At 38.3% G+C, this 72089-nt stretch overlaps 2 protein-coding genes and 1 pseudogene across 2 annotated transcripts; all 3 read left to right on the top strand.

Annotated features, from left to right (window-relative positions):
- The first annotated feature begins 46518 nt into the window (after positions 1 to 46518).
- Positions 46519 to 48537, top strand: LOC140805500 (uncharacterized). Its single transcript, XM_073161769.1, has one exon. The coding sequence runs from the start codon at positions 46519 to 46521 to the stop codon at positions 48535 to 48537; it is 2019 nt and encodes a 672-aa protein (XP_073017870.1).
- Positions 48538 to 54714: 6177 nt separating this feature from the next.
- On the top strand, positions 54715 to 55852 carry LOC140805499 (protein JINGUBANG-like; annotated as a pseudogene).
- A 12320-nt stretch (positions 55853 to 68172) lies between these two features.
- LOC140806409 (uncharacterized) lies at positions 68173 to 69360 on the top strand. Its single transcript, XM_073163063.1, has 2 exons — positions 68173 to 68552; positions 68645 to 69360. Exons 1-2 carry the CDS (start codon positions 68234 to 68236, stop codon positions 68659 to 68661), a joined length of 336 nt encoding a protein of 111 aa, XP_073019164.1. The 5' UTR covers positions 68173 to 68233; the 3' UTR covers positions 68662 to 69360.
- The last annotated feature ends 2729 nt before the right edge of the window (positions 69361 to 72089 follow it).

Here is a 72089-nt window from a genome sequence, read left to right as displayed (position 1 = left end):
TGGTACCAAGAAATTAATATTATGATATATTTATATATAGTAAATCAAGGTTACCACTTTAAATGGTTGGTAAAACCAAACAAACATTTAAATGGTTCCAAGTAATTTAATATTATAATATATTCATATATAATAAATCAAGACATCCACTTTAAACGGTTAGTAATACCAAATTAACATTTAAATGGTTCCAAGAATTTAGTGTAACGTATAGCAACAATAAATCAAAACTCTCACTTATAAGTAGGGTATAAAAATGCTTAAAGAAATAAATATAACATAAACAATTAATAATGATTAAATAATATAAAACATAGATTCTTACCTTTTAGTAACCTTATTATCATGCCAAGAGTTTCACATTTTCATCTCAACATTAGGAAGTTAGCTATTCATTATTCAAAGTGTAAAACTTTGAATATGAAATTAACATGCTAATTATATTTAAATGAAGAAATAAAGGAAAAATATAGAGAGAAATATTATGAACTCAAAGGTTTGTTCATAGAATGAGGGATATCTCAATACATTACAATGTACCCCTATTTATAGCAAAATTTTGGGAGACAACTACAAATAAAATATTATTTTTTTTACACATAAGTCTTCATTGGTGTTCCAAGATATTATATTATATTACACATCACTTTTGAAAATATTCTTCTCCGAATTTGCTTCTTCACATAAAAAGAAACACGTGGATAATTGAGTTGTCTAGTTGTGGTATTTTTTCAAACTATTTGACCAAGTAATTTGAGAGATATGGTCAAAATACTAGAGCATGGTAAAACTGTCACTCCTTTGGTAACTTTATTTGTTGCTTAATTTGATCCCAATTGTGAGAGGATTTTTATCACATGCTTGCCATCAATATTGTAGATATTAACACCAACTTTCTACAGGTCCAAGAATCATCTTAATCCCATTTGCAACGCCAACTTTATTCTTGTTTTATCGAACTTGTAAAAAATAGTAAAAACTTGTAATTACACAACAACTTATATTTTATACAATTTATTATAAAACATATAATATTTAAACATTTAATAAAACTAAAACTATATATTTATATTATAAAACATTTAATTAATGTATAATTTTTATGTTTGTCAATCAACATGCAACCACAGTTGATGCAAGGCAAGGAAAAATTAAAATCTTTTAATTTTTACTTTTTCGGTTTGATATAAATTTGAATCATATTCAAAATAAGGGATTTTAATTTTAAAATTGTCTCATCATTTTAATTTAAAATCGCGTGCCACGAGTTTGTTTGTTTTCCAGATTAATGCAACTATATTATCTAATAACATACATACATGCATACTACAATATAGCACATATATATCATAATATGACATTCAATAATAAATAAAGATGATCGATCACCAACACTATTAGATCCATGTGAGCCACACATGGATCCAAGTCCAAAACATAGGTGAATGCAGGGATGCAAATGCAACTTATTACAAAAGTTTCTAATATTTTACATGTCTTCATCTTGTGCATCGGGCCCACCATCTTCCATTCTTGATCTTCCGTTATTTCTAATAATTACATTTAAATAGACATGGCACATAAGTGATACATCTCATGGGGGGAATGATCCATAAACCATGCCCACTTTAATAATATCATATATTAAAAAAATGAATAAAACAATAAAATATCCTAACATACATCTAACACATTGGTCAAGGATCTCGATCATCCTTTAGTGAATTAATATGAAATATTAACATCAATTTAATTAATTGATAAATCATATATCTAATAATTTTAATTAACCTCCACAATTATTAAAGAATTTAATAAATTAAATAAACTCCTTTATTTAATTTTCAATTAAATCAATAATAATTGATTTCTTGTAAAACTATTTTTACCATAAATAATTAAAATCATATTCTAATTAGTTATTTTACAAGAAAATTATTAATTTTCTAAAAATTAATTTTCAAAAAGAAAAATTGAACCAATTTTCAAAAAATATCAATTTTACCCAAAAATTTGAAAAAAATAAGAAAATTTTCAAACTAGGCCCAAATAATTCAAGCCCATTATCCAGCACGCTTTTCGAGACAATTACGGGCAGCCGCCCGCGCTCCCCACCCGCTGCTCGAACGTTTCGGGCAGTGGCGGGCCTCTTGTGCGCGCCAGGAGCGCGCGGCGCCGCGCGTAGGCGTGTCGGACGATGCCGGATGCCGGGCGCGCGCTGAGCGGCCCTACGCGCACGGACTGTTCCGGGCAAATTCGAATTTTATTTTATTTTTATTTCTTGAAAAATAATTTTAATGTTGCTACAATTTTCTGAAAAATTTTCTTGTGTGGTTAGAAATAAATTATTCAATATCAAAACCATACGATTTAGAAAAACCTGGCTCTGGTAACACTGTTGGATCTCGGTTTTCTACGTACTCAAACGCAACGGAAGTTTTAAAAAAAATTAGATCTTGACTTTCACGATCCTTTTGGACACTCATATGATTTTAAAAATTAAACATTCATAGGAAGTAAATCGTTATTGTGAGGCCCGGGGCCAAAGAGGACGGGGGATGATCGCCGGTGCCATCAGTTGCACGGACAATGAGTGGCTCCTGGCAGGCTTCTAGGTGGAGGGAACATGAATGAACCGACTCAAACGGGAATGAGAGGGATTCTGAGACTGTTCAATGTAATGGACTGTACAGTTGAAGAGGGCTTAAAAGATTTGATTGGTACTACTCATAGCACGAATGTGCATCTTCTTTTCGATAGCTCATCACATAAGAACTCTAGAGTGAAGCGTGCTTGACTTGGGGCAATTTTTGGATGGGTGACCTCCTGAGAAGTTTCTCAGGGTGCGTGTGAGTGAGGACATAAGCACGCTGGAAAGACCCGTCTTGATACAGTGAGGACAGTCATCGAATCTAGGACGTTGGTATCAGAGCCAACCTCTCTTAGTACGGTGTGGTTCGGGGACGAACCAAGCGGAAGCTGGTGGGCATGTGAGGCCCGGGGCCAAAGAGGACGGGGGATGATCGCCGGTGCCATCAGTTGCACGGACAATGAATGGCTCCTGGCAGGCTTCTAGGTGGAGGGAACATGAATGAACCGACCCAAACGGGAATGAGAGGAATTCTAAGACTGTTCAATGTAATGGACTGTACTGTTGAAGAGGGCTTAAAAGATTTGATTGGTACTACTCATATCACGAAGGTGCATCTTCTTTTCGGTAGCTCATCACATAAGAACTCTAGAGTTAAGCGTGCTTGACTTGGGGCAATTTTGGGATGGGTGACCTCCTGGGAAGTTTCTCAGGGTGCGTGTGAGTGAGGACATAAGCACGCTGGAAAGACCCGTCTTGATACAGTGAGGACAGTCATCGAATCTGGGGCGTTACAGTTATACCTTTGGTGAATAGATAATTAGGTTTCAACTACTCCGGAATTAGCGGAGATAGCTCTTGATGAATTCCCTACGAACTTTCTTCATATCTCCTTTGTGTATTCTTCTAATCAGGTCCATGACTAGATGATTTGTTCCTCTTTCAAATAGCACAAGAATATTTGAAAGAACTTTTACGTTGAGATCAAAAATTTGACGAGGACTAAAATTTCTTTTTTCTTGAAAAGTTGCCAAAAATTTTGGAGGATTTTTGAATTGTGACTCTCGACAATCACAATTAGAATTGGTGGAGGCTTGGTCTTTTTCTTTTTCTTTTTCTTTTTTTTTTTGTTTTTCTTAAAAACAATAGCCTTGACCTAAATTTCATAATTAACATTAATGAGCTTGATTAATTAATTGGGCTAGTCCGACAATTAATTGGGCTAGTCCGACTAGTTTAGTTAATTAATCAAAATCCATTAATAACTTTAGTTATTTAATATGTTGGACTTGTACTCCTACAAACACATTAAACATACTCCCAACATATTTAATAAACTCAACTTTTGAGCTTAACAAATTAAATCCATTAAAAATTCAACTCCTTGAATTTATCAGCTCCAAAATTTAACGAACTCAACTTTGAGTTTAATAAATTAAATTCTCAAAATTTATAAATTCAACTCCTTGAATTTATATTTTTCTCAAACTTTAATTTTCATAAATTCAACTCCTTGAATTTTCTATATCATAATATAAATTCAACTCCTTGAATTTATTCTCTCAACGAGAACAAACGATCCAGTGCTTGTGTGACCCTCAATGGTTCAAGGATATAGCTAGCCGTGGGTTCACAACCTTTTGTGATTCAGAATAATATTTATTCTTATTCGGGTTATCCTAGTTAGCCCCATTCTTTTCATCAACAGATTGATCAAGAATGTCAGAACTCATTTCTGATTGTACCCATCGGATCATGGTAAGAGCGTCTAGTAGCATCTCCCTATGATCCCCTAGGTATCACTGATAGTGCCTGCAAGAACTAGTCGATTATGATCAGCATACAGTACGGTCCCTTTATCTCATATATCACGATCGAATCTGCAACCATTGGTTCATCGAAGGTTGCATATTAATTCGATAACTATATGACACATATAATAGTGCCAATCGCGTGTACTATTGGAGAACTCCTTCTCCAACGTATATCTCATATTCTGGCCAGAGATTCCACGCACTATTATTTAATCAGATCACATAGGATATCCACACCAGTAGGTGAGCGGTGAATCCTCAACTACAATGCACTGGCTCCTATATGTGTCGCAACTGTACCCAACCTCGCCACCTGATGAGTCTCCTGGAGCCGATAAACGAGTCAAAGCACAGCCCTAGCATATAAAGCCTCGGTGTTGTCCCGGGTCGTAAGGACTAATGGTGTACAATCTTAATCACGGACTTATCCTCTCGATGAATGTTAACCACTGAGAAAGTACGAGGGAAGGTTGTTCGGTATAATCATCATATGACTACTCATCTACATGTTTTGACATCTCTATGCCCTTACCAAGAAATGCAGTACACAACATCACAGATGCTAGTCTCGAGCTCAAGCGACCTTTATCCATGTTTTAGGCGGCTGAATCGGCTAGGAACGAATTTAGAATATGTAGTGTTTACAAATGAGTTTCAACATCGAATTACGATTCATTTGTATTAAACCATAATCAAAGACTTTATCTATGCTGATCGCATGAGTATACAGATAAAATGAAAAGAAACCATTAAAAGCTAAATTATATTAAAATAAAGATTGTTTATTACAAATGAGTCAATAAAATCCCTAGCCAACAGTTGGCTTGCAGAACATCTACTATAACATATAGTTGATATCATGTTGGTGGCACATAAATACCGCAAAAAAGCAAGGATACGAGACAAAGCTCGGCTTTGGCAACATATATAAAAAAATATTGTAAAATATTAAATATAGGAAATCGACATTGAAATTTTCTCTTATTTTAATGCACAGTTTTGCATCATGATCCATTTTTAAGGGGCTCTAAAAATATTTAAACACGTTAAATACGACATTTTATTTAAGTTGACTTCAAACGGAAATATAAACATAAAAATAATAAGTTTTTTCAAGTCATAGTTAATGAGAACTTATTTCTATTTGACTATTTTTGTTAAAAAAAAAATATTACCGCACGACCTATGTCGTGCACAGATATTCTTGTCTTATCCTACTCTAACCCCAACAATAGAGTTCGTCGCTACCGCCAAAATCCGATCCATCACTGAATAGATCTACAATAAACGATTGGCACAGGACAACCATTCGATTTACACGAACAAGAAATAAAATATAATAACGAAACAACGATCAGAACGATATATAGATTGTAAGAAGACACAAAAGAATAAAATATTATTTTAAAATTTTAGGCCGAGAAAACTGGTTTTAAAATCTAAAATTCTCAATTCTGAAATCTGAACTTCTGTATTAATTCTTCCCATTGGTCAACATACATATACAATATAGAGTGATTTTCATATAAGACCGTCTCACGGATCCTAAGTTGTGAGACGGGTCAACCATACCAATATTCACAGTAAAAAGTAATACTCTTAGCATAAAACATAATATTTTTTCATAGATGACCCAAATAAAGATCTGCATCACAAAATACGACCCGTGAGACCGTCTCACACAAGTTTACCAACAATATATTATTTTATTTAGATTTTGTTTTAAATTAAAATAATTAATTTGATTTCAAAAATAAAATTTTTATTATCTTTTTATCACATCCTACGTTATATAGATTAAGCTATCCACGTATAAGATAAGAAACAAAATCTTTTTTTTTTTGTATTTGATATGATATATTTTATTTTATTGACATTTTTATTTATTTTAAATCTATTAAATATAATTTTACTTTAATTACTTAAAAAAATATTCTCATAAAATATATTATAGTTTTAATTTAAATACTTACAAAATATTCTCATAAAATATATTATAACCCTTATATCTTAATCGATAAAAATAATTAAATTCATTTTTATGACGAGCACGATGACCTCGTTAATTATTACGATTAGGCATGCTTATTGGTTCATCGATTTCGGTTCCAGTCCGGTTCCGGATCGGGTGGTGCGAGAACTGGTTCAAAACCAGCTCTGATTCCAAGGTTCGACTATTATTAGTTTTTATCATAAAATTACTTTAATTAATGGATATTTTTTTATTCAGTATTTTGAGTTGAAACAATATTGACTAATCTTAAAAATTAAATAACTTAAACATTGATTTTACAATTGAACAAATAAGCCCTTTTAACTCAGTGGTAGAGTAACGCCATCGTCTCATTGGCCGACCTTGACCCCTGTTATTTTGAGGTCATATCTAATATTGGACGTTTTCGGGATGCCGTTAATAACCAACGAATGGCTAAAATTCATCACAATTTATTAAAATATATTTTGAATACTCCGGATCTTCGTTGGACCTTGAGCTTTGAAATTTTTCGATCACTTCAGCGGTCCTATTCTTTTTTTTTTTAGCTGCAAACCAATCTTATAGGCATGTTAGCATGCTAAATGTTTTGGCTTCAAATTAGTTCTTTGTTCATAAATGATTCTTTCAAATACTGAAAATGTTGATTCGGAAATAACACTTGGACTTTCAACGGGTAAGAAATATCTTGCAATTGACGCTAATACTGAATAAAGTTGAGAATTTACTTTCCACCAATCAAGAACATTTAAATTCTTTGTATTGTCAAAATGTTTAGATAAATTTGAATCTCATTGTAATTTGTTGTTGTCATCGATTTTTCTTTGAATTTTTTTATTTCAAACTTTGAAAGAAGTTGAGTGCTCCACTTTTGCTTTTATCCGTCGGCCTCTCCTCCGGATATGCACTCGGTTCACTGACATACAAATCAAACAATTCTTGGAGAAAATGAATGATTGACTTCTTTTGATCGTCAAAATTCTTTTGAATAAATCTAGCATAATATTCGAAAAACATGTCTGACTCACCTTGACTTCGACTAGGATCAAGTAATGTTGTTAAACCATGTACAATTTGGATATTCTCTCAATATTTTAAAAGTTTTCTTTCTATATTTGAATTAAAATAATGCATAACAGAATCATCATGATATTCAATAAATTTATAAAACATGTTAAAAATCAAAAATAGAAACACGGTTAAAGTACGGTAGGTAATGCCAGAAAATTTTTCAATTGCTTCTTTAAAAATTTCTAACAAGAAAACACATTTACTCAAAATATTTCAATCATCGTCAATCAATATTAAAGACTGCCGCAATATTATTGTAATATGGAGTAACTAAATCTTGAAAACGTAACAAAGTATGAAGCAAGTGATAGAAAGAATTTCATCTAGTTACAACAGGAAGATGAAATTTTTTAAATTTAATCTCAATTGATTCGACTAGTATTTTCCAATCACGTCCATGTCTTCTTTCACATAATAATTTTCCACATACTTTGAATTTTTCAATTAAAGTAGACATATGTTCGTCACATGCACATTTAACACATAAGTTGATAATATGACATGAAGCAATTTACCATCTAAAATAGGTTTTAGTGAATCTTTAAGATATTTAATCGCAAGAGTATTGACACTCGTATTATCTAATGTGATCGATATTATTTTATTTTTTATCCATAAATCTAAATAACATTTAAAACTAACTAGCTATAATGTATGCATTGTATGACGATTCTAAATGATCTAGCGCTAATTTTTTTTACATAGTCCAAGTTTCATCAATCTAATTGTAAGGTCCAAAATACGATGACATTATCCAACTGCATGCAAATCTAGGGAAAATGTGAAATGACTAATTAAATGGTTTAATGTCATGAACTAATTATGATATGCATGACTACATGTTTAAAAATAGGGTTTACTGTAAGAATGCATAAAACTGTATATTTTAAGGCTATTCGAGATGCGATCGAGAAACGGAGACCGAGGGCTGAAAAAGAGAAAATATTTGTATTAAATAATTATTTTTAATTATTTAAAATATGAGACATGCGTAGGAGTCCTACGCGCATGGAAGGTATCGCGCATGCTCTTGTTTGGGGGCAGGAGGCTGCACGGTGGGCTAGATTCTGTTCCAGGGGTCATGGCTGGTCAGTAGGGTCCACAAGTGGTCTGGGCAGGGTTTGGCTCGAGGTGGCCCGGTCGTGGCTCAAAGAAAACATGAGTTGGCTCGAGGGGTAGCATGCTAGGGTTCAGGTGTGGGGCCCTTAGCTCCTAATCGTTATTACAATGCACTTTGATTAGGGTTAACTAATTACAGCGGAAAACGGGTTTAAAATTTCTTTACAATGAGCCCAAATCTTTTTATTTGAATACTAAAAATAGTATCTCATCTCACGTCATACACATGCCCACACGTAATCAAAACTAATCACATACAAATATCTTATATCCTCGAGACATGCCCCGGTATATAGATACATATACAAATATACTGGGAACAAGACATAAACATAAAACCTCAGCCCAAGCTGTGGCTCCCTCCAGAAGTACCCTCTCCGATCTCCTGATATCCTAGAGTGCCTGCCATTGTCCACACACAAAGACAACAACAACCCCCCCTTGGGGGTGAGCAAAGCTCCGCATGGAACAACCAATCATATATACCACAGATATCTAAATAATGATATATGGTATGCAATGCATGTATGTCGTGGAGGTATCAGGTCAAATTCTCATCCACTGAGCACATGTCAGAATCAAACGAATCGCTATCAAATCAATGCTCGAGCTGGCACACCGGCCTCAATAAGGGATACTCGTATGATAGCGTCGACGAAGCGCCATCAAATCCCAAATCTCATATCCAATCATCGGGCCACAAATGTCTATGCTTTACGGATCATATAATACCAGCATAGCAGTTGTGTTCACAAACCCCCGAATCCAATCATATCATATCAGGGTATCCAAGGATCATAGCTCAACGTGCATGTCATGTATCGATGTATGCATCAAACGATGTGTGTTAACAAAACATTTATTTTATACATCGATATTTCAATCTCAATGCAATGTATGTCACATCAAATCAACAAATAGGCATATAGACACATAATCTCATTCCAATCAATCCAATCAAGCCGACATATATCATATAATACAGATACCTGTCGTATGTTATCAGGTCGCAACATACCTCAATTCTTCGTTTCCATTTGATGTAGCCTGAAAATATCGGTATAATACTTTATCTACATCAATAACATACTCATTCCAATCAATAACATTATCCAAAATCATTAATATGAGTTTCAAATATCATTTGAAACTTCAAAATTCATATCAAATCATAATCATATCATAATTCAATTCCGACTTCGAATACGAGTTTCTTGTCGGTTATTTTACTACATATTAGATCTTAAAATACATGCTATTCCAGCACTTTGATATTTAGAGCTGCTGAAACCAAGAGAAAATTACCTTAGTCAGAATCCCTCGACGCGACGATTACAAATATATAATTTGTTTCGCGTTTAGACGGCGTTTCAAAGTCGATTTGGAAGAAAAAATTTCGAATTCCTTCGTATCTCTCGAATTCTTCTGTAATTAACTGACGGAGGGAAAGAAAAGAAGAATTTATCCTTATCCCAACGCCTCTCGCGCTCGGGCGGTAGAATTCTCGCGCCCGAGCGCGAGACATTCTGTCCCCGAGTGTTGCTTGTACCGCGCTCGAGCGGTCACAATTTACCGCTCGGGCGCGGCATGTTCGTTCCCATGCCACTCGCTTCGCGCTCGGGCAGTCACAAACTACCGCTCGAGCGCAAGTGTTCTGCCCGAACACAGACTTCATATACCCTGGTGCTCGGGCGGTCATTTTCTACCGCTCGGGCGCCACATGTTCTGTACAACATATTGATTTTTGTACTATATTGGCGTCCGGCCTCTTCAATCGAGCTCTTACAACGTCAATTCATATTCATTATTCATTTTCTCAATTCCATTGTCATGATATACATCAAATACATAATCACATGACAATTTCATACATTATTGATAATCACACAGGATTTACGATAATACGATACACGGTCCTTAAATCAGGTTTTTGGGTTAAATGGCTAAGGGATCGAACCATGGTCCATAGGGGTTGATTAATGGTTCAAGAGGGTAATTTAGGTATGAAAAGTCCATGATAAAATTTTGGGAGTAAAATATCAAGTTTGAATTAATTCGGGAATTAAACGCGTTACGAATTAATAAATAAGAAATTAAATAGAGACCTCAAATTTTAGCTAAATAAAATTTTTATAAGTTTAATATAAGCTTAAATAATTATTTGTGATGGTCTTGAGTCAATGAAAGTAATAAAAAATCAAAATCGAGAAATTTTAAGTTTAGGGGTAAAATGGTCATTTTACACTTAAAAATAGTAGACGTCCTGGAAGTGCCATGAATGCTGTAATATATGCTAAAATGTGTATTTTAAATGTTTATGAAATTATATGACGAAACTTTAATGCTAAAAGATATGTTGCATGAAAAGGATAAAACTAAACGATGAAATGAAAAATATTTATGTCTATGCATGTTTATGAAACACTATTTTAAGTAAAAGTATTTTCACTGTTGCATGTGATTGTATATGTATTACTTGTTATCATGTTTAAGGTTTGCTGAGTCAATAGATTCACTAGGTGTGATCGATGCAGGTGAGCATGATATTGATGTTAATGAGGACTTGACGGTTGATCTTGCTGGACTGAAGGTGCACACAACCCAAAGATCAGCGTTAGTTTTTCTGCACTTACGTTTATGAATTATGTTAATGCTTTAAATACTTTTAGGTACATTTTGATACATAGGATATGATAAGTAAGAGATATACAGTATAAGGATAAATCAAGGATAAATATAAGAATAAGATAATACGTTGAATGTTTGGTATGATTTTAACAAAAGTGATTAAATTTATATATTGACATGTAATGACAAAATTAACTCTATCACAAAAACTTATATTTCATCGTTATCAAGATCTTGTAATTGTATATCTCAATTCTTAAATTACGGTATATATATATATATATATATATATATATATATATATATATATATATATATATATATATATATATATATATATATATATATATATATAATATATATATATATATGGTCCTAAAGAATAATTTTCGTTTCTTTTGTCTTATTTTGGAAATTATTTAAACAATTTCTTTTCCTTTTTCAAAGGTGATAATCGGTCAAATTTGATTTGTGTCTTTTTCTTTATTTTTTTATAATCTTTTTCATATTGAAGGGGCCTAGTAACTATTGTTGTGTGTATATATATGTATCTATATATTTGTATATATGTATGTATTTAATAAACATTAACTTAAATGCATTTAAATTATTTAAACAAAGAGATACCAAATGAAATGAGAGAAGATAGGGTTTTGGATTTTTATAAATGGGGGTAATTAAGTAATTTGTAGTATATTTTATCATTAAATTAAAACTATCACATCTCTTACTAAGGATGTTTTATCCTTCTAAAAATGTATTTATCAATATCATGGGATTTTTAAAAACGTACCAAACGTGGGATAAGGCCGACTATTTATCAATCCCACCTTTATCCCGTGTACCAAACAGTGCCTTAAGATTTTATGACTTATGATTAGTTGAGAGGTTTTGAGAGGATGTTAAAGTTATGTTTGGTCAACGATTTACGATTTTGAATTATTATTTTTTTATTTTCAAATATAGTTGGTTTTTTTATTTTTAAAATTATGTCAAAAATATTATAGATTTATCTATACATATTCGGCCGAGAGTAATTGTGGGGACCCGGACGCTAATCATCTATTTAATCATGATTGGGACTAATTAATCAAGTATAATAAACAGGGTCTAAAATTTTTTTTTTTAAAATGCGGAAGGTAATGGAATCAAACTCCTATACATATCAGTATAAAAGTATAAATCTGATAAAATATACAATCATACATACTCAGGTTCAACAACTACTATCAAGTGTTCAAACCCTAGCTCTAGTCCAAGTCCGGTATCACCACTCTAATCTCAGTCTGTCTTCATCTCTGTGACCCTGTACCTGTCCCACCTGTTGTCATGCACACATACAAACAAGACAACAGCCGGATAACTCCGGTGAGATATAAATATCCCAGTATAAACAATGTATTAAATGCAATCATATAAAACATATATAACAGCATAAACAAACATCGAAGCATGTATCTAATCTGACTACATGAATCAATGACTCGTGATCTAATCTTATCTTATCTCAAATCTAGGGATCCCAATCTAATTTAGACTTTGGTATTCTGTATCGAGTATCTGAGATAGAAGCCGATCTACATCTAAAACTCTTCGATACACAGTAAGTCTAGAGTCTTATCGGTTCTGAGAAAGACTCGGCGGTTCTGCCCTAGCTAGGCTGTCTGCCCTAGACTCGGATTCTGACCCTGTTCTAAGTCAATACATGCACATATCAATCTGATAATCTGCAAATATCAATGCAATAAAGTAAAGTATGTGATTTAGGGAAACTCAAGTCAAACCTAACTCGAGTTGTGCAATCCCGAATCAACATTTATTTATACCTTTCTTGCTGTCGCTCTGATACAGTCGAAGTCTTGATTTAAAGTCTGTCAATACTCAATCTGGCAATGACAATACCAATATTCTGTATCAATATTCTAATCAATTCATAACATCTCTGTTTTATCAAATTCTGACGGTACCACCGTACAATCTTGCGATACTGATAATACTATACCAGTCGATATCAATTCCAACATTTACAATCAACCACGGTACCAATCTGATATCAATTCTAGTCAATTTCATTCTGAAATTCATAACAATTTCATAATCAGTCCGTTCCTTAATCTGACTTCGATTCTACGTTGTCTAACATGTCAAAGACAACATATATGACGTGTATTCAATTCTAACAACATCATAATTTCAAAACATGTTAAAACGTAGTAAAACTTACGTCCAGTAGAAGCCTACGTTGATAGGAACTCGGCACCGAAGTCGGATTTAAAATCTGACGGACGGATTGGAATATAAAGGCGTAAGGATTTTTCTTGAATTCCCTCAGACTCTTTTCCTCGTTTCTGACTAATTTCGTTGCTTGTATATACATATATATATCCAAACTTGCATGTGAAGGGAAACGTGGCGCTTTTCTCCCAATTTGGTCGGCGCTCGGGCGGTAATAATACACCGCTCGAGCGCGGCCCTCTCGGCTCGAGTATTTCTCTTTTGCTTATTTGGCGCTCGGGCGGTAATAATCTACCGCCCGGGCGCCAACTTCTCTGCCCGCGACGTATTCTTCATGGACACTGGCGCTCGAGCGGTCGATCTTCACCGCTCGGGCGCCACGAGTTCTGTCCCCCACATGTGTAATTTATATATTTTCTCCAATTCGGTTCCGTAATGGCCCCTTTAATAATCACATTAAATTAGTATTCCATACTCATCTCGATTAAACATCTATAATCGTAATTTAACATGATAAAAATCTTGGGCATTACAGTAATGTAAAAAAAAATTCTAGTACTTTTTAAGAAAAATGAGTAGTGGATGTTTCAGTTAATATCAGAGAATTGTTCCTACAAAAGGTTGTGCCACCAGAAGTTTCAGAAAGTTCAGTCATCAAGCCTCAATTCTGTAAGTTTAATTTCTTTACATGATCTTTATGATGATACCTGCATGTTTACATGATTTATACGTTTATATTACATGTTTAAAAGCTTTTTGAGGCTAAATGTTATGTATGCTTAAAATTGCTAAAAAATGGGATTAGTATATGTTGCATGATTAGAAACTTAGATTTAAATACATGTTGGTCACGTTTAGAATTTGGAAAACGTTTAGATAAAATGCCTCCTAGACGCGCACCTAGTACTGACAAGCAAGCTGAAAATACTGAGGATCGTCAAGGTAATGCACCTCAACCTCCTAATGGGGATGCTGCTATTCGTGCACTGGAATGTATGACACGTTTCTTTGAGCAGTAGTTTCAGCAGGCTCCAAGGCAACAACACGACATTTATGATCAGTTTCGGAGGCTATGCACGAAGGAATTTTATGGCAACACCAACCCATTTGCTGTTGAGGGTTGGATTCGATCACTGGAGGTGCACTTTCGATATTTGAATATGGGAGACGTTGTCCGTGTCAGTTGTGCCACGTACATGAGATTGATTTGGCTACGATCTCCTATCTTCTCGAGAATTTCATAAGGCCCGATGTATCGTGGAGACAATTTCCCTTTCTTGCCAAATCTGACCACTCCTCTGAAAGGTGAAATCTTTAAGAACACTCTATCTCCGGCCTCGAATACCAATGGTCGTCGTATGACATTGGCATATTTGGCCTGTCTATCTTGTGCTGCCTTCATTTTCTTTCGAATTAGCTTCACTTTTTCAGTCATATCTCTGATCATATCTGGTCCAATCTCAGGCACTTCAGAGATATCATCCCAATACAGAGGGGATCTACATTTCTTTCCGTACAACGCTTCGAATGGTGCCATCTCAATACTCGTCTGATAGCTGTTGTTGTACGAAAACTCACAAAGCGGCAATGCATCTTGCCAATTAGTGCTAAAATCTAGCACTACTGCTCTCAGCATATCCTCCAGTGTCTGGATAGTCCGCTCTGACTGTCCGTCGGTCTGTGGATGATATGCGGTACTCAGATGTAGCTTCGTACCGAGAGCCTGCTGCAAACTCTGCCAGAAGTGCGAAGTAAATCGAGGATCACGATCTGATACAATCGACTTCGGCACTCCATGCAATCTGACCACCTCTCTGACATAGATCTCTGCCATCTGGTCAAATCTGTACGTCATCTTGTACGGTATAAAACATGCGGATTTGGTCAACCTGTCAATTACGATCCAAATCGCATCACAACCCTTGGAGGAACGTGGCAACCGTGTCACAAAGTCCATGGAAATGTGATCCCATTTCCATTCAGGAATGGATAAACTCTGTAATAAACCTCCTGGTTTCTTTCTTTCTGCTTTCACCTGTTGGCAATTTAGACATTTGGAAACAAATTCTGCAATATCATTCTTCATTTGTTTCCAACAGAACTGTCTTTTCAAATCATTGTACATCTTTCTGCCACCAGGATGGATACTAAATCGACTGTTGTGCGCTTCTGACAATATCTGTCGTCTCAAGTCTGGAACATTTGGCACAACTAGACGATTATTCACGTACGATGTCCTGTTCTAACCATCGATATTGATTTCTGTACATTCTGATCCACTTTCTGAGCTGCCTTAATTCTTAAAATCAGCTCTGGTTCTACTTGCACCGTATAGAGTCTCAACGGTCTATAATCTGTTTCAAATTCTAATCCAGACAAACAGCAGTCTTCTATCAAATTTGAAACACCAATTGTCGATAAGGATAAGGAACATACCTTTCGACTTAGTGCATCAGCTGCTGCATTAGACTTCCCTGGATAGTATTTGATTTCACAATCAAAATCTTTAAGCAAATCTAGCCATCTTCGCTGTCTCATATTCAATTCAGATTGTGAAAACAGATATTTCAAACTCTTATGATCAGAATATATCTCAAACTTCTCCCCGTAAAGATAGTGTCGCCATATCTTTAATGCAAAGACAATGGCTGCCAATTCTAGGTCATGAATTGGATAACGGGTTTCATGTGGTTTAAGCTGTCTTGAGGCATAGGCAATGACATGCCCTCGTTGCATCAGCACACATCCCAACCCTCTGTGAGAAGCGTCGCAATAAACCACAAAATCACCAGTACCGGAGGGAATAGTCAACACCGGTGCACTGGTCAACCTCTTCTTCAACTCCAGAAAACTGGTCTCACATTCTTCAGACCAAACAAATGGAGCATTCTTCTGAGTCAGCTGAGTAATTGGTTTAGCTATACTCGAGAAATCTTTAATAAAACGACGGTAATATCCTGCTAAACCCATAAAACTGCAAATTTCAGGTACTGATGTCGGTCTTGGCCAAGAAATCACGGCTTCCACTTTACTGGGATCAACTGATATCCCATCTCCAGATATAATATGACCCAGAAATACTACCTGTCTTAGCCAAAACTCACATTTCGACAGTTTAGCATATAACTTCTCAACCCTTAGAATTCGCAATATAGTTCTTAGATGCTCAGCATGCTCACTCATATTCTTTGAATAAATCAAAATATCGTCGATGAAAATAATCACAAAATCATCGAGATATTTCTGGAAGATACGGTTCATCAATCCCATGAATACAGCTGGAGCATTCGTCAGACCAAACGGCATGACAATAAATTCATAGTGTCCATACCTGGTTCTAAATGCCGTCTTTGAGATATCAGAATCTCTGACTCTCAGCTGATGATATCCCGATCTTAAATCGATCTTGGAATATACAGAAGAACCCTGCAACTGATCGAATAAATCATCTATACGAGGCAAAGGATATTTATTCTTTATCGTTGCCTTATTCAGTTGCCGATAGTCAATGCAGAGTCTCATCGAACCGTCTTTCTTCCTTACAAACAATACTGGAGCACCCCAAGGAGAAACACTCGGTCTGATGTACCCCTTGGCCAGTAAATCTTCCAGCTGTTCCTTCAATTCTTTCAATTCAACTGGTGCCATTCTGTACGGAGCTCTAGAAATCGGTACTGTACCTGGCATCAGTTCAATGCTGAAGTCTATCTCTCTAACTGGAGGTAATCCCGGGATCTCATCTGGGAAGACGTCAGCAAACTCACGTACCACTGGCAGATCTGCCAATGCTGGACTCGACTTCAGTAAATCTACTGAATATACAAGGAATCCTTCTGCTCCTTTCTGTAACAATCGAGTCATAGATAATACGGATACTAAAGGAATTCTCGATCTAGAACCCTTACCGTAAAATTTCCACTCATCAGCCATATCTGGTCTGAATCTCACTATCTTGTGGAAACAATCAACTATCGCTCTGTACTTGGTTAGCATATCAACACCGATAATACAATCAAAATCTGACAACCCAAGTACGATGCAATCTAACTCAATCTCATGCTCGTCATACTGTAGTACACAACGCTTAACAGAATTTACAGATATCAATCCTATCCCCAAAGGCGAAGATACCGACACTACCGTAGCTAAAGACTCTACAGGCAATGCATGACTCAATGCAAATCGTTCAGAAATAAATGTGTGTGAAGCACCGGTATCAATTAATACGTAAGAAGAGTAACCACATAAAGAACAGTTACCTGCTACAACGTCATCTGGGGCTTCCTGGGCCTGCTCCTCTGTCAAAGCGAAGACTCTGGCCTGCTGTCTCGGAGGCTGTCCAACTGTCTGGCTTCCTCCGGGCCTCTGCTGTGACTGAGCTGGCGCTGGCTGAAATGTGTGAACAGCAGCTGATCGTCTCTCAGTCTGTGCTGCTGATCCTGATGACTCGGCCCCCTGAGCTCTTTGGGAACCTCTCTGGGGACACACTTTAGCAAAGTGTCCCGGCTGTTTACAGAAATTGCAACTACCAGTCACTCCCTGGCATTGCTCAGTAGCATGTCTTCCTCCGCAAGTCTTGCAATAAACTCCAGTGTAACTCTGGCTCAGTCTGGAACCACCGGAGCTGGAAGAACTACTCCCCGATTTCTTGAATTGTTTTCCCTTAGCTTTCAAAAATTCTTTCTTTCCTCCACTGCTGCTACCACTCTCAAATCTGGGAGGTGGTTGTGGTGGTCTCGGTGCTGGAGGCACAAAGGAAGCTCCTTTCTGTCGTATCAGACCTGCTTCTGCTCCCTTGGCTCTGTTCAGGGCATCAGTAAAATTATCCGGTCGCCCTGTGTTCACCAATGTGAAAATGTCGGGGTTCAGGCCATTGATGAACTGGTCAGCAGTAGCTTCTTCGCTGTCAGCCACATGTGGAGCAAATTTCAGCAAGGAGGAGAACTTGGACACGTATTCTTCTATGTTCATCGGTCCTTGCTTTAGATTGGCAAATTCCGCCCCCTTATCCTTCCGGTACGACACTGGAAAGAATCGTTGATAAAATTCAGTTCTAAATATATTCCAGGTAATATTCGTACCTCTATGCTCCATGGCTCTCTTCCTCGTAATCCACCAGTCCTTGGCCACATCGTGCAGCTGGTGTCCGATCAATTTCACTCTCTTCTCATCTGTATACTCCAAGGATTCGAACAACATCTCTATATCATCGAGCCAACTCTCGCATTCCACAGCGTTCTCTGTGCCTTTCAAGGTCGGCGGATGAAATGACTGAAATCGTTTCAATAACGTTTCCATTGGAGTCGGTGTGACATCCATTGGAGTATTTGATGTACTTCCCTGTTCTGGTACTCGTCTCGGAGGCATATCTAATAATCAAATAGATTAGTAACAGATACAACAATTCTGTTGCAACCTCCTCTGATCATCTTACTGCTGATCTAGAATCAGTACTGATCCAATTTCAATAAAACATATTACTATATCAATCAGATAAACAAGTAACATGTAATAAAGCAGTAAGACATGCTAGCATTCAAAAGCAGGAAAGAAAACCTCAATCTACCCCGCTCACTAGCCTCTTCTATCTCAATCTAAAGGATCTATCGCTCTGATACCACCTGTTGTGGGGACCCGGACGCTAATCATCTTTTTAATCATGATTGGGACTAATTAATCAAGTATAATAAACAGGGTCTAAATTTTTTTTTTTTAAAATGCGGAAGGTAATGGAATCAAACTCCTATACATATCAGTATAAAAGTATAAATCTGATAAAATATACAATCATACATACTCAGGTTCAACAACTACTATCAAGTGTTCAAACCCTAGCTCTAGTCCAAGTCCGGTATCACCACTCTAATCTCAGTCTGTCTTCATCTCTGTGACCCTGTACCTGTCCCACCTGTTGTCATGCACACATACAAACAAGACAACAGCCGGATAACTCCGGTGAGATATAAATATCCCAGTATAAACAATGTATTAAATGCAATCATATAAAACATATATAACAGCATAAACAAACATCGAAGCATGTATCTAATCTGACTACATGAATCAATGACTCGTGATCTAATCTTATCTTATCTCAAATCTAGGGATCCCAATCTAATTTAGACTTTGGTATTCTGTATCGAGTATCTGAGATAGAAGTCGATCTACATCTAAAACTCTTCGATACACCGTAAGTCTAGAGTCTTATCGGTTCTGAGAAAGACTCGGCGGTTCTGCCCTAGCTAGGCTGTCTGCCCTAGACTCGGACTCTGACCCTGTTCTAAGTCAATACATGCACATATCAATCTGATAATCTGCAAATATCAATGCAATAAAGTAAAGTATGTGATTTAGGGAAACTCAAGTCAAACCTAACTCGAGTTGTGCAATCCCGAATCAACATTTATTTATACCTTTCTTGCTGTCGCTCTGATACAGTCGAAGTCTTGATTTAAAGTCTGTCAATACTCAATCTGGCAATGACAATACCAATATTCTGTATCAATATTCTAATCAATTCATAACATCTCTGTTTTATCAAATTCTGACGGTACCACCGTACAATCTTGCGATACTGATAATACTATACCAGTCGATATCAATTCCAACATTTACAATCAACCACGGTACCAATCTGATATCAATTCTAGTCAATTTCATTCTGAAATTCATAACAATTTCATAATCAGTCCGTTCCTTAATCTGACTTCGATTCTACGTTGTCTAACATGTCAAAGACAACATATATGACGTGTATTCAATTCTAACAACATCATAATTTCAAAACATGTTAAAACGTAGTAAAACTTACGTCCAGTAGAAGCCTACGTTGATAGGAACTCGGCACCGAAGTCGGATTTAAAATCTGACGGACGGATTGGAATATAAAGGCGTAAGGATTTTTCTTGAATTCCCTCAGACTCTTTTCCTCGTTTCTGACTAATTTCGTTGCTTGTATATACATATATATATCCAAACTTGCATGTGAAGGGAAACGTGGCGCTTTTCTCCCAATTTGGTCGGCGCTCGGGCGGTAATAATACACCGCTCGAGCGCGGCCCTCTCGGCTCGAGTATTTCTCTTTTGCTTATTTGGCGCTCGGGCGATAATAATCTGCCGCCCGGGCGCCAACTTCTCTGCCCGCGACGTATTCTTCATGGACACTGGCGCTCGAGCGGTCGATCTTCACCGCTCGGGCGCCACGAGTTCTGTCCCCCACATGTGTAATTTATATATTTTCTCCAATTCGGTTCCGTAATGGCCCCTTTAATAATCACATTAAATTAGTATTCCATACTCATCTCGATTAAACATCTATAATCGTAATTTAACATGATAAAAATCTTGGGCATTACAGTAATGTAAAAAAAAATTCTAGTACTTTTTAAGAAAAATGAGTAGTGGATGTTTCAGTTAATATCAGAGAATTGTTCCTACAAAAGGTTGTGCCACCAGAAGTTTCAGAAAGTTCAGTCGTCAAGCCTCAATTCTGTAAGTTTAATTTCTTTACATGATCTTTATGATGATACCTGCATGTTTACATGATTTATACGTTTATATTACATGTTTAAAAGCTTTTTGAGGCTAAATGTTATGTATGCTTAAAATTGCTAAAAAATGGGATTAGTATATGTTGCATGATTAGAAACTTAGATTTAAATACATGTTGGTCACGTTTAGAATTTGGAAAACGTTTAGATAAAATGCCTCCTAGACGCGCACCTAGTACTGACAAGCAAGCTGAAAATACTGAGGATCGTCAAGGTAATGCACCTCAACCTCCTAATGGGGATGCTGCTATTCGTGCACTGGAATGTATGACACGTTTCTTTGAGCAGTAGTTTCAGCAGGCTCCAAGGCAACAACACGACATTTATGATCAGTTTCGGAGGCTATGCACGAAGGTATTTTATGGCAACACCAACCCATTTGCTGTTGAGGGTTGGATTCGATCACTGGAGGTGCACTTTCGATATTTGAATATGGGAGACGTTGTCCGTGTCAGTTGTGCCACGTACATGAGATTGATTTGGCTACATTTACCTGGGAACGATTCAAGGAAATATTCTATAAGAAATACTTAATGCCGATGTATGAGGGTGCCTGAAGAGGGAGTTCATGAGTCTCCGCCAGGGGGACACGAATGTGGCTGAATTTGTGAGGAAATTCGATAGGGGTTGTCACTTTGCGCCCCTCATTGCTAGATATGCTGCGGAGAAATTAAGGCATTTCATGGATGACTTTCGACCTACCATACGCCGCGATGTGATGATGATGATGCGACCGGCGGACTATGCAGCTGCCACTGCCTATGAATTCTAAGTCGAGCAAGCCTTGAAAGATGTTGATTATGAGATGCATCATAAGAGAGAGCAGCACCAACAGAATTCCCAGAAAAAGAAACCATTTATGGGACCTCCTAGAACTCAAGGACCTCAAAAGACCCAAGGGCAAGTGAAGAAGCCAGGACCACCAAAACCACCCCAACCTGTGTTAGGTCCAAAATTAAGACGACGTAATCCCACTGCATGCACATCTAGAGAAAATGAATAAATAGCAAATTAAATTGTTATAATTGCTTAAATTGATTATGTTGATATGTTTATAAGATTTTACAGTAGTTGTTTACCTAAATGCATTAAAATGTATTTTTAAAATATTATTCGAGTTGTGATCGAAGAACGGAGATCGATGGCTGAAAAATGAAAAATAATATTACTAAATAATTGATTTTAATTATTTAAATTAAGGTTGATACTTTTTATTTGAAAATAAGGAGTTTTGAGGTGATTTTATAAGCCGAGATGTAATTTTTATCAGTATTCGATTTTCAACGAAAATATGAACGTTTTGACAACCCGACTAATAATTTCACGAACTTTCCTAAACCAAATAATTTTTAAATGTACAATTGGGCTTATTTGGGCCTAATATAGTTTACTAATAGGCCTAAGCTTGCACACTAATTTTTATAACAAAAATAAAAGCCCAAACCCTACCCATTATTTATAATTATGCATGTCAATTACCCTAATTCATTCACAAGACTCCTAAACACCCTAAACCACATGGCACACACCAAAGAACAAGAGGAAAGCTTCGGAAAAATTCCATGGAAATTCTCCCAAGGTTGCTCGTCGCCGTTTTTCGCAAATCGTCAATGTTTATTCGTGCGTTAAATACGCAAAGGCACATCATATTCTTTCCTTTACTCATCATCACACCATAATATATATTAAATATGAATTTTCATAAAAAACAAGATACACTTTTATTTATTTTCATTTTGTTCAAAGCATGATTTTTTGAAACATTTTTTGATCCAAAAGTTGATGTATATGTGCATGAAGGGGCTGCCATGTTCTAATATTAAAAAGGGGCATGTTTTTATACGAGTTTAAGGAGTCCTAAGTCACACGAACAAGCAGCACACGAGACAAAACAAGCTGGAACCAACCTTCCTGTTTTTAGAGTCAAGCTTCGGTTTTAAGGGGTTAAGCTTGGCATGGCTCGGCTTGGGTCATAGCTGGGTCATGGTTTTGGTTAGGGAAGGAGTCCTAGCCATGCTAGGACCCGAGCAACGATGGCTGGGAATAGTACTAGCAAGCCAGGACCCTATCTGAGCCATCGCGTAGAGGCGCGCATGAGCAACAACCGCACAGGAAGCCAGGGCTTGGCCAGGGGGCTTAAGGCTGGGCTAGGCTAGGTCCTTAAGGTCCTAAGAGGGTGCAAAAGGGTCTGAGCTAGGGGCTGGCTCGGTTGTTAAGGGTCCTATGCGAGTTCGAAGAGTCCTAATGCAAAAGTGTTTCTCGGCCGAGTTTGCTGCTGGTGTAGGAGGCGTGGGGTGAGTTATGGTTTGAGTCCTAGGGGTTCTAAGGGTCCAGTAGGGTTCCTTGAGGGTTTGGTCAAGGGTCGGCTCAGGATGTGTAGAACCCGTAATTAGACTGCGTATAAGCCATGCATAATTCTAGTATTTTAAATTAAATTGACTTCAATACATGAGTATTTAAATGCTTTCTTTGAAGTTAATTACTTTATCCAGTAGTTTAGATTTTTTTTCTTTTCAGTTAATTCAGTGAGGCCGGACCGGAGTTGGAGTAGCGAGATAAAAATTTAATAATAAGAAAATGTTCCTAGACTTAATTTAAGATAAAGAATAAATTATTTTAAGGAAAAAGGATGTTTAGAGATTTATTTAAGTAATTGAAGTTAAATAGTAAATAAATTCTTTTATGTCCCATAATTAATTTAAAAGCCTAAATTTAACAATTTAGATAAGTTAATCTAGGCCTATTTTATTTAAGAAATGTACAACCTAGCATGTTAGTAAATTATTAGTCATGCCATGCAAAATGATTATCCTAAATTAAACTAATAATTCACTAAGATATATATAACTATTAGTGTTAAAGCCTTAAGAATTTAAAAACACAAATCAACCATCACACCTTGCATTCTAGAAGCAACCTTCGGCCACCACTTAACCCATCAACTCCATGATTCACGTTCAGCTTGAAGGAAAAGAATAAATTGATTTGCAATCAAACTCCTTGGTTGCACCTCCCATCTATATACACTCCTTGATTTCCTTTATTTTCCATTATGAGCATCCACCTCCATTCCTTAGTATCTCCTTCCCTCCCTACATTCGAGAATCCTGTGGGAGCCAGCAGCAAAATCGTGAATTCATAAGGGAAGAAATAATTCCATTCTTTGACAATCAACCTCCTCACATGCAACTTCCATCTAAATACATTCTTGACACATTTAACTAGCAAACCTCCACCCCCTTCATCTCCTTAGCATCCTCTCCACCAAACCTTCGAAATTCCAGAGGTAACCAGCAGAAAATCGTGAGGCAGTAGCTGCAGAATAATCTAGTAAGCTAGAAAGAAACAAAACTCCGTCTCCGCCGTGCCGCGTCGTGTTACTTGTGTTTTCTTCAAAACAAAATATCTAGGCATGTCTATACTTTTTGTAAACCTCAATCAAGTCCTATTAGCATATTTTTAACATTTCATGATCATCATTTCATAGCAAAACCGAAATCTATCAAGAGTTTCAGAAAAAAAAATTCAATGTGCAGAATTTTCGAGTTTCATGTGCACTTCACGGTTTTGCTTGTTTTTGTGCATTCAGGTGGTTGGCTCGACTCCAGGCTCACCAGGCTACATCTAGACACATACTAGGGTGTGTCAAGACCGTGATGGTCCATTCAAACCAGCCCCAAGCATGTTAGAAACCCGAAATGACAGCAGCTTTCCTCCACTGCCATATTGTGTCTCGAAATTTCGGTTCCTGCTGTCATGGGAAAGAATCCGATCATGGCTGCCCTAGGGGCCTATAGCCATGGTTAGATCACTTCCCTAGCATTTCTAAGACGTGACTAAGTCGCCCTTTTGGTGGCTTGGTCCGTGGTGCATCGGTTTTAAAATAAAATGCAAGAACAGCCCTCCCTTCTCGGCCCCTTTGATTCTGTGACAGCACATGTGTTTCGAGTTTTTGGTGGATTGGTATGGATCTTGGTTGGCCTATGGCCCTTAGCCACGGTTCATACCCTACCAGTGGATGTCTAGATCGTGCCATGGTCAATCGAATGGCCACTGGAACGACGCGAGACAACCAACGAAGCAAGAACAGCCCTCCCCTCTCGGCCTTCAGTTTTTGACAGCAAGTGTGTTCGTTTTGTTGAGGCGTGGTGTTAATCTTGGTTGGCCTAGGGCCCTTAGCCATGGTTTACACCTTGCCCCTAGATGTCTAGATCGTGCCATGGTCAATGAAATGGCCATTGGAACGACACGAGACAACAAGCGAAGCCAAACTCCCTACGCGGGCAGAATTTCCTTCTCGGCTAGGTGTGTAGTCTCGTTTCCGGTGTGGTGCGAATTGTGGCTGGTCTTGTGCCCTTAGCCATGGTTCAAATCATTCCATGAGATGTTTTTAAGAGTCTCTGGTCGGTGGTTCACGCCCCTAATGGCCGATAGTCTCGAAACCAACGCAAGTCTTGTAATTGCGCAGCTGCGGGAAATTTACAGCAAGTTGCTGTGACGGTGCGAAGGCTCGTTCGAGTTCTTGGTTGGCTTTTAGCCTATGGCCTTGGACTGGACAGTGCCTCATCGAGTTAGGAAGGTCATGTTTTTAACCGTTCGTGATTCGGATCATTTTTGAGGTCGTACGAGAATTTACGGTGCGATGTGCCAAATTGACTCTCGAAAGAGCGTTTCTTGTTTTGGCCTCCATTTCACCTAGGTTTCGACCCTCATAATTTTAGGGGCATAAATTCATAATTTTAAGTGTATTTTAATCATGACGTCACGTTGGTTCAGTGTTGGTTCGGGTTGGTTCAAAGTCATGATTAAAGTACGAGGTCGTTAGACGTTTCTGTCGCATTTTCAAAAATTTAATTGCATAAGTTTGCCCAAGAAAATCCATTGCATATTTTCATGGCATATTTAGGTTGCGACGAGCCTGGGGACGATCCAATCCAGTTGGTAACATATACATGAATTTTCATTATGCCAGTTAATTACTTTACGTGCATTAAATAGAAAATGATTATTTTTGAGATTTATGCGATATGGCTTGTGGTTCATTCACTATGTGGGAGTATTATTTTATACGGTCGCTAGTGACCGCTCAGTTCAGTTTGGTACCACCCGGTCGCCAGTGACCGACCAGCTCAGTTCAGTTTCAGACTCCCCGGTAGCCAGATACCGATCAGTTCAGCTTAGTGCAGTGGCCACAGGCGTAAAACATAATCTCAACCGAACATTTTTACCAGTTATTTCAGTACAGGGCTCCAAGGAGCAAATATTTTTACTGTGATTTTCAGTTCAGTTATGCACGTATTATAATTGCTCAGTACAGATTATTTTCAGCATGTCTCATGACATGATATTTTATCCCATGCACATTTTACTTCAGTTTTTACTCGTTACCTGCGATATTTGCATGCTGAGTCTTTAGGCTCACTAGACTTGATTTTTGTAGGTACTGATGAGGCCAGGGCCGAGGGCGGGGACCAGTGAGCCAGCTTGGGTCGGCAGTAGTGGCACCCGAGGACCTCAGTGCAGCAGTTGTTATTTTATTCCGCAAACAATTTTTATCAGTCATTGGATAATTTTCAAATTGTTATTGTTGGCGAAACTTTATTTTCTTCCGCTGCTATTATTTTAAACTTTGAACTGGGTTTATCAGTTGATTTTATGAATGAGGCCATTTAAGTTCTTTTAAAAAGAAAATTTTAATTTTTCCGCAAAGTTTCAAGTAAATATTTTCGAGCCTTTACAGGATGGTTCGAGCATGGCTCGGTGAAAATTGAAGATGGCTTGAGGGTAGGGCTTGGTTCGATACTTAGGGTTTCTTCACGGTTTAAACTTTGAAACATGGCTCGACGGGGGTCGAGTCATGGTTCACGAGGGCTAATTAAATATAAAAGGGTCTAAGTTTTAAGTTTGGGAATTTATATTAAAATTTGATTTAATTCGGGATTAAAACACGTTAATAAGTTATAACTAAAGAATAAATAAAAAGCCATCGTTTTATGCTAAATAAAAATATCAAAAATTAATGTAAGCTTAAATAATTATTTGGGATGGTTTAGAGTCAACGAAATTAAGAAAATTTCGAAAACGTGAAATTTTATGTCTAGGGGTAAAACGATAATTGTACACCCGAAAATTAGTAGACGTCATGACAGTGTCATGAATGTTATTTTAAATGTTAATATGATTATTTTGCATGTTTATGAAATTTTATGATGAACAATAATGTTAAAAGACATGTTGCATTCTTTGTTTAAAAGAAAAATGCTATATCTATGTTTAATTTTTATAAGTGATGAAAATACGAAATGTTGAAAGAAGTGAAGTAATTGTGACTAATAAGATGATACGATAATATGTTAATACGTAGGTCAATGCTCAGTTGACGGGAGAGAGTATCACTGATGTCCCCGCCGTCCAGTACTGTTGTTATATGTAGATGGATCCATCGCCTCAATACGAATACGAAAGTCACAATTAAAAATCTGAATTCAACGAAAGGAAAATAGAATACTTATATGAATATGTGAATAAGTTTATATGAAAATGTTTATGAAAATGGTTATGTTTATGGTTATGCATCATTATGAAAATGTTATTTTACGTATAAGTATTTTCACTGTTGCATGTGATCTGTATATGTATTACTTGTAATCAAGAATACGGTTTGCTGAGTCTTTATACTCATTGGGTCTGATTGATACAGGTGAATATGATAATAATGATAATGGAAGTCTTGATGGTTGATCTGACAGGACTGAAGGTGCACATAACCCGAGGACCAGCGGTTGTTTTTCGGACTAGACTTATGATTATGAATTATGATTTTTAAGATTATATGAAAGATATTTTTATGACTTTGATTATGTTTTTTAGTGGTTAAATCATCAAATCATGAAATCGTTAAACGTTTTAACAAACCTAAAAACATTATTTGAAAATTATAGCTCAGACCATAACCTCTCAAAAACCACTCATAAATAAACAAAAGTCATAAATTATCTTTAACATAATCTTAAAATCATAATTCATTTATTTTATAATTAAATAAGGGCAATTGGGCCTAATTAAGCTAACTTAATTAGGCCCAATCACCATAACCAAGCAAGCTCAAACCTAAGCACAATTACATGTTAATTAAAATACATAAATAGTGTTTTAAAGTCTTTTCTTACATTATTCCACACCAATCAGCCGTAAAACACACCTCAAAACACACACCACAATTTCAAAAATTTGGGAGAAGAGAAAATCTTGTGTTCTTCGTCGTCCCGTCGTCCAACATAGCACCCTCGCTGAAGATCGTAAATTTGAGCTTTATAAACGCAAAGGCACGTTTTCTAAACCCTTTCAAACATCATAAAAATCATAATATGTGTGTTTTAATTGATTATGCATGAAAAATACGTGGGTTCGATTATTTTACGGTACATTGCGTATTTTCAAAATTTTAACGATTTCGCGCTTATTTTGAAAACGTTTTTGAATCCGACGGACACGCTGCCAAAACATGATAAAATATGAATGATTTATAGCTAAAACATGTCAATATAATTGAGGAAATAAATCTGTAACCGTAGGATTTATTTTGAAAAAAAAAAGTAACCGTGAGTTTTGAGTTTTGTCTGCATGTTATGGTTCAAGGGGCACGGTGATTTTTCATGGGGTCTCGAGGCTCGCCAGGGCTGGTTGGGGCTTGGCCAGGGTTAGGTTCGAAGGCTAGATAGGGTCCTAAGGCGGCTAGGGTTCGAGCTTGGGGCTGGGGAAGAGTCCGCGTGAAGTGGGAATCTCCCCCCATGTGTTGTACGATGCAGGACTTCGGGAGAGGAGTGCAACGGGGCTAAGGGCGAGTTAGTGTAGGTCCATTAGGATCGAGGGTCATGGGAAGAGGTCGGGCTAGGGGCTGGTGTGGCTGGCTAGTTGCTGGCTCGAACAAAACAAGGAAACCACCGTGAGGAACAAAGAAGAGCGTGCATGCTGTTTTTCTGATTCAGAGCTTCGTGCTTGGGGTTCCAGGGATTGGGCTGGTCTGGGTAGGGTTCGAGAATGGTACAGGGATGGTTAAGGTCAGGTGGCTCGGTGGTGGCTCGGCTCCCTTGCTAACTGGGAGTCTCGAGTGAACATGCAGCATGTGCGCAGGTTTTGGGCCAAGTTTTAGGTGGGCTTGAGAGACTTAGGGGCTGGGCTTGGTCAGTAGGGTCCCTAGGTGCATTGGCTCAGGTTTGGATCAAGGTGGCTCGGGCGTGGCTCAAGTATTTTAGGAGATGGCTAGGTGTGTTCCTATAAGGGTCAATTTCTAAAATAACAAAACAAAAATTGAATCCATGGGTCCACAGGTGTGGCTCATGACTTGGAAGGGTAGAATAAATAATAAAAATTCAATGTTTAAAATTTGGGATCAAAATATTGAGTTTTGGAATTATCCGAGATTTAATCGCATCATAAAACATTAATTAAAGAATTAATTGAAAAGCCTAGTTTTAAGCTTTATAAAATTATGAAAATTATATTTAAACTTAAATAATTATTTGGAATAATCTCATGTCATTAAAAGTGAGAAGATAAAAATCGAGAATTTTATACGTTCAGGGGAAAACGGTAATTTTATACTTGGGAAATACGTAATCTCTTGGCAGCATCCCGAAGGATCATAACGCATGTTAAATGATATTATATAATTTAAAATGATGATTTTGATGATAATATGTATTTTTATGATTTATGGTAAAGTTGTGTAATTTATATTGTTTAAAATGCTATTTTTGGAAAGCTGTCTTATTTTATGATTTTTAAAGAAAATGAAAAATATTTTGAGGGATGTGAATTTACTGTGACAAAAGATATGATATATGATTTTGTGGGGATGACGTAAAGGCCAAGGCCCAGAGAGAGCCCATATACGGGTCAAGGCCCCAAAGGACCTTGTTTACGGCCCAAGAACCTAGAGGGACCCCGTGTATGTGACAAGGCCTCAAAGGAACCCCGACGATCGTATTTCAATGGTGGAGCCTAGTGCACACCCCTGTGGACCATGTAGAGCTAAGACTGGAGTCGACCAAATGATAAAAGGTAGTCACTTACAAGAATCAAATCCAAAATGATATATGATTAAAAGCTTATGATAAAAATGATTCTTATGATATATGATTTATGATAGGATTACATCTATTTTTAAAATGAATTATTTATTCTTAAAGCTTAATTTAAATGATTTTTAAATGATTTATTTATGCTTAAAGTTATTTTAAAATGATTTTACGATTTATGATTTAATTATGCTAAAATGATTTTAAATGGTTTATTTATATTCAAAAGATTTCTATCCATGTTTAGAACCCTAGGTTTGTATGACGCAATATTTGATGATTTATGGGAGCTGCTGACGATTGAGTGGATCGAATGCAGCAGTACACACCCGAGGGTCTTTATGTTTCCGCACTAGATTGTTAGATAAATTATTTAAGACTAATTTAATGATTTTATTAGAGATATTTATTATGCTTTATTTTTGTTAGTTGATCTTTTTAAAGGTCAATTTAGGAAGTTTTGGTTAGGTGATGATTTAGGATTTTATTTTATGCACTTGAGATTTAAATTGTTAAATTATTATGGTTTTTGAATTATCCGAAATTTAATCGCCTCACAAAACGTTAATTAAAGAATTAATTGAAAAAGCCTAGTTTTAAGCTTTATAAAATTAAGAAAAAGTATATTTAAGCTTAAATAATTATTTAGAATAATCATATGTCACTAAAAGTGAGAAAAAGATAAAAATCAAGAATTTTTATGTTCAGGAGCAAAACAGTAATTTTACACTTAGAAAATACGTAAACGCTTGGCAGCGTCGCGAACGATCATAACGCATGTTAAATGATATTATATGATTTAAAATTATGATGATAATAATATGTTTTTTTATGATTTATGGTAAAACTGTGCAATTTATACTGTTTAAAATGCTATTTTTGGAAAGCTGTATTATTTTACGATTTTTAAAGAGAAGGAAAAATATTTTGAGGGATGTGAATTGATTGTGACAAATATGATATATGATATATGTTTTTGTGGGGATGACGTGAGGGCCAAGGCCCAAAGGGAGCCCATATACGAGCCAAGGCTCCAGAGGGACCCGTGTATGGGAAAAGGCCCTAGAGGGACCCCGATGATCGTATTTTCACGGTGGAGCCTAGTGCACACCCCCATGGACCATGTGGAGCTAAGACTGCAGTCGATCAAAGGATAAAAACTAGTCACTTTCAAGGATCAAACTTCACCCAAAATGATGTATGATTGAAAGCTTATGATAAAAATGATTCTTATAATATATGATTTTTGATAGGATTAAAGCTATTTTTAAAATGAATTATTTATGCTTAAAGTTTAATTTAAATGATTTTTAAAAGATTTATTTATGCTTAAATTTATTTTAAAATGATTTTACGATTTATGATTTAATTATGCTATATTCAAAAGATATTTTAAATAAAAATATGATTTTAATGGATATGATTGGTTATGTATTATTTGTTATCCATGTTTAGAACGTGCTGAGTCTTTAGACTCCCTAGGTTTGTATGATGCAATATTTGATGATTTATGGGAGGTGCTGACGATTGAATGGATCGAGTGCAGCAGTACACACTCGAGGGCCTTTATGTTTCCGCACTAGATTGTTAGATAAATGATTTAAGACTAATTTAATGATTTTATTAGATATATTTATTATGCTTTATTTTTTGTTAGTTGATCTTTTTAAAGGTCAATTTAGAAGTTTTAGTTAGGTGATGATTTAGGATTTTATTTTATGACTTTAGATTTAAATTATTAAATTATTATGAATGTTATAAATGGTAAGTTATTTAATTTATTTTAGTCTTTTAGAATTTATGATTTATGATTAGGAAAAAAAATCGAGGTTGTTTCAGTATCCAAGGAAACCCGATCGTCGGGATCCCACTGGGACCCTAACCCTCACGATATCTCCAACATACCATCGTATTAGTCACAATCCTTTCACGTCTTTCAACATTTCGTATTTTCATCACTTAATAAAAACATGCATATAATATCGTTTTTCTTTTAAACCAAGCATGCAACATTTCTTTTAAATATCAATGTTAAATCATAAAAATCCATAAACATTTAAAAATCATGATTTAACATAAAAACTTCATAAACATTTAAAATAATCATATTAGCATATAAAACAGCATTGAGGACACTGCCATAACGTTTACTAATTTTCGGTGTAAAATTACCGTTTTCCTCCTAGACGTAAAATTTCACGTTTCTGAAATTTTCTTAATTTAATTGACTCTAACATGTCTCAAATAATTATTTAAGCTTACATGATTTTTTTCATTTTTTATTTGGCTTAAATAGATGACTTTTAAATTAATCTTTAAATATAACGTATTAATGCGTTTTAATCTCGAATAAATCCGAAACTCATTATTTTGATCCTAAATTTTAAACATAACATTCTTATTATTTATTCTACCCTTGTGAGCCATGAACCACACCCGTGGACCCATGATTTCAATTTTTCCTTTTAATTTTCGAAATAATGACCCTCACTCGAACGCACCGAGCCATCTCTCAATTTACTCGAGCCCTCATATAATTATAATTAGGTTGTTTTCCATTCCACGTCTCATATGAAGGTTAGTTCACTGCTTTAGTATGAACTATGTTCAACAAATGTGTAGCTATTTCGAGAGCATAGACCCAAAAAGATGCAGGAAGTTCAGTGAATCCCATCTTAGATCGGACCATATCTAATAGAGTTTGATTACGTCACCATTCAATTGTGGTATCATTGGTGGTGTCCAATGGGAGATAATCACATTCTTTTTAAGATAGATTAAAAAATCATTATTATATTATTCGCCACAACGATTAGATCGTAGCATCTTTGTAATTTTTCTAATTTGTTTTCCACCTCTATTCTGAATTCGTTGAACTTTTCAAATGCTTCAGAATTGTATTTCATTAAATACATGTACCTATATTGTGAACAATCATCGGTAAAGGTAACGCATTAATCACAACCACCCTTAGCGCTAAAATTAATCGTCTACATACATTCAAATGGATCAAATCTGTCGAACTTTCATCACGTTCCACTTGGCCTTTAAAATGGGCTTTTGTCATTTTTCCATTTAAACAAGATTCACCAGTTGGTAGTGAACTCACATGTGACGATTCAAACAGTCATTCACTAACCAACTTGGTCAATGATAGTTTTGCATGCCAAATATGTGTAGGGTTTAAGATATAATCCTTTCTTTGTTTTATTCTTTTAAAATTCACAAGTTTTTCGTTTAATTTTAAAACATAAAAATCATTCACAAACTATTTGGATCCATCATTCATTCATTCTTAAAAATACTGCAAATCATTGAAAGAAAATATATCCCTATGCAACAAAGAAGTATGAAAAATGTTCTTAACTAAATTTGGAAAAATAAAAAAATTGTTTTAAACCAACTCAAAACCAGTAGTTAAATATATGCAAACATCTCAAATAGCTTTAACTGTAACGTCTCGAAAATTTGAAGGTGTACGTAAACCACATACATGCAAGTTATTAAATCTCTTTGGTATTTTATTTAATTATTTTAAATTATTAAATGCATGTTTATCTCATTAAAATTTGTGTTTAATTATTTTTATACATTTTATGCATAATTCATTGATGATAGGATTTAATTCATGAAATTTTAAAAGTTCATGCAATCTAGGTTTTTATTTAAATTAAGGGTTTAATTATTTTTATGCATAATTATTGCATGACAGAATTTATTTCATGATATTTTTAAAAGTTCATGCATTAGGGTTTCTAGATGCATTTCACGCTCGAACGAGGAACGAAGATCGAATAATTTTTAGGAAAATTATTTTATTACATGATTAATTTTTATTAATTAATACAATGTGTTTTTAAGGTTAGTTTTCAAAAAATGATATTTTTCTGGGTATTTTTACCCGCAAGATTTTTATTTTTAACGGTACACAAATTTTATCCAATCGGGGAACTTTTTGAGGATTCGGCTAATATTTTCAAAATCTTTCCAACACGAAATATTTTTTGAAGTGCGTTTGGATTTAATGGGCCTACTTTTGGACCTATTGGGCTTAAAACCCTTTTATAAACCTTTAAAATAAGATTGTGGTCCATTAACTTAAGATTATCTATATAATTAGCAGCTAAACTCCATTTACCCTAAACCTAAAACATGTATCAGCCGCCCACCTCCTCCAATTGGCCATCTCCTTCGTGAGTTGCAGCATCAAAGATTTCGGTGCTTCTTTTTCCACCAAGCTCAATTTTTCCACGTCCCGTGTTCCTCCGAACGTTTGTGCACCTAGCATCATAAGGCACGCTTGTTACTTCTTTTTTTTTGCATCATGCACGTCATATTAATACTGTGTGTGCACTTCTTCACGAAAACTTTCGATCCAACCAAGGGTGTTTGAGATTTTCAGGTTTCGTGTGAACATTTCATTTTTGTGTGCGTCAACTCTCACTGTTTCTTGTTGCTGTGCAAGGGGACTGTCGGTTGCTGTTGTGAAGGGCCGAGACATGTCATGGTATGTAGAGAAATAGTGCTGGAGTCGGTTTTGGTTGGAACTTGGGTAGATCGGGCGTGATGTCCCATTTCAGTTCGGTTTTGGGGTAGGGTGCGTGCAAGGGTCCAACCAGCAGTGTAAGGGCTCAACCGTGCCATGAATAAGACCCTGATGGGTCTGGGACAGGGCCTGGAAGGGCTCGGAACCTGCTGGAACAGCCCCTAGCGCGAACCGTACAGTGTTAGTGATAAGAGTCGCGGCTGTACTCCTTGGTGTCTAGCGGTCGTGGGCATGGTGCAGCCTGCATGGGGCTGGAGCTGTGTGTCTAGTGTGTCAAGTAGGGTCCCAAGGTGGTCAATGGGAGGTCGGTTCAAGGCTGGTACGTTGAGTTTGGGTGGTGGCTTGAGTTTTTGGGAAAAGAGTGCACCAAGGGGGGTAATTGAGGAAAGGGGCCGAGAGTTAGGGGAATTACTGGAAATTTTCAGCCGGGTTTTAGGGAATAATGACATGGTTTTAGGAACATTTTAGTGTTTTTAAGGTATGGTAAAAAGTTGGGAAAAATTTGATTGAGTTTCGAGTCGATCCGGGTTAAAACCGGGACACCGTCCAAGTTTTAAAACGAATAGGTTAAGTTGTGAATTTGGCTCGGGTTTACGTTTAAGAATGCTTTTAAATATATTTTGGGAAATTTTAAGGAGTTTTGTAAGCTTCGGGTCAATTTTAAAGTTCCGGGGTTAAAACGATAATTTTTGGGTTTCTAGGGGCAAAATGATCATTTTGCAACCGGGGTGAGATTTTGGTCCTGCAGTGGCCTGAGCACAAATTTATGATGTTTTAACTATTTATGCATCATGTTTAAAATTTTTACGCAATTATGATAAATACGGTGCATGCTTTGTTTAAATGAAAATTATGTATATGCATGCTTTTATTTAAGTGATGAATATGATGACACGTTTTGAAGGAAGTGATTTAGTTGTGACTAACACGATGACACGATGACATGATGACATGTAAGGCCCGGGCTCAGTGGGCGGGTAATTCCGTCGCTGATGACCCTCACCGCCGGGTACTGCGGTTACACGTATATGGATCCATCGACTGACATGATGACATGATAATACGAAAGTCACAGCTAATGAACGGAATTCAAATTAAGATTTTAACAAGTATATGATGATACGATGACATATGCTATTACCATGTTTTGACAGGTCCCAGTTACACATAAGATATGATAACATGATGAGACATGTTTTGACACTTTACGATTTTACAGGACACGCTTATGTTTATGTTTTTTTAAGCTCATGAAATGTATGTTGATTATGTTTTTTTCACTGCTGTGTGCTACGTATATGTACTTGTTATTACTGGTACAGGGGTGTTGAGTCTTTAGACTAATTAGGCGTGTGTGATGCAGGTGAGCTTAATGATGAGGAGACAAGAGGTGCCGACTCTGAGTAGACAGACCTTGTGCGGTGACACGACCCGAGGACCGCATGTTTTCCGCATTATGATTTATGATATTTGAGAGGTGATGAACCTTTTTATACATTGACGATTTTAAGATTTTTACTCATTTACGTTTACGTTTGATTTTGGAGGAGTTTGGAAATTTTAAAACTGCGCTATTTTTATTGTCAAATATTTAAGATCATTTTTAAATGTTATTTCGAAATTGCCAAGCTTTTATATTTTTTTAAAAAAATTGTGTCTAGTAGAATTTTAAAAATGAGCAAGACGTTTCAGTTGGTATCAGAGCAAGGGTCCTGTATAGGGTTGTGCCACCGCCAACTTCTGCTGCTCAGTCTTCAAGCCTCAAGTCTGTAAGCTTTTATAATTTAAATGTTTTAACGTTTTTAATGCTATCACCTGCATGTTTACATGATATATGCTTTACGGGACATGAAATGAGAAATTATATGATTATCATGCATGCTGGCTTTGTGTGGAGTTGGACATGAATAAGACTTTTTCTATTGTGCATTAGGAAAGCTGATAATGAATGTCTATATTGATTTTTGGTTAGTAGTACCGATGTTCTATTTTTGGATCATAAGTTAATCTTGAAGTTTCTAAATGCTTTTGGGGCATGTAGGTCTTCTGAAAAAAAATATTGATGGTTCATGGTTACTAGTAGAATTAATTTTTTTGGATTTCATGTAAGGAATAGCGATCCGAAGACTACGACGATTTTGGAAGTATAAGAACGTAGAATTTATTTAGGGTGCATGCTCTACCTAATTGGATATAAGGATTGAATCGCACGAATTAAGAACTTTAAGGAACTAATTGTAACAAGCAATAATTTGAGGACCTAAGTGCAATAATAAAATTTTAAGGGACTATTTTCGAATTTGCCAAATTTTGGGATTAAATTCTGAGTTTTGAGAATTTTAAGGTTTAATGAGGCAAAAATCAAAATTTTTTGGGGACCATGAATGCAAATTTCGTATGGTTGTGGGGCCCAAATGGTAATTTTCGAGAACTTTAAGGGCCAAATTGCAATTTCCGAAATTTTGAGGACTAAATTCGAATTTGGAGGAACACTTGGGTTAAATCTGTAATTTTTCAAGATTATGAAAATTGATTTTTGGGTTTAATAAGCTTAAAGTTATTGAAATTTATATTCCGAAAACCTACAAAGTGGAATTAGTAATGCCAAGAACTAATGGGTAATTGAGGAATTTTAGAAATTAAGAACAAATTGGATAATTTTTGAGAAAATTAAAAATTAATGTTGCAATTTTAAGAAATTTGGGGGATTAATTTAACAGTAAGTGAGAATTGATGGTTTAAATGATAGGAATTTTCGGTGATTTAGGCTGGAAGGATATTTAGAACCTTTAGATATTGGGGTTACAATGTTATAAGGAATGGTAATCAAGGACATTGTAGGATGAATCAATCTTGGGCTTGAAAATTTAAGCGTTAGTGAAGTCATGTTATGGAAAATTAAGAATTTAAAGTGATGACAATATAAGGTAAAGTTGATCGGTTAGTTAAACTATAAGAATAGACAATGAGTTAGCAAATTTTTGGGAACTGAAGTTTGATGTGTCATAAGTTTTAGTCATGATCTTAACAGTCAAAATTTTATCTTTGTTGGAATTTGATTTCTCTAGAAAGTTGGGTATAATTGATAGTTAGGTTACTCGATAGACGCATGTAAAAATTGAGGTAGACACCTTGTCTTGAGGAATTTTTATAAGTCATTAAAAAACTTGGGGATAAGTGAGTATGTGTGTTGGAATTATGTTATCTAATACAATTTGGGTTGCGTAAGCTTGAATTTTAAGTTTATGAAATAGGCGTTCGTACGAAAATTTTGGGTGAAATAAAAACCAAAAGAAACGAGTTAGGGTCAACATAAGTTATCAATGAACGAGTATTAAGATTTCTATCGAGTAATTAATTTAAAATCTTGATATATGGATTCTAGAATTTTATGGATTATAAGTGAAATTGATTTATTAGAGTTAGTCTAAGGCTACCATGAGATAACTTATTAAGTTTTATACGTCAGTGCTAATTAAGCATTACGGATACGTAAGAATGCGACATTCGTTTCAAGGAGGAAAGTCTAAAGTCTTGGGCCTCAACTATATCGTAATTGAAAATAAAATAGGTTAAGCATGTAATTGGGACTTGAAATGTTTTGAACTATAGGTAGAAGATCGATATTGTATATTTGAGTTTTATGGTTTAATGTTACTCGAGGATTAAAATTTGCAACAATTTTATATTGGGATGTGCTCGTAAATAGTTAAGTTACGAAAGTTTGGTGCCGTAAAATAAAGATTCGATTCAAGGATCTTATGCTAATATTATTATGGGGTGAGATAAATTTTAAATTTTGAGTGTATATCGAGGATATGGATCGATCAGTAAATTTCTGTGCTAAGGTTTCTTAGGGTGAACTGCATAAATACAAATGTAATATATCAATGAACATTACAGGTACATTGTAAGAAAATTAAGACGCAATAAAATTGGACTGCCATATCTAATATTGGGAAGTTTGAAAAAAGTCAGAATTCGAGGCATGAGTAAAATAGAACTAAGTCACCATAAGTCGTTCTACGCAAACGAGGATTTTGGTAGGCAATTTGATTAAGATTGAAGAAACATAAGGACATCTTACACTTACATTATCAGAGTAGCGCAGCGGAAGCATGGATTATTGGGATACTAGAATTAAGAATCTAACTTTTGATTATTGAGGATAAGCGAATTTCGGGGACGAAATTCAATTTAAGGGGGGTAGATTGTAACGTGCCGAAAATTTGAAGGTGCACGTGAACCACATACATGCAAGTTATTAAATCTCTTTGGTATTTTATTTAATTATTTTAAATTATTAAATGCATGTTTATCTCATTAAAATTTGTATTTAATTATTTTTATGAATTTTATGCATAATTCATTGATGATAGGATTTAATTCATGAAATTTTAAAAGTTCTTGCAATCTAGATTTTTATTTAAATTAAGGGTTTAATTATTTTTATGCATAATTATTGTATGACAGAATTTATTTCATGATATTTTTAAAATTCATGCATTAGGGTTTCTAGATGCATTTCACGCTCGAACAAGGAACGGAGACCGAATAATTTTCAAGAAAATTTTTTTATTACATGATTAATTTTTATTAATTAATATAAGGTGTTTTTAAGGCTAGTTTTTCAAAAAATGAGATTTTTCTGGGTATTTTTACCCGCAAGATTTTAATTTTTAACGGTACACAAATTTTATCTAATCGGATAACTTTTTGAGGAATTCGGCTAATATTTTCAAAATCTTTCCAACACGAAATATTTTTTGGAGTGCGTTTGGATTTAATGGGCCTACTTTTGAACCTATTGGGCTTAAAACCCTTTTATAAACCTTTAAAATAAGATTGTGGTCCATTAACTTAAGATTATCTATATAGTTAGCAGCTAAACTCCATTTACCCTAAACCTAAAACATGTATCAGCCGCCCACCTCCTCCAATTGGCCATCTCCTTCGTGAGTTGCAGCATCAAAGATTTCGGTGCTTCTTTTTCCACCAAGCTCAATTTTTCCACGTCCCGTGTTCCTCCGAACGTTTGTGCACCTAGCATCATAAGGCACGCTTGTTACTTCTTTTTTTTGCATCATGCACGTCATATTAATACTGTGTGTGCACTTCTTCACGAAAACTTTTGATCCAACCAAGGGTGTTTGAGATTTTCAGGTTTCGTGTGAACATTTCATTTTTGTGTTCGTCAACTCTCACTATTTCTTGTTGCTGTGCAAGGGGACTGTCGGTTGCTGTTGTGAAGGGCCGAGACATGTCATGGTATGTAGAGAAATAGTGCTGGAGTCGGTTTTGGTTGGAACTTGGGTAGATCGGGCGTGATGTCCCATTTCAGTTCGGTTTTGGGGTAGGGTGCGCGCAAGGGTCCAACCAGCAGTGTAAGGGCTCAACCGTGCCATGAATAAGACCCTGATGGGTCTGGGACAGGGCCTGGAAGGGCTCGGAACCTGCTGGAACAGCCCCAAGCGCGAACCGTGCAGTGTTAGTGATAAGAGTCACGGCGGTACTCCTTGGTGTCTAGCGGTCGTGGGCATGGTGCAGCCTGCATGGGGCTGGAACCGTGTGTCTAGTGTGTCAAGTAGGGTCCCAAGGTGGTCAAGGGGAGCTCGGTTCAAGGCTGGTACGTTGAGTTTGGGTGGTGGCTTGAGTTTTTGGGAAAAGAGTGCACCAAGGGGGGTAATTGAGGAAAGGGGCCGAGAGTTAGGGGAATTACTGGAAATTTTCAGCCGGGTGTTAGGGGGATAATGACATGGTTTTAGGAACATTTTAGTGTTTTTAAGGTATGGTAAAAATTTGGGAAAAATTTGATTGAGTTTCGAGTCGATCCGGGTTAAAACCGGGACACCGGTCCAAGTTTTAAAACGAGTAGGTGAAGTTATGAATTTGGCTCGGTTTACGTTAAAGAATGCTTTTAAATATATTTCGGGAAATTTTAAGGAGTTTGGTAAGTTTCGGGTCAATTTTAGAGTTCCGGGGTTAAAACGATAATTTTTGGGTTTCTAGGGGCAAAATGGTCATTTTGCAACCGGGGTGAGATTTTGGTCCTGGCAGCGGCCTGAGCACAAATTTATGATGTTTTAACTATTTATGCATCATGTTTAAAATTTTTACGCAATTATGATAAATACGGTGCATGCTTGGTTTAAATGAAAAATTATGTATATGCATGCTTTTATTTAAGTGATGAATATGATGACACGTTTTGAAGGAAGTGATTTAGTTGTGACTAACACGATGACATGTAAGGCCCAGGCTCAGTGGGCGGGTAATGCCGTCGCTGATGACCCTCGCCGTCGGGTACCGCGGTTACACGTAGATGGATCTATCGTCTGACATGATGATACGAAAGTCACAGCTAATGAACGGAATTAAAATTAAGATTTTAACACGTATATGCTGATACGATGATATATGCTATTACCATGTTTTGACAGGTCCCAGTTACGCATACGATATGATAACATGATGAGACATGTTTTGACACGTTACGATTTTACACGACACGCTTATGTTTATGTTTTTTTAAGCTCATGAAATGTATTTTGATTATGCTATTTTTCACGGCTGTGTGTTACGTATATGTACTTGTTATTACTGGTACATGGGTGTTGAGTCTTTAGACTCACTAGATGTGTGTGATGCAGGTGAGCTTAATGATGAGGAGACTGGAGGTGCCGAACTCTGAGTAGACAGACCTAGTGCGGTGACACGACCCGAGGACCGCATGTTTTCTGCATTATGATTTATGATATTTGAGAGGAGAGATGAACCTTTTTATACATTGACGATTTTAAGATTTTTACTCATTTACGTTTACGTTTGATTTTGGAGGAGTTTAGAAATTTTAAAACTGCGCTATTTTTATTGTCAAATATTTAAGATCATTTTTAAATGTTATTTCGAAATTGCGAAGCTTTTATTTTTTTTAAAAAAAATGTGTCTAGTAGAATTTTAAAAATGAGCAAGACGTTTCATTAAAAACAACCCTTGATTCATTGTCTAGCCACAGATAGGTCTCACCTTCTCGCAACCTCCTCATTAGCTACAAATCATTGCAAAGATCTGAGCCACAACCGATATCCAATGCCCAAAAAGTAGTATTAATGAAAACATTATTTCTCAGAACGTTTCTAGGTTAGGTATTCAGTGTTGTGACACCAATGGCCAGGTTTCTTACAGTGAAAAATAGATTTGTCCTTCCGTTTTAGCTTTTATAGCTTCTTTCTTGGTCATTACTATTTTTTATGGTTTGAGGTCATTCCCTATCTTGTTCTTCGACTTAAAACATTTCTTATTATTGGAAGAGGATCCAACATAGAAAACAAGTTTTTCCTTTTTGACGGAGGACTCAAAGTTTTTCAGCATATTGACCAACTCCTCAAGAGAACAATCAATCTAATTCATTATATAGTTTGTCACAAACCCATCAAACTAGATTGGCAAAGACCATAGGACCATAGCCACAGCCAGCTCATGGGGTATGGTCACTTCTAGATTTCCAAATTTCTCGATTAGATATATGATCTTCACATCATGCACATGGATCAAGGTCCCATCTTGCAGATCATGTGATGAAAAAACTCTTTCGAGGTAGCAACTCTAGGTACGTGACCTAGTTTGTTCGCCAAAAAACACTTGCAAGTGACCATTTATCTCAGCAGCATATGGAAATTCCTTATAGTGGCACCGAAACTCACTGGACATAGAAGTCATGATCATATAGCATCTAGTAAAGAGAGCACTTTTCAAGTGTTCTGATCTCTTCTTCAGTTCAGCCGGAAATAGCAGCTTCCCAATAAGGGTCTATAGCAGCTCTTCAAAGGCAAGGATATAATTTTCAAGTTACGTAGCCAATCAGGAGAGTTAGGGCCGATAAGTTTGTTTTGGTCAAGAATATAAGCTAACAAGTTTTTGGAAGATATTTTGATATACTGAAAATAAGACAGACAAATATTAGCCGACTATTCAATTATGATTTATTCATTAACAAAGGCTTTTGTATTTTGAATTACCTACTAATTTTTATGAATTCATAACATCTATTAGAAAAATAGAAATCATACTTCCTAGTGGGCTTGGAGTCCAACATGTTGGATCTGGATTTTCTACATGCCCAAACACAGCGGAAATTTAAAAATTTTGTTTATTTTGACAATCAAAATATGTTTTGCTTTGAGCGCTTGTATGATTTTAACATAAAAATTCATAGAGAGTTTAAAAGTTTTACCTTTGGTGAACAGTTTTCACTTGGCTCCAACTATTCCAAGGTTAGCGGAGATAGCTCTTGGTGAATTCTCTACGAACTTTCTTCAGATCTCTTTCCTTCAATCCTTCTAATTAGGTCCATGACTAGAAGATTTGTTCCTCTTCTAATTTGCACTAGAAAATTAAAAGATGTTTTGCGCAGAGATAGTAGAACATGAAAAATTCGACTCAATAATCTAAGCCTAAATTTTTCTTGCAAAAGAGAATGAAATCGAGAGCAGCACCCAAAATTGGAAGAGCCGAAATTTTTATACTTAAAACATCTTGCCAAAAGATACTTCATGCTCCTCACGTAAAACAAGGATCAAAATCCTTATAATTATGTCTAATCTTTAATTTACTTAATTAATTAGATAATTAAATCGATTAAAGATTCTACAAATATTTTCATGCGAAATCATGAAACTCTCGGATGCAAGTTACTAAATAATAATCAAGGTGGTGGAGGTTAGGGTTTTTTTTTTTTCAAAATTATGAATGAATTATTTTTGACCCTAAGCCTAATACACATATATATAAGCTTAGGGCTCATTAATTAAATTAAATACTTAATGGACTTAATCCATTAATTATTCTATTCCAACTAGTTTAATTAATTAATTAATCTTCTAAAGTCCAATTAATAACCTTAATAATATGTATGTTGGTCTTGTACTCCTACAAGCTCATTCTACATATACCCATTACATTTAATTTAAATCATTTATAAATTCAACATTTGAATTTAATAATTAAATTATAAATTAAACTCCTTAAATTTATTATCTCCAAATCTCAAAAATTCAACTTCTTGAATTTATTTTCTCAAAATTTAATTATCATAAATTCAACTCCTTGAATTTACTATATCATAATATAAATTCAACTCTTTGAATTTATTCTCTCAACGGGAACAAATGATCCAGTGTTTGTGTGACCCTCAATGGTTCAGAACTCATTTCTTATTGCACCAATCGGATCATGGTAAGACCGTCTAGTAACATCGCCCCATGATCCCCTAGGTATCACTGATAGTGCCTACAAGAATCAGACGATTATGATTAACGTACAATACGGTCCTTTCATCTCATATATCCCGATCGAATCTGCAACCATTGGTTCATCGAGTGTTGCATATTAATTCGATAACTATGTGATAACTATAATAGTGGCATCGCATGTACTATATGAGAACTCCTTCTCTAACGTACATATCATACTCTGGCCAGAGATTCCATGCACTATTATTTCATCAGATCACACAGGATATCCACACCTGTAAGTGAGCGGTGAATCCCAGATTACAATTCACTGGCTCCTATATGTGTCGTAACTGTACCCAACCTCGCCACCTGATGACTCTCCTGGAGCCGGTAAACGAGTCAAAGCACAGCCCTAGCATATAGAGCCTCAGTGTTGTCTCGGGTCGTAAGGACTAATGGTGTACAATCATAACCACACACTTATCCTCTCGATGAATGATAACCACTTGGAAAGTTCGAGGGAGGGTTGTTCGGTATAATCATCATATGACTACCCATCTGCATGTTTGGACATCTCCATTCCCTTACCAAGAAACGCAGTACACAACATCACATATGATAGTCTAGAGCTCAAGCGACCTTTATCCATGTTTTAGGCGGCTGAATCGACTAGGAACGAATTTAGAATATGCAGTGTTTACAAATGAGTTTCAATATCGAATTACGATTCGTTTGTATTAAAGCATAATCAAAGACTTTATCTATGCTGATTGCATGGGTATACAGATATAAAATAACAAAACCATTAAAAATTAAATTATATTAAAATAAAGATTGTTTATTTCGCTTGAGTCAATAAATTTTCTAGTCAACCGTTGGCTTACAGGACATATACACTAAAACAACATACCCATTAATAATTCCGAATTATATCGATCAACAATAACGCCCAAAGATAGATATTAATTACATCATATGCAGCCCCAAATTTTTTTTTCTCATAATTGACATAATTAACCACAATTTTATGACAGCTCGTGTCATAAAATATCAAATCAACCCTTCTTTATTAAATAGCAATGAGCGGGCCCATGAGTTCATACTTTTATAGCAAATAGTCATTAGCGTCTCATTCCCTTCACATCACATGTTAGTCAAAAATCAAAGCATTATAGTGATTAGCACTCCCCACTTTCTATGTCATACTGCACTGACCAATAGTAGCACTTTAAAATAAAAATGGATGATTACTGCCTTTTCCTAAGTGATCCAAGTGAGCCACATCATGGATCATTGCTCTGTCTAAGATACTGAAAGTATGTAATGAAACTAGTGATTTAAATTTAAATCACGCTATCATATCACATATAGTTATAATAAATTAAACTAATTATAAAATCCTAATAATCAAAGATCACAATTTAAACTAGTGATTTAAATTAAACTAGTTATACTATTCAAAAAAAGAGGGAGTAGGCTCGCAACCCAATAATCAAAGATCACAATTTAATAAAATAATAAAAAATAAACATTCACCTAAATATATTGATCAAAGCCTGTAATCATCAACCATGCAATCATATCACATATAGTTACAATAAATTAAACTAGTTATATTATATGTAATCAAACAAAAAATATTAATTTATTTCATCGTTTCCACTTATCGTGTTCTTTATTGAAAATTAGATAAACAAATTAAACAAAATAATCAAATTTTTAACAACTTTATAAAATCACCATTTTACCATTTAATCATATAATTAATCAAAAATAAAATTAACAAATAAAATAAAATAATTTCACCTAGTTTATAATTAATTAAATTTTCAATTAATTTATAAAATCACTATTTTACACTGAATGAAGTAAAAGTAATATTTTAAATAAATTGAGACTTTACGATTTTTAAATTATTATTCGCATAAAAATCAGTACATATCTCAAATAATTGGACCAAGATCAAATATGGCTAATTTAAAAATACATATTTATGTGGGTTTGTTGCGGGCCCATTTCGACCATTATATTATTTTTAAAAAAAGAATTATTTGGGCCATGACCCAATGGGCCAGGGTGGCTCATCGAGTTCTTCTTCCAGCCGCATGCTCAGTGTGCGACGACCTCACCATTGCCAAGCAGGAGCATGCTTAACCATTGGTGCTGCACTTTCACTTTGAGTGTGATAGGTAATATCCTAATTTAATTTTTGGTGATAGTCCAATTAGTACTTATATTAGTTGGCCAATTCAATGTTAAAGCCCAAATAGCTTGTAAAGGCCCAAGCCCACTATGCACTCTCGAAATTCCTATAAATAGAGGATGTCTCTCATTATTCAGGGTATGCTCTCATTTTTCCTCTAAAGCTCTTGAGTTCTCTGAGTTTTCTCTGAATTGTTTACTGACTTGAGCGTCGGAGTGCCTACGCCGGGAATCCTCCCGGCAGCTTCCTGACGAGTGTTCGTGACGCAGGTGACACCCAGCAATTAATCGTGCATTGTCTACGTGGATCCGTTTACCAGCCAGGCGAGCTCGTTTACGGGCCAAGTGGACAAGTTTATTAACCAGTCAGATTTCGCGTGTGCAGTCTACGCGACTCATTTATTTTAGCAGCATCAGCTTGGCGCCGTCTGTGGGAAAGTTACTTCGTCACTTGAGGATGCACACTCATTCACACTCTTCACGCGAGGCTAATAGGGGGGGACTCCCACCTCAGCCACCTCCGCAGCAAGAAATGCTCATCACCCGCGAAGCGTTGGAGGCCTTGGTTAAAGAGACAGCCGCTCGCGCCGCGGCCGAAGCAGTTGCCCAGGCACTAGCGCACCGCCGACATGCTGATACTGGTGAGACAACCCCTGGAGACCATTCATCTTCTCGTGACCCTGGAAATACGTTAAGGAACAAGGATGACGCACGCAGAGAAGCTGAATCAGATGGTCGAACGCATCGTCCCCATACACATAGAGAAAGTGTCACACTCCCTACTTACGCACAGGGATCACGCACTTTGAGTGGACAGGATAGCCGACTGGCCATTTTACCTGCTAGGCGCGGCCCTTTCACCACCGCCATTTTGGCTGAGTCATTGCCAGCAGGAATGAAAATCCCCAACTTGCCAGAATATGATGGAACAGGCGACCCGCAAGAGCATCTCGACAAATTTTATGCGAAAGCTGACTTGTACGATATCAGCGACGCCGCTTACTGCAAGATCTTCCGAACTACGCTAGCTGGCCGAGCGCTTGCTTGGTTCAACAAGCTTCCCTCAGGGACCATAGATAGTTTGGAGAACCTGACTCAGCGTTTCCTCCACCAATTCTCTATCAACAAGAAGTACCCAAAAACTGCAGCTTACTTGTTTACTGTAATTCAGAAAGACGGTGAGGGCCTGAGAGAGTATGTACAGCGATTTACGCAGGCTGTGCATGAAGTTCCCCATGTTAACCATGACCTGTTAGCCGGAATAGTACAGCAGAACCTCCGTCACAGGAAATTCAAGGAATCGATAGCTGGAAAACCCCCTAATTCATTGGAGGAGTTGTTGGAAAGAGCTGAGAAATATATACGAATAGAGGAGGCTATCGAACCACGGTACTTGGGGAAAAGAAGAAGGGAAGAAGAGAGACCGGTAAGAAGAGAGGAGAAGCGAACAGCTCAAAGCCCACGGCTCCAGTATACTCCTCTGAAGGCACGTTTGTCAGAGATACTGGTGGTGGCAGAGCAACAGGGTTTGTTACAACCCCCGCGTCCAATGAAGGAAAATCCTAAGCGTCAGAGATCTGACAAGTATTGTCGTTTCCACAAAGATAAAGGTCATTCCACCGAAGATTGTTTCAGCCTTCGGGCTGAGATAGAAAAGTTGATCGAGCGAGGATATTTAAGTGACTACGTGGATAGGCGTCGTGGTCAGCAGCGAGACAAGAGGCGTCGTGACGACGATCGTCCACGTGGGCAGAGACAGGAGCAGGGTGAGATGAGCGAGAAATCCAAGCATAGAGATGAGAACCTGCCCACTGGGGGCATCATATCTGTTATAACTGGAGGGCCCGCTTGCGGAGATTCAAACCGTGCAAGAAAAAATCTCGCGCGCGCCGCCAGAGCAGATCACACTTCCTCGCACGTAGCCGCACTTCAGCCGATAAACGAGGTGTCGATGGCAGATGTTGGCATGACTTTTGGGGGTGAAGATTTGGAATCCCCTCGGGGAGAACACAACGATGCCTTAATAATTTCTGCTACGATTTCTAATTTTTGGGTAAAGAAAATATTGGTAGACTCGGGGAGCTCGGCAGACATCATTTTTCATGATGCGTTCCAGAAGCTGGGTCTAAGCAATGTTCAACTAGCGCAAGTGAAAACACCTCTCGTCGGTTTTACAGGAGAAGTGGTTGAAGCAATGGGAGAAGTTACTTTACCCATTTCATTGGGATCTTATCCAAGGCGGAGCACGAAAATGGTAAAGTTTTTAGTGGTGAAAGCTCCCTCGGCCTACAACGTAATACTAGGCCGTCCAAGCCTAAACTTGTTTCGCGCCGTCGCATCCACTTATCACATGAAATTGAAGTTCCCGACTTCTGACGGAGCAGGAGAAGCGGTGGGAGATAGCAGGCTTGCTAGAGTCATGCTTCTATTTTGCAAGACGCGGTGGAAACTCGGAGGAGGCAAGGCCCCGGGATAGATTCCATAAAAGGGAAGAAGCAAAAGCTTGAGCAAGATTCAAGCGACAATGGAGTACACCTCGTAGAGGGAGAGTCAGAGGATAGAGAAAGAATGACCGCAGCGGAGGCTCTCAAACGCATCGAAATAGTACCAGGTGACCCGAAAAGAACCCTCAAGATCGGATCTGATCTGTCAGAAGAGGTGGAGAGCGCTTTAGTAGCTTTTTTGCAACGCAACACCGATGCATTCGCCTGGGGAGACGGGCCATTACCTGGGATACCCCCTGAGTACGCGCTCCATCATCTTAATGTGAATCCACAGATGAAACCAATTAAGCAAAAAAAGAGGTCTTTTGGCCCGGAGAAAAACAAACATATAGCCGAAGAAGTTGAAAAACTCATAAGAGCCAACTACGTCAGATCTGTGTCATACCCGGAGTGGTTGGCAAATGTTGTTCTATTCCCAAAAAACGGTGGAAAATGGCGTCTTTGCATAGATTTCACTGATTTAAACAAGGCATGCCCCAAAGATCTTTTCCCATTACCTCGAATCGATTTATTGGTTGACTCGACTGCAGGATGCGAACTGCTCAGTTTTCTCGATGCCCACCAAGGGTACAACCAGATAAGATTGGCACCCGAAGATCAAGAAAAAGCAAGTTTCATCACCGATCGAGGAATCTATTGCTATGAGGTGATGCCCTTTGGACTTAAGAACGCTGGAGCAACATATCAGCGATTGGTGAACAAGATGTTCGCGAACATGATTGGGAGGAACATGGAAGTATATATAGACGACATGCTTGTGAAAAGTGTTCAGGCAGTCAAGCATGTGGATGACCTCGAAGAATGTTTTGGAGTGTTACGAAAGTATCAAATGAAGCTGAATCCGGAAAAATGTTCTTTCGGTGTGCGGGGTGGCAAGTTCCTTGGATTCATGGTTTCGCAAAGAGGAATAGAAGCAAACCCCGAGAAGATAAAGGCGATCTTGAGCATGAGTCCGCCACGAAGTGTGAAAGGAGTACAAGAATTAATGGGGAGAATGACTGCGTTGAATCGTTTCATTTCTAGAGCTGCAGACAAAGGTCTGCCCTTTTTCAGAATTCTAAGACAGGGAAAGGGGTTCAAGTGGTCGGAAGAATGCCAGCAGGCATTCGAAGAGCTGAAGAAGTATTTGACTACACCACCACTTCTAACAAAGCCCCAATCGTGGGACACGTTGTTGCTCTATCTGGCAACCTCGTCCGACGCGATCAGTGATGTGCTCGTGGTGAATGTGGGAAGAGAGCATAGACCCGTATATTACGTCAGTCGGACATTGCAAGGGGCAGAGCTCCGATATACCAACATTGAGAAATTAGCGCTAGCCTTAATAACTGCAACGAGGAAATTACGCCCATACTTACTATGTCACCAAGTGGTCGTGCTTACCAATCACCCTCTCAAGCAAGTGCTATCTGGTCTAGAGGCATCTGGACGAATGGTAAAGTGGGCTGTTGAGCTGAGCGAATTTGGAATTGAATTTCAACCTCGCCCAGCTATTAAAGCACAGGTCCTCGCAGATTTTCTCGTTGAAATGACAACTAATGAAGCAGAGTGCTCCATCCCAACTTGGGTGGTTTATGTGGACAGATCCTCCACCGTGCATGGGAGTGGAGCCGGGGTGGTGCTAGAGAGTCCTCAAGGTGATATATTTCAGTATTCTATCAAATTGTTGTTTTCTGCATCAAACAATGAGGCCGAGTACGAAGCGCTCATAGCAGGAATTAAGTTGGCCCTATCGGCAGGAGCGAGAAGTTTAGTGGTGCATAGTGATTCCCAGTTGGTCGTTAACCAGGTCAAGGGAACTTATGAAGCCAAAGAGGAAAAGATGACCGAGTACGTGACTCGGGTCAATGAGTTACTCACTCTTGTAGAGAGTTATGACATAAAACAAGTGCCTAGGGCAAAAAATGAAGTGGCAGACCGTCTAGCTAAATTAGCTAGTTCTTGGACAAACATCGACTGTAGGAAGATCACCTTCTTGACAATCAGTAAGGAGGAAGCAGAAGAGACCACATGCAATATATTGTGCTTAGAAGGACAAGAACCAAGTTGGAAAGACGAAATTCTTACCTACCTAAAGCACAACGATCTTCCCCAAGATCCTGCCGTCGCACGCAAGCTAAGGGTAAGAGCTGCGCGATTTACAATCATAGATGGAGAGCTCTACAAACGAGGCTATAGTCAACCATTTCTGAAGTGCCTAACTCCGAGCAAGGCTGATTACGTTCTCCGCGAGATCCACGAAGGGATTTGTGGAAACCACTTAGGAGGGAAAGCATTGGCCGGGAAAACCTTACGGCAAGGTTACTTTTGGCCGACCATGAAGAAAGACGCATTAGAATTGGTGAAGCACTGTCGAGCTTGCCAAGAGCATGCCAATCTCCACCATCAACCCGCGACGTTGCTGCAACCACTGGAAAGTCCCCTGCCTTTTGCCCAGTGGGGAATGGACTTGGTAGGACCTTTTCCCCCAGCTACGGGACAGAGAAAATTTCTCATAGTTGCCGTAGATTACTTCACAAAGTGGGTTGAAGCAGAGGCGTTGGCGAAAATTTCGGAGAAAGAAGTGATAAGCTTCTTGTGGAAAAACATAGTGTGTAGATTCGGGATTCCCCGAGCGCTGATCTCGGATAATGGCACGCAGTTCTCTGGAAGAAAATTAAAGGAGTGGTGTGAAGGTCTCTCTATCAGGCAGTTTTTTACATCAGTTGGAAATCCACAAGCCAATGGGCAAACAGAGGTAACTAACCGAACTATATTGCAGCATCTGAAGACCCGTCTCGGCAAGGCTAAAGGCAATTGGGTGGAAGAATTGCCGAGCGCCTTGTGGGCATATCGAACTACACCTCGCTCGTCGACAGGAGAGTCTCCTTTCAACCTGGTACACGGTGTCGAAGCTGTAGCCCCCGCCGAGATAGGAGAGACCTCGTTAAGGGTAAAACAATACATGCCACTCGAGAACGATCAGGCCCTTCGAGCCACTTTGGATATGATCGATGAACTGCGAGATGAAGCATCAGTCCGAGCAGAGAGATACAGAGCACGCATGGCTAGAGCTTACAATGATCGAGTAAAACCAAGAGCTTTCCAGGTAGGCGATCTGGTCATGAGGAAAGTGGATGTCTTGCACCCCGTCGGCAAACTTGACCCTAAATGGGAAGGCCCTTACAAAGTAGTGGAGATAATCAAGATAGGAACTTATCGCCTCCAACACCAAGATGGAAGGGTACTACCTCGACCATGGAATGTAGCAAATTTGAGGAAGTTTTACTCGTAGAGGGACGCAGCTGAATAAAAGAATAAAAGTTTAAATCTTGTTGTTTAAGTTTTTTGCATTTTTCTCCGTGTAATTCCACCATTGCGAGTTTCAATAAAGCTGTCAATTTTCTCTCCTTTAGTAGCAATTACTAGTTATTTGTAATGCTCCAAGCGCTAATGCTTAGATCGTCGCATATATACCCATGTAGTCGTCAAAGGTTTCCCAAAAAAAAAAAAAAAAAAAAAAAGAGGTCTGGCCAACCTCGCGGGATAGCCGGCATGACAGACACTATAAGAGGTCAACGACGACATAAGTCCCGGGATACCTCACCACCCTTAATGGGGGTTTAGGACTTCCCCTTGAGACAACATATTGGGAGATTGATCCCCTCCCAAGTATAAAATAAGCATTGCGTTAACATAACGTACGAAGCTCCCGCGTAAACAAATCCAGCAGATATATGGAATGAAGAGCGTTAATTCCCAAACAACTATCCAGTACATATGAAAATACCAAAAATAAAAGCAAATAGACCAACTACAATAATAACGAATGAAAATCAAATATAAAGAATGGTGATAAGTGCGGCGTAATACTATGTTTCTTCTTCAGCAGCCTGGAGATCCAATGCCTCGATCATCTCGGCATCGCCCAACGGGATATCGTCAATGGAGATTCTACCTATTTCCAAGACGATAGGCTCAATCATCATCACTACCTCTTCTGGCACACGTCCAGTCTTCCTCAACTGATCCCGGCAATCCAACACCACATCATCATGAATCGTCATGGCTTGATCAAGAACGTCATCGCGAAAGGCATCAGACGCTTTGAACATTCGAACACTTTTTTCCTCAACATTTTTCAGAAAAGTCTTGCCTGCCTCAGACTCAAGAAACTGGCCACCGGTCTTCAACTCTGCAGAATGTTTCTCTTCAAGGATTGCAAGATCTTTTCCTTTGTCAGCAAGTTTTCTCTGCACTTGAAGAAGTTCCGCACTGATTTTATTCTTCTCCTCGACAAGACGGCAATTCTCCTCCTTCACCCGAGAAACCTCTTCTCGCCACTTCTCTTGATCGTTCCGCAATTTTTCCTCCCGAACTCGCACAGCACATGCTAATGACAAACCCTGCAACAAGTAGAATGAACAATTAGCACGCCGACAAAGTCAACAATATGCTAACATAATCAACACACTACCTGACACGAGTTCCACGCAAGAGAGTGCGCAAATGAATCTGTAGGCAACGACACCAAATGGACCATGTCATGGTCCCCCACAATGCTCCGTCCCTTCTTCCACCCAATCTCAGGGTCTTCTAGATCCCAAAAAGAGTCAGCTTTCTCTTTATGATTGACCCCATCTACAAAGATGTGCTTAGCACACGGAATCTTGGAAGACATCCCATGATCGTCCGCACGGATCCTCTTGATACCTTTTGGTATCTCTTCATCATTCCTCTTTTGTGCCACCTCTTGACCTCGTTTTTTATCCTCTCTTCCTCCATTCGAAGGCTGAGCCTCCAAAGCTCTGTTTGATGGCGAACAGATAATTTTCTTTGGCGTATTAGATTCCGTCCCACGGAAACGCTCGGAGCTACTTCGAGGGAACCCTCTTCGGATGATGTCACGAGATTCTAGAGCCGCACGATTTGTAGGTGCTCGAGTATTCCCAGCAATCGGGGAACGCCTCCCTACATTGGCATTGCGAGCCCGGATCGCTGCCAAGTCGAATTTGTTGCCTGCAAATAGATAGTTGGTCAAAGATGTCAGATAACGAAATTTAAGGAAAAATTTTAATGCGAACTAGGAAAAGAAAGGCTTAGAAGAAACAACAAGCAAGGCATAAGTAAAAATTTAAATCTATGTGTATATATATCTATATATATATGCGTATGTATATATACCATCAATATTTAAACTCCTAGTATTAAAAAACTCTTCGAAGAGACCTAAGTCTCGACATTGGAGTTGCAGCGCATGGTGAGCTTCCGTCATTGCAATCTTCCGGAGTCCCGAGCTCCAAACCACAGGTATTCCCCACCCGCAGTCCCTAACGTAAAAAAATTGGGACTTCCAAAAACTCCTTGGAGACGGAATTCGGGACAAAAATTTACATTTAGCTCGAGGCTGAAAGTAAACAAATGAATCTGGTTTACTCCTGCGTCCCGAGAAGAGTGAGTGGAACAATTCTACACTGGGATGCATTTGAATTTCCTTCATCTTGTGGCAAAAGGCCGTAAAGACTGTAAGGGCATTCGGGGATAGTTGGCTAAAGCTAATACCGAGACTCTCAACCAATTTCACTAACAGAGTTTGTGGAGGAAACAACAAACCGTTGGTAAAGTATTCAAGAAAAAGAGTGAAATAACCCGGCGGTGGGTTATGGCAATTATGTTGAGGCCCCGGAACCTTAAGATCGCACTCCGATGATATATTAAGCACTTCACGCAAAATCTCCACATCTTGACTAGTCAGAGAATCGCCGTAATCACCACCCAAAAGTTCACTCGGTTCAGGAACATTTTCCAGCAAAGGACTCTTAAGGGCTTATATCTTTTGGAAAGTCCACATGAGATTAAAGGTCGAGTCTCAGGATCAATCCCAACGCACGACCCACCAGAGGGTTCGGAAGTATCCGACTCTGAAAGGTAGTAGTCAGAATTATCATTCTCGCCAGAGCCACTTATGGACATTTGGCTACGCACACGGTTAGCCATCAACAGAGAGTACTCTTTTCCACGAAGAACGGAACCTGCAAAAATATTTTGTCAAAGCTCCGAGGCACAACATCCCAGTACTCAGATCAAAAATATGTCTGTATATATTTATATGTATAAGTATATCAAACTCATACTTTTTTTTAATAATAATAATATTTATTGTTATTATTATGAGGTCTCAAGCACCATGAGACTCCAACTAATTATACTCCAGCCTCCCGTCGCCACCTATCACTGTCGTTTTCTCCATTGAGTGATCAAGCAAAAAAGTTTCGCTCAAAAGATCTCCGGAATCAGCACAACGCCAGGGACTACCAGCTTTGACCCATCGAGAAGAAAAGCAGCGATTGCAAGACCCAAGCCATGATGAGAGAAATTGGTAAATTAGAGTGCGTGAAATTTTTGAACGGATATGAGATATAACACAAAAGGTCTCGAGCTTAAGAAGTTCAACGTCCCTTATGTCTCGAAGCATTGACGATGACTCCAACAAGTACCCAACATGAAATTTGGGAGGCTCGTGGTGCAGAGTACTCATCTCGGCAGTGAGTATTAATATCGAGGGTTGCTGGCCCATTGAACGCAATTGTGATCAACCAAGAAGATGGCTATGTTTTCACCTGTTCCTCCGCTGGAACAGTGAAGATCTGGAGATGGGTTTCTGAGGAAAGCTCACATATCCTCACAATGAAGCTCCAGTTCCAACCTTCTCCTGTCAACGCCTTCGCCTTGAGCATGTCCCACGGAAACTGATTCCTCTACTCCGGCTCATCAGATGGGCTGATAAATTTCTGGGAGAAGGAAAGAATCTCTGGATTATACAATCACTTGGGATTCTTGCGATGCCGTCGTTTTGCAGTTCTGTGTTTAGTAACAATCGAGGATCTGATCCTCAGTGGATCCGAGGACGCAACATTCAGATTTGGAAGCGTGAAGATGGGAACTCATTGCATTCATGTATTGCGGTGGTAGACGGGCATCATGTACCGGTGAAGTGCTTGGCTGCTGCCGCGGAGGCTGATGAGATTGGCAGAGATTTGTTGGAATGTAGTGGTAGCTTGGACCAAACTCTGAAACCGTGGGGAGTAAAGTTGCACCATCCCACAAATCTCGGAGGTCACTAGAAATACACCACACCAGTAGAGGGAATCGAGCAATTCCGCTATCTCGCTCATTCCGCCTTGCACCAATTCAAAACCCAAACAGAGAAATAAAAAATAGAAAGCACAGGGGGTAAAGCCATCTCTTTTCATTCAAATATGGGAGAATGAATACATAACTATCAAAACCCAAACAGAGAAATAAAAAATAAAGAGCACAGGGGATAAAGCCATCTCTTTTCATTCAAATATGGAAGAATGAATATATGACTATCACAATACGGTAAGCCATGTTTGAAAAGTCATAATCCAAGACACATTGCAGAGATGTGAACACGACAATGGCATGGAGAAAAGTCCTAACTAGTACAAAAAATAATAAATATTTGGGAGAGAAGTTGCGTACCCATTTCTTCAGTCGCATTTACTCACAGCTTTTTCTTGTTTTCTATCCTTTTATTTTAACTCGCACCTACTCCTCTTTAAGAGTACACGAGCAAATTTTCGCTTCAATTCTAAGGAAGGAGATAATCATTCTGTATATATATATAGCCGCGAATGTTGACGAGGTTGGAGAGAAAATCTCTTGAAGTCTACTTGACTTCCCCAGTTCGAGGGATTTTTTTGTTGTGAGGAGATTTCTTTATCGTCAATCAACTACACAAATGCACCAAAGATAAGATTGCATATTTCTTGAGGTATAAGAGGAATTTAAAATGCTATTGAAATACAAAATAAAAAAATAGAAGGTGCAAGAACAAATACAAAACAAATTGCAAATTACTTTCAAAATTATTTTTTGTGTGTACAATTTACTCTCGATCACTTCACCTCATCAAAAAGTGTCCGAGAGTGGGGGGCTTATGATAGGTAATATCCTAATTTAATTTTTGGTGATAGTCCAATTAGTACTTATCTTAGTTGGCCAATTCAATGTTAAAGCCCAAATAGCTTGTAAAGGCCCAAGCCCACTATGCACTCTCGAAATTCCTATAAATAGAGGATGTCTCTCATTATTCAGGGTATGCTCTCATTTTTCCTCTAAAGCTCTTGAGTTCTCTGAGTTTTCTCTGAATTGTTTACTGACTTGAGCGTCGGAGTGCCTACGCCGGGAATCCTCCCGACGCTTCCTGACGAGTGTTCGTGACGCAGGTGACACCCAGCAATTAATCGTGCATTGTCTACGTGGATCCGTTTACCAGCCAGGCGAGCTCGTTTACGGGCCAAGTGGACAAGTTTATTAACCAGTCAGATTTCGCGTGTACAGTCTACGCGACTCATTTATTTTAGCAGCATCAGAGTGCAACAACTATGCCACTAACCCCTCCTACGCATTCGCTGCAAGGGATCACGTCCACTTACGTGACCTGTTTGCGCAGGATGTACATAAAAAGGTGACACACACATGCAGATGAGAAACCTCCATCGTGTGTCGTCACTGCTCAGTAAACGGCCGCATCGGACCAGTCACCGATGGTGGTCGAGAACAGTGACATGCCTGGAAAACTTATTTTCCGATTGCTGATGTCATACGATCAAAAAACTCTTTACAAAGGAATTTCTTTGGATCCGAATATTTATTAAAAAACTGAACACGATTAATTTTCGACTCGATCCAATAAAATTAATTAAACATATATCATAATTAAATTTATGAACCAAAACCCAACCTAGCTTTAATACCACTATTAGGTTTCTCCATAACTCAAATAAAAAATGCAGGGAAATTTTAAATTTTTCCATCTATCAATCCCATAGATGATATGGTTGGTTTTGATTCATAAAACAAAACATACATACATTAAATTTTTGATAAGTTTGATTTTTGATTGTACATAACAAGGCTTTGAAAATATTGAGAGAAAATTCAAAGAAATATATTCAATTTTAAATATTTTTTTACAATGTGTGTATGTGGAAAAATAACAAAAATCGTAGGTTATGGTTTCCATCTTCAAATCTACACTGCGGCACGCTGGGGAGGGGAATTTTGGCCGCTGGGGCAGGCTGCCCACGTAAAGAGGCACACTGGGACGGCTCTTTTTCACCCTTTGCCTGGCGTGCTATGGGGGATTTGTCCCAGTTGGGGTGCGCCTACCTCAGCCTGGCACACTGGGGCGCGTCCTGGCTATAACTTCCGGAGTCAGTTTGCACTTGAATGCTATGTTTTCAGGGAATGATTCCTTGAACTTATTCAATCATTTGAATATGCTTGATTTTTCATCTTCAATCATCATCAAGTTTGTACGATCGAGACAACAAATCTTTCTGAATCTCCTCTCAAGATTTAGCACGTCATGCTCGATCAGATTCACATAATAATCACTAGAGAATTTAGGGCGAGGGTATTTTAGTGTACTTATTCCATAAGCACCTAATCGAGTGTGTGGATGTCCCTACATCCAAGCAAATGAAACGTAGAAATCATACATTGTGGATACTAGTCTCGGGTGAGCTTGTCAATATTATATTTCTTGAGTGTTCATCGCCTATGAGCTAATTTAGATATTACAATCACTAAGAAATATGTTTCATGATAACCAACAATTGTAAAATTACATTTCTTATTGACTATAATAAACTCAAAGTCTTTATGTTAATGCAAACACATGAGTATAAATATAAAAGAATGCTGGATAAATATTCATTTATTGAATAAAAAATATTTTGTAGAACAATTTAATAAAACTAACAGCTACAAGTTGGGTTGTAGAACACGTACTTTAATAATAAGTGTAGTTTCGAAACATTTTATGAAACACCCACTACTCTTTTTTCTTTAAAATATACTAAAATTTTTTTCCCTCCCTAACTATCTCGGCCTTAATTATACATACACATATATACAATAATTTTGACTCCAGTTTAAAATAAAACATACCAACTAATTTGAAAATTCAAAAGAAAGTAATTTTATGCTTATGGCACGTCTATGTATTTACATATGTAAGTTCAAGTTTCAGTGCAAGTTCAAGTTCATGTATGTACGCTCTATTTTAAAGTGGCATGTGGTTTTATTACATATTACTCGTTACTTCTAGTTTATACGTGTTGAGTCTTTAGACTCACTAGACTTGATCGATGTAGGTGAGGATGACTTGGAGGAGACTAGGGATGGGACCAAGGAGCTGGCTTTGACTGAGCGGAAGGCTAAACCCGAGGACCGTCATGTTTTAAGTTTTATGAAATGATCAAAATACTCTGATTTATGTTACTGGTTATGAGATTTTAATCAAATACTTTTGGCAAACTTTATTTTTAGATCTTTTGTTGCAACCAATTTTTAGACATACAGTTTATTTTAAATCGAAATTGAGAGTTATTTTATAATTTAGAAAATTTTTAATTGTTCCGCAAATTTGAAGTAGTAAAAAGTACGGTACGTTACAGTTGGTATTAGAGCCAAGTTCTTGTAAACGGTTATGCCTACTGCCAGTTGCAAGAGGCTCACGAAGTCACACATCAAGTCTGTACGTTTTAAGGTTTTAAATTTATGTTATGTAGTAAGCATGAAGTTCTGATTTCAGCATGTGCATATTTTTAAGTTCAAGTACGTGCATCTTATGTTATTGATATCATGTTCATGCTTGTGAGGCTTACGTATTGGGTAAATCTGAAACAATATGCCTCCTAGACGTTTGATTAACCGTGAAGCTAGGGAAGAGGACCGAGAGCCTCGAGTTGAGGAGAAGGCCAATCCCCCACCTCCACCTTCGGATATGTAGGCATAGATGCTCGCAGGTATGACGCAGTTCTTCGCACAGTTTGCAGGGAACTAGGCTGCGACAAACACAGAGGCGAGGCCCAGGCCAGAGACAGTTTACGAGAGGTTCAGGCGGATGAGCCCAAAGTAGTTTTCTGGGACTACCGACCCGATGATAGCTGAAGGATGGATTAAATCCATCGAAGTGATTTTTGTTTTTATGGAGCTACAAGATGCAGATAGGGTTAGGTATGCCACATTTCTACTGACCGGGGACGCCAGACTGTGGTGGGAGAGCGCGTCCGTAGCAGTGAATTTGCAGACCCTTTTCTTGGGATGGCTTTAAGGAGATATAGATAGCAGTGTTGCGGAGTTTGTGAGGAAGTTCAAAAGGGGGTGTCACTTTGTGCCGTTGATAATGGATGCTCAGATGAAGCTGAGACATTTTATGGATGGGTTGCGACCGGTCTTGCGCCGTGACGTTCGAGTTGCTGGTCCTACTGCCTACGCCGTTGCCGTATCTAGAGCTTTGGCGGCAGAACATGATCAGAGGGATATTGAGGCTGACAAGCAGGGCAAGAGGCCCTATCAGGCTCCACCGCAGCCACAACAACAACGACCTCAGTTTTAGAGGCCGTTTCAAGCGCAGCAAGGGAAGAAGTCATATCAAGGACCGCCGAAGGGCAAGGGTCCAATTCAGCAGCAGAGGGCGTCTCAAAAGCCCGATGATTTCCCAGTGTGCCCTAACTGCAATCGCCAGTGGGTCAGGCTAGTGCTTTAAATGTGGAGCCAGTGAACACATGCTAAAGGAGTGCCGTCAGTGGAGGCAGCCGACCCAGTGCAGGGTGTTCACCATGCATGCTCAGGAGGCGAACCCAGACACGACATTACTGACCGGTAAACTTTTCTACCTAGGCTTAGTATTATTTTGTCATGCATGTGTTGAATTTATTTGGGATTATTAGTGTGCTACTAATATTTTTGAGTGACTTGGGGTATTATTTCCACTATGCATGTGGTTAAGGTTAGAATTTTGAGATATAAGTTTTGTGATGTGCTAACGTCTGTCAGGAAATATTTTCATTAAGAGATTAGCTACTAAGGCCTTGATAGATCCCGGGACCACTCATTCATTCATCTCGGAGACGTTTGCTAACCACTTGGATATCAAGACCATCGGCCTTGACGTGAATTATTCTGTGACAGTCCCATCAGGGGAAGAGTTGTCAGCTACTAGCGTGGTCAGGGACATTGATCTCGAACTGCAAGGCCACCTAGTGTATGCAGATTTGATGGTGTTGCCGATGCCAGAATTCGACATTATCTTGGGTATGGGCTGGCTGACGAAGAACTGAGTCCTGATTGATTTTCAGAAAAGGTCAGTATTGGTTATACCGTTGGGTATGGAGCAGTTTCTTTTTGAACCAGCCAGATGGAGAAGTTTCCCTTGCATGATTTCTTGCATACAGGCATGGAAGCTTATTTATAAGGGGTGTCAGGCCATCTTAGCCAGCATGATTTCCACACCTTACGTGCCAACTCCGTCTATATCTGAAGTACTAGTAGTCAGGGATTTTCCTGACGTCTTTCCATATGACGTCACAGGCCTTCCGCCAGAGAGAGAGGTGGAGTTCGCCATTGATCTTATGCCAGGCACAGTGCCAATATCTAAGGCACCGTACCGATTAGCTCCAGCTGAGATGTTAGAACTCAAGCAACAGATTCAGGAGCTTCTTTCAAAGGAATTCATTTGCCCTAGTTTCTCACCGTGGGGCGCATCAGTACTCTTCGTAAAGAAGAAAGATGGGAGCATGAGGCTGTGTATCGATTACCGAGAATTGAACAAGGTAATGATCAAGAATAAATACCCATTGCTAAGAATCGAGGACTTGTTTGATCAGTTGCAGGGGGCTTCAGTGTTCTCTAAGATAGATCTTCGATCGGGGTATCATCAACTGAAGGTGAAAGACAGCCTTTAGAACCAGGTATGGGCATTACGAGCTCTTGGTGATGCCGTTTTGACTTCCGAATGCTCCAGCTATTTTCATGGACCTCATGAAACGAGTATTTCATCCTTACCTTGATCAATTCGTTATAGTATTCATTGACGATATTCTTATTTACTCGAAGAACCATGAGGAGCACAACCAGCATTTGAGGACAGTTTTACAGACCCCGCAGAGTCGCAAGTTATTTGCGAAGTTCAGTAAGTATGAATTTTTGTTGGAGAAGGTAGTCTTTTTGGGTCATATATTATCTAGCAGTAGCATCGAGGTGGATCCAGCTAAGGTAGCAGCAGTCAAAAAATGTGTTGAGCCCAAGAATTCATCAAAAATCCGCAGTTTCTTAGGCTTGGCAGGTTACTACAGAAATTTTATTCAGGGATTTTCGTCGATAGCAGTGCCGCTCACTTCACTGACTAAGCAGAATGCTAAATTCATCTGGAGTGGTGAATGTCAGAAGAGCTTCGATACTTTGAAGCAAGCTCTTATCTCAGCGCCGGTGTTAGCCATGCCATCAGGGCAAGGAAATTTTGTGTTATACACTGATGCATCTAAGCTCGGTTTAGGTGCAGTGTTGATGCAACAGGGTCGGGTTATAGCTTATTCTTCCAGACAATTGAAGGTGCATGAGAAGAACTATCTGACTCACGATCATGAATTAGGAGCTATTGTATTTGCGTTGAAGATTTGGAGACACTACTTGTACGGCGAGAAATGTCAGATTTTTACTGATCATAAGAGTCTCAAGTATTTCTTCACGCAGAAAGAGCTGAATATGAGACAGATACGGTGGTTAGAATTAGTGAAAGAATATGATTGCGAGATTAACTACCATCCAGGAAAAGCTAATGTTGTCGCAGACGCCTTGAGCAGAAAAATGGCAGTTCTAGCACGGTTGTCAGTGCAGAGACCTCTTCAGTCTGAGATTCAGAGGTTTGGGTTAGAGGTTTATTCCAAGGGCTAAGCTCCCAGACTATCTAATCTGATAGTCAAATTTGATTTGTTAGACATAATCCGTAGAGGACAACTTTCAGATGAGCAGTTGCAGAAATGGAGGCGGAAATATGAGGCCAAGGGCAGTATACTCTACACAGTGTCCGATGGTATTGTGAGATAAAGAGATAGAATGTGGGTGCCTAGTGTTGATTCGATCAAAGAGGATATTCTAACAGAGGCACATGCATCTCCGTATTCCATTCACCCAGGAGGCACCAAGATGTACAAAGACTTGCAGAGTTTGTATTGGTGGCCAGGTATGAAGAGAGACATTCGCCGATTTGTGTCTGAATGTCTCACTTGTCAGCAGGTGAAGGCAGAGCACTAGAGGCCAGCAGGGATGCTTAAGCCACTCCTTATTCCCGAGTGGAAATAGGAGAATATCACCATGGAATTTGTTGTTGGTTTGCCGAGGTCAGTCAGAGGATCCAATGCTATTTGGGTTATCGTGGATCGACTTACCAAGTCAGCGCACTTCTTGCTAGTGAAGACGACTTTCTCCATGACTCAGTATGCAGAACTATATATCAGGGAGATAGTCCGATTGCACAGAATCCCAATTTCTATTGTGTCCGACAGTGACCCGAGGTTTACATCGTCTTTTTGGAAAAGTTTGCGTGCAACCATGGGGACGAAGTTGCTATTCAGTACAACTTTTCATCCTCAGACAGATGGCCAGTCTGAGCGATTGATTCAAATTTTGGAGGATTTATTGCGAGCATGTATGATCGATTTCCTGGGGACTTGGGAATCGAAGCTACCTCTAGTGGAGTTTACCTACAATAACAGTTTCCAAGCATCTATTAGTATGGCTCCCTACGAGGCATTGTATGGAAGCAAGTGCAGATTACCAATTCATTGGGATGAGGTTGGTGAGAGAGCAGAACTTGGTCCAGAGATAGATCAGCAAACTGCAGATGTGGTGGTCAAGATTCGAGATAGGATGAAGACCGCCCAGAGTCGTCAGAAGAGTTATGCTGACAAGAGGAGAAGGGATCTAGAGTTTACTGCAGGTGATCACGTTTTTGTGAAGATAGCACCCATGAAGGGTGTTATGCGATTTGGGAAGAGAGGCAAGCTTAGTCCGAGGTTTATTGGACCGTTTGAGATTCTTGACATAGTTGGGACACTAGCCTATCGTGTTGTCCTTCCGCCGAATCTGACCGGGGTACACAATGTGTTCCACGTCTCAATGCTGACGAAGTACCTAGCGAATCCTTCGCACATTTTGAGTTACGAGCCGTTGCAGCTTGCTCCAGATCTGTCATATGAGGAAAGACCCGTCCAATCCTAGATAGACAGGAGAGCAGACTTCGGAACAAGTTGACTAAGCTAGTCAAAGTCTAGTGGCAAAACCAATCAGTGGAAGAGACCACTTGAGAGAATGAAGCTGATATGAGAAACCGCTACCCGGTATTGTTTGGTAAGATTTAATTTCGAGGACAAATTTATATAAGTGGGGGAGGAACTGTATGTTAGAGTAGGTGCACGTCGAGCCAAGTGTTGGCCGACTGTTCACGATGAAACTCTTTGTATAAACGATCTTTATTTTTAATAATATTTGAATTTATTAATTTGGCGCATCTTTATCTTTATACCCATGCGAGTTGCATAGATAAAGTCCTTGAATATACAAATAGTAGAAAGAATATGAGATGCTCATATGATGAGTATCATGAAACTCATATTTGTAATACTGTATATTCTAAACTGTTCCTAGTCGATTCAGCCGCCACTAAGAAGGATATAGGCCGCTCGAGTTAGAGACTAGTATCTGCGATGTGAGTACCATGTTTCATTGGTAGGGGACATTGTGATGTCCGAGCATGCAGATAGGTGCTCCTGGTAGAGTGCACTGAACAACCCTCTATAAAGGACTTTCCAAGTGGTTCTCACTTATCGAGTGGAAACGTCCTAGTTTATGGTTGTACACCATTAGTCCTTATGACCCGGGACAACATTAAGACTCTATGTGCTAGCGTTTCACTTTGACTTGTTTACCGACTCTCGTGGAGTCGTCAGGTGGCAAGGTTGGGTGTTACGGCGAAGCATATAGGAGTCGATGCATTGTAGCCGGGGATTCACCGCTTACCTATGGGTATGGATATCCTATGTGTTTTTCATGTATGTGTGGGTTGAAATCTCTGATCAGAGTATGGTGGTAATTATGAAAGAGGTTTCATAGATTACACCATCGGTGCAACCACAACATGACACATAGTATCGATTCATTGACAACTCTCGATAAATCAATAGTTGTCGAATCGGTCGGGATATATGAGTTGAAGGGACCGTACTGTACGCTAACCATAATTGAATGGTTCTTGCAGGCACTATCATGTGATACCTAGGGAATCACGTAAGCGATGCTGCTAGGCGTTTAACGTGATTGGTTGGGTACTATCAGACTTGAGTTCTGACGTTCTTACTATCAAGGAGTTGATAAGTAAGAATGGAGCAATTGGGGTATGCTTGAATAAGGACATGTTTAGTCCGAATCACATAGAGATGTGAACCCACGGCTAGTTGTATCAATGAACCATTGAGGGCCACACAAGTATTAGCTTTGTAAATCCCGATGAGAAGTAAAATAGTTCAATGTGTTGAACGGCTTATAAATGTGTTTATAAGTGTAAAGAAAAATAGAAGTATGACTTCTATGAGAGAAATATAAATTTTAATTTATGGAAGTGTTCCTTAGATTAAAATTTGGCCAAGTAAATAATGTAGTTGAAAATTGTGATTTTCATAAACATTATTGAGGACTAAATTAAATTAATTCAAGTGTTGAATTAATTAAACACTAGTGGACCTAGTAGAGTCTAAATAATTAAATAATTCAAGTGTTGAATTAATTAAATTATATTGAGTCTTGTAAAGCTCAATTAAAATAATTATTTAACTAGTGGGACTTGAATAAATTCAAGTAATATTTAATTAATCTCAAATGTGTTTGAGATAATTAAAAATTTAGTCCATGGTTTTTAATGTGTTAGAAACCATATGATATATGTGAGACATGCTAGGGTTTGCATGCTTGGGAGGTGAAGATGTGTGTATTACTTTTTATTAAAAAATTCAAAGGCATGCAAATTTTGAGAGACAACTTTTCACAAAACCAAGGCTAGTCTCCCACACACTCCCATTCCCTCACTTGGCCGAAATTTCCCTTCCATTTTCTCTCCCATTTTTCTTCCATTTTTGTTCTTCATTTCTTGGAGAATAAAATCTTCTCTTTGAAAAATCCTTAAGTTTTTCTAGTGCAAAACTTGAGGGGGTTTGCCTTGCTAGTGGTGGGCCTTATTTCTTGAAGGAAAGAAGGAGGAGCTTGTAGATTTGCCTACCAAAGAAGAGCTTTGTTGTTTACAACAAAGTTGGTGCCATTCATCAACCTTGTGAGGTTGATAGGTAAATCACTTTTTAACACCCTATGAATGAGTTCTTGGTGTTTATTGTATTTTTGCTACACAAATGTATAGGGGCCGAAAATTTTTAAATTTTTATGCTTCGTTGCTTGTTTTCGGGCTCCCTAAATCGTTCCTTACAAGTGGTATCAAGAGCTATGGTTACCATTTTGTGTAGCATAATACAATAATATTATGTTGAGATCGATTTCTAACCGCTTGAGAATTTTTTGTGCATGAAAATCCATAAGGCCGAAAATTTTTGGAATCAAAACAAAAAAAAAATATATTTTTTCGGGCAGCAACCCGAGCTGCCCAGAAATTTCGGGCAGCAAAGGGCAGCCCGAGGGGCTGCCCGAAAAAGTGCAGTTTTTAAATAAAAAAAAAAATTTTTTGTGGCCGGAATCCGGCGACGGAGCTCCGGCGACGGCGATGACGGCTAGGGTTTCCAAAAGTGTTTTGGAGAATCTTAGTGTCATGGGCCTTGAGATGTTGGGTCATTGGATGGACAACATAATTTGTGAAATTTAAATGGACCAAAATATTTTTGGTGAAAAATGGTTTTTGGGCCCTTAAGTTTAAATTTACAATTGTTGCACATATTTTCTCATAAAATAAATAATTTAAGTTGGACTTTAATTATTTATAGTAAATTGTGATTTACAAGAAATTCGATTATAAATAAATTAATTTGAAAGTAGACAAAGGTGTTTGTATACTTTGTTAATTTAATTTATAATTGTGGCGGTTAGTGATTGGATCAAGATATATAATATTGGATCAATTAATTATAGTGATAATTAATTGATGGTGTATGATATGTGATATTATGCATGAAGGATGATCAAAAGCCCAAGCCCAATTTGCTAGGTGTATGCTAGGATATTTGTGTTGAATGATTGTAATAATTATCAATTTAAAGTGGGCTTGGTTTATGGCCCGTTCCCACCCCATGAGATGTATCCCTATGTGCCATGGATATTTAATTGTAAATATTAGAATAGTGGAAGATCAAGATTGGAAGATGGTGGCCTTGGTGATTATGAAGATCGAAGACATGTAATATTGGATGCTAATGTAATAATGTAGTTGCATTGCATCCCTTGCATTTACCCTAGGATTGGACCTAGGCCCGTGTTTAGCTCACACGGGCCATTAGTTTTGGGGCAATTGATCATCCTTGTACTGTTTTCTATTTATAATATATGCATGATATGTTATAAATAATGAGTATGTGCGTTATTATTATGATAATAACAAAGTTGCATGAATCCGGCAAACATACGATCAAACATGGCGAGCTTTTAAAATAAAATTAATGATGAGACCTTTCAAAATTAAAAACCCTCATTTTGAATAAGATTCAAAATTAATATCAAGTCCGTAAAGGGGAATTATAAATTTGTTTATAATTTCCTTGTCTTCCATCGACAATGGATGCATGATGAACGCTACCCGTACTCGGGGCTCGGCTCATATTATTGAGGGCGCCCTGGGTGCCGGAAAGCTGTGACATCCATTGACATAGTGATGTGAACTACGTGGAACTCCCATGATTTCGGCTCATATTATTGAGGGAACTCATGGCGACCGTCCATTAAGGTTCAATATCGATGGGTTAGGCTTGACACGTAAAGATGAACGACGTCATATTATTGGGTCCTAATCAAACGTGAGACAAAAGTATACGTAGAGGGTTGCATAGCGATGCAATTGGAAACTACCTTTTAGGAATTGTGATTGGCCGATATTATTCGGGATCACAATTCGCTAATTGGACCTTACGTACCTACTGAGGAAAGTGTTTCTCGTTTTCACTAGAGGGTAGTGAAAATGTCAAAACAGTGGAGCGATAATTTATAAAGTAAAAGTCCAAACTTTATATCTTATTAAATATTTTAAAATAGTCATTAACATTTATCTGTTTTACTTTTCAGTACAAATCTGTGACAATGTCATCAATTCGCAACCCGTTTTCGGTTATTCTCGAAAAACACATTCTAACCGGACCTAACTATATCACTTGGCTAAGAAATCTAAAGATTGTCTTAAACTCGGAGAAAATCGCATACACACTGACTGAGTCGCCCCCTGCTGAGGCTCCGACCAGCTGCACTCCTGAGGAATTGCAGACCTACAAGGATTGGTGCGACCATGACTTGAAGGCGAGGTGTTATATGCAGGCTTCGATGAACGATGAGCTGCAAAGGCGATTCGAGGATGCTAAGAATGCTGCTGACATTCATATGCACCTCAAGGAGCTCTTCGGTGAGCAAACTCGGCCTTTGAGGCATGCCACAGTAAAGGAGCTCATCACTTTACGCATGCGAGATGGGACTTCGGTCCAAGAGCATGGCCTAAAGTTGATTGGGCTCGTGGACAAGCTTGTTGGCATGGATTTGATCTTGCCATCGGAGTTGACCACGGATGTGCTGCTGCTGTCGCTGCCTAGCTCTTTCGATCCTTTTGTCGTGAACTTCAATATGAACAAGCTCGAGCCCAGCCTTGAAGAGTTGGTGAACATGCTTGTGACTTTTGAGTCCACCATCAAGAAGGAGAAGCCGGTTCTTTATGTGGGCTCTTCATCTGGCACGAAGACCGGTCCACCTGGGAAGGGAAAGAAGCGTTCTTTCAAGCGCCCCAAGAAGAGCGAGCCCTTGAAGAGGCAGACTCCGAGTCCCGTAGTGGCAGCCGCGCCAGCCAAGGCTGAGAAGACAGTTGACATCTGTCATCACTGCAAGAAGCCTGGACATTGGAGGCGTAACTGCAGGGAATATCTTGCGCAGAAGGGTTCTGGCAAAGGTATGTTCTTTATTGAAGTAAATATCTCAATTAACTCTACTTCTTGGGTATTGGATACCGGCTGTGGCTCACATCTCTGTAATGATTTGCAGGCGATGGGAAGAAGTAGAAGGCTCCGAGAGGGTGAGACCTTCTTAAGGATGGGCAATGGGGCAAGAGTTGCTGCCAAAGCTGTTGGAGATGTTTATTTAATTTTGAACAATGATTTTAAGCTTATTTTGAGAGATGTTTTATTTGTACCAGACTTGATCAAAAACATTATTTCCATTCCTATGCTTGATATCGATGGATTTTCTTGTTTATTTGGCAAAGGTGTTTGCAATATTTACAAGAATGAATGTTTAGTTGGTACCGGTGAACTTGAAAACAATCTCTATACCTTAAAATTAAAAGATATTCCACTTAACAATGTCCAAACGATAACAACAACAAATAAGCGCAAACAAGATACTCTTAATTCGGCACAATTATGGCATGCTCGATTAGGTCATATTTCCCTAAGAAGGATGAACAAGCTAGTGGGAGTTGGCATGTTTGATATGTCCGATATTAATGCTCTCACGACTTGTGAATCCTGTCTAAAAGGAAAGATGACCAAAATTCCCTTTAAGGGCCATGCGGAGCGAGCCAAAGGGTTATTGGATTTGATCCATACCGACGTGTGCGGTCCACTTAGCATCACCACTAAGCATGGACATTCCTACTTCATCACCTTTACCGATGACTTTTCGAGGTATGGGTATGTGTATTTGATGAAATACAAGTCTGAAGCCTTTGAAAGGTTCAAAGAATTCAGAAGTGAAGTAGAGAAACAATTGGGACGAAGCATCAAGACACTTCGATCGGATCGAGGTGGTGAGTACTTGAGTGCCGAGTTCCAAGAGTATCTTAGAGAGAATGGGATTCTCTCGCAGTGGACTCCGCCCGCTACAGCGCAGTTGAATGGTGTTTCGGAGCGTCGTAACCGGACTTTGATGGACATGGTTCGGTCTATGATGGGGTTCACGGAGTTGCCGCCATCCTTTTGGGGATATGCGCTTGAAACAGCGGCAATGTTGTTGAACAATGTCCATACAAAGGCAGTTGACAAGACTCCATATGAGATATGGATGGGTAAGCCTCCCAAGTATTCTTATCTTAGAATATGGGGGTGTCCTGCTTATGTGAAGCAGGCAGTGGGAGATAAATTGGCTAGTCGATCCATTTTATGCTACTTTGTGGGATATCCAAGGAATTCAGTTGGATATTACTTCTATCATCCCCAAGAAACAAAGGTGTTTGTTTCTAGGAACGCAACCTTTTTGGAAAAGGAATTTCTATTGGATAGAAAAGGCGAGATGATAGAACTCGAAGAGGTTCGAGAGACACCCACAGTTGTAGAACCCACACCCAATGAGCTAAGTGAGGAGATACAAGCTCCTAGAAGATCCGAGAGGGTCTCGAGACCACCTGTGAGGTTTGGTCTGCTTCTTGAAGAGGGCCATGATGAGCCTAATCTTGGATGTGATCCAAGGACCTTCAAGGAAGCGTTATCGGATGCCGATTCATCCAAGTGGCTTGAAGCAATGGAATCTGAGATGAATTCCATGCATTCGAACCAAGTGTGGAATCTTGTGGATCCACCTGAGGGAACTGTTCCCATATGGTGTAAATGGATTTACAAGAGGAAACTTGGGGCGGATGGGAAGGTATTGACCTTCAAAGCGCGATTGGTAGCAAAAGGGTATACTCAAAGGCAAGGTGTTGACTATGAGAAAACCTTTTCTCCAGTTGCGATGTTCAAGTCCATTAGGATATTGCTAGCCATAGCTGCATGGTATGACTATGAGATATGGCAGATGGATGTGAAGACAGCCTTCCTTAATGGGGATATTAAGGAAGAAATTTACATGTCTCAACCTGAAGGGTTTACATCTATCGGAAGTGAGCATATGGTATGCAAACTTCAAAGATCTATTTATGGTCTTAAGCAGGCATCGAGGAGCTGGAACCTCAGATTCGATAGTACAATCAAAGAGTTTGGTTTTACTAAGAATCCTGAGGAACCCTGTGTGTATAAGAAGGTCAGTGGGAGTGCTGTGACATTCCTTGTTCTTTATGTTGATGACATTCTACTCATTGGGAATGATGTAGGAATGTTGCAATCAACAAAGATATGGTTAGCAAGTAAGCTCTCAATGCAGGACTTGGGTGAAGCATCTTTTGTATTGGGAATACAGATCTATAGAGATAGATCAAGAAGATTGCTTGGTCTCACCCAGTCCACATACATTGATACCTTCGTGAAGCGGTTCTCGATGGATGAGTCCAAGAGAGGACATCTACCAATGTGTCATGGCGTGTCCCTATCCAAGTCTATGTCTCCCAAGACTGATGCAGAGATAGTGGCGATGACACTGAATTCCGTATGCTTCGGCTATTGGTAGTATCATGTATGAGATGATATCTACACGTCCTGACGTGGCATTTGCACTAAGTGTAGTGAGTAGATATCAATCCAACCCTGGTCTTCCACACTGGAAAGCTGTGAAAGACATCCTCAAGTATTTGAGAAGGACCAATAAGTTGTTTTTGGTCTATGGGGGTGGAGAACTAAAATTGGAAGGCTATACCGACTCTAGCTTCCAAAGCGATGTTGATGACTCGAAGTCAACCTCCGGATTCATATTCATGCTCAATGGTGGTTCTGTCTCTTGGAAGAGTTCCAAGCAAGACAGTACTGCGGATTCCACCACTGAGGCAGAATACATTGCTGCATCGGCTGCAGCAAAGGAGGCTGTTTGGATTAGGAATTTCGTCCAAGAGTTGGGCGTCATTCCAAATGGAGTTGCTCCTATCTCGGTGATGTGCGACAACACGGGAGCCATAGCTCAGGCGAAGGAGCCAAGGTCTCATCAGAAGTCCAAACACGTATTGAGAAAGTACCACATCCTCAGAGAGATCGTGGAAAGAGGAGATGTCACGATTGACAAAGTCGGCTCCGCAGATAATGTTGCTGATCCACTAACTAAGCCTTTACCAGGACCATCATTCGAGAAGCATCGCGAATCAATGGGTCTGAAGTATATGGGTAGTTGGCTCTAGTGCAAGTGGGAGATTGTTAGAGTAGGTGCACGTCGAGCCAAGTGTTGGCCGACTGTTCACGATGAAACTCTTTGTATAAACGATCTTTATTTTTTAATAATATTTGAATTTATTAATTTGGCGCATCTTTATCTTTATACCCATGCGAGTTGCATAGATAAAGTCCTTGAATATACAAATAGTAGAAAGAATATGAGATGCTCATATGATGAGTATCATGAAACTCATATTTGTAATACTGTATATTCTAAACTGTTCCTAGTCGATTCAGCCGCCACTAAGAAGGATATAGGCCGCTCGAGTTAGAGACTAGTATCTGCGATGTGAGTACCATGTTTCATTGGTAGGGGACATTGTGATGTCCGAGCATGCAGATAGGTGCTCCTGGTAGTGTGCACTGAACAACCCTCTATAAAGGACTTTCCAAGTGGTTCTCACTTATCGAGTGGAAAC

Source organism: Primulina eburnea, chromosome 11, assembly GCF_022965805.1.
Source record: "Primulina eburnea isolate SZY01 chromosome 11, ASM2296580v1, whole genome shotgun sequence".
In the NCBI taxonomy this organism is placed as follows: domain Eukaryota; kingdom Viridiplantae; phylum Streptophyta; class Magnoliopsida; order Lamiales; family Gesneriaceae; genus Primulina; species Primulina eburnea.
The sequence above is the reverse complement of the archived record's forward strand: the minus strand, read 5'-3'. Positions and strand labels throughout refer to the sequence as shown.

Excerpts from the sequence above, each read along its gene's own strand:
- LOC140805500 (XM_073161769.1), top strand. The coding sequence starts at position 46,519 with ATGCACACTCATTCACACTCTTCACGCGAGGCTAATAGGGGGGGACTC.
- LOC140806409 (XM_073163063.1), top strand. The coding sequence starts at position 68,234 with ATGAACAAGCTCGAGCCCAGCCTTGAAGAGTTGGTGAACATGCTTGTG.